The sequence below is a fragment of the Cryptomeria japonica genome, chromosome 10 (assembly GCF_030272615.1).
Source record: "Cryptomeria japonica chromosome 10, Sugi_1.0, whole genome shotgun sequence".
NCBI classification, from domain to species: Eukaryota; Viridiplantae; Streptophyta; class Pinopsida; order Cupressales; family Cupressaceae; genus Cryptomeria; species Cryptomeria japonica.
The window spans coordinates 157858731-157930819 of record NC_081414.1 but is presented as its reverse complement, the minus strand read 5'-3'; the positions used below and the strand labels follow the sequence as shown (position 1 = coordinate 157930819).

Sequence of the window (72089 nt, the reverse complement as noted above, 5' to 3'; positions counted from 1 at the left end):
GCAACAATCTGATCTTGTGCTTCGGATTCCTCTTCTCTTTCAGACATTTTAAATCTTGAGACAACCTCGTTTTCACTTGATTCACTTTCAACTTCTTCTTCTTCCTCCATTTCCTACAGTCTCTATCTTTTTTCTTCTAATTTCTGATTCAGATTCTGAAAAATTTGCATAGCTTCTTCAAACTCTTTATTTCTGAAGATATCCAAAGCTTCAATATTCTCATGAAAGTAATCACCAAGATTCTTCTTTTTCCTGCACTGGTGTATATAGCCTTCTAGGTCATAATTTTTCCTGCTTGTGTGCTCATACAGATTATAATCCTGTATTTACTTTATGTCAATGACATCATAATCCTTTGTTGATACAATGGTGAAATCACCGAAATGCAGAGTTCTAGGTAAGAAGGCTTGCTTGTGAGCACCCCCAAAGTGATGTGCATTAGAGACACTCATTTGTCTCACAATCTCCAGGTAAGCAATTCGGTCTAGCACAGGCTTTGGTAGCACATAGGGAGCACCTTTGAATCCAAAGACCCTAACATATAAGAAGTCTTGGCATACGTACCAATCACCCCAATTATGATTCACCCTTGTATCTCCATGCTCATGGGGTCTAAGAAATCTTTTAATTTCTTCCGAGAATGATCCATCACAAGAAACCCCAAAAGCTCTTTATAGTGGTTGAACAAAAAACTCTTCAAATTTGAAATAATGGGATCTCATGAATTGAGAATCAAACAGTGATACCCACAATTGTATTGGCTTCTCTTCCCCATCTTTACCATGAACATTTAATTTCAATTCTTCAGGCCACAACCCCCTGTGCCATCCGTAAAACAAGATAATATGCATCAATAATGAATAAAACTTAAAAGATTTATCAGGGTTATTCTGAAGATTTAAGAAACCCTCATGATTTTTTTCCACAATGTAGGAAGCATAATCAAATTGTCTTGGCTCACACATTTGTGTATCTGCAACAATTACTAAAGGTCCTACTCGAACCACATTTGGAACCTCAACTCCTCCTACTTGATTGTATTTCATGTACGTATATTGCAAATACTGTCTTAAAATGTTGATGTCGAACGAGGGTCTGTCTTTATCTATCAACTTCCCTTTCTCAACCTTATGTATGGCCAAATTCCACCCGTTGTATATAGTATCCATCTCTCTATATTCTTCTTCCAACTTCTGAAAAGACAGAGGCACATCAGATTCAAAACTGTTAGAGTTATCTTGTATTAGCTAATGATTATTTAATTATTAGTCTATTATACTCTACACTTAAGCTAAACTTAGACATTTATTAATATTGTAAGTATTTAATAATTATTCTAATTATTAAATACTCTTTATCCCTTTAGGGTTTCTTTAGGTTTTTTCGATCTCCTTTATTAAGGATTGATCTCATTGTAATCAATTATTCAGTCATTAGATAATCAATATGATTTATCTTTCTGGATCAACAATCTTTTGGCCTCCATAGATATTCGCTTCTCTCTTGTTTCGTGGTAGTGTTTGATTGCAAGTGATCTTCGGAGCTGTGGGGTTGAGCAATCAACTCCAATATGGTATCAGAGCCGAGCTGCAATTCCCTGTCCAATTTTTGAGAGATCTAGAAAGTTGAATTTTTTACAAAAATTTTCTTCCTAGTACTTTTTTTAGTTGCATGCATGCTTTCCAATATTGTTTTTTGTGCATAAGGATTGGCTCCTCTGCATCGAATTTCTTTGTTGGACTAGGTCGTATTTTTTTTTAATGTATCGACTGGTGCATGGGTGGCTTAACTCTTGGCTTGGTTGGTTTTCTTCTCACCATTGTTGATTGAGTTGTTTCTACTAATCGAGCTCGTGAGTTATTTTGGGGCAGTGATCATCTATTTGATTTGTAGACTTTGAGGGGGGCAATTTGTTATTGTTGTGGTCATCGGTCCTTTGGCTGGGTGCTTCATTGCTAGTATTTTTTTCCTATTAGCTGGAGATGATTTGCATGGTTGAGCGGTGTTTTTTGGGAGGAGTATATTTTTTTTTAGCTCGTTGCATGCATCTAAGGCGGTGGATTGTGAGCTTTTTTAGCTCGTTGCCTACATCTATGGCGGTGGATTGTGAGTTTTTTTAGCTCATTGTTTGCATGCACAAGCGACATTCTATTTTTGCATCTGCCCTTAGTGCAATTTCTTGGTCGACTTTTCCATTTGGGTCGCTGATCTGATAGATGGGGGCTCTTTGTGTTGCACGCCTAGCTGATTTGTGAACCAATTTTTACATGCATGCCTCGTGGTCTACTTGCATGCTAGCCCTCAAGCCGATTGGTGGACTTGCAAATTTTATCGTCTGCATGCATTTTTGATGCTCGACAACATGCTGGGCGGATTTGTTTGTTTTTCTTCTTCATGCAACTTATAGTACATGGATGATTTGGAGTTTGGCATCAACTATTGGGAGGTGTTGACATGCACTCGACTGGCTTTTGTCTCCATGACCTATTTTGAGGTATTTTGCATGTCTATTGGATCAGCACTTTCATGCATCGATGGAAATGTTTGGCAACTTTCTTTATGCATGGTGAGGAAACTTTAATCAATGAGGAAACTTTAATCAATGGCTTTCTGCTTGGGTGGCATCAATGTGATCGATGCTTTCTTTCTGATATTGGTATTTGATCCCCTTGTCACCTTGGCCTCTCTCAATAACATGGGTGGCTTCTCCTTTGTGGTTGATTTTTGCTACAATGAAATCGAGTTATTTTTGAGTGATCAAAGTGAAATTAATTCTATATTGGCTTCTAGGTGGCATTGGAGCAGCAATCTGGACTTCTTTTTTCACATGCTTGGTGTCTCCTTCCCAACGGCTTTTGTTTCCATTGGGCGGTGTTCCTCTTTTCACTGATAGAGTTTCGGTGTGGGCATGTAGAGTTATTCACATGTGGAGTTTATTTTTGGAGTACCCTCTCTTGCATGGTGCAGCGATTTGGTCTCTTGTCACGCAACGACTTGTAACTGTAGTGCATCATGTTTTAAGGTTCGCAATTGGTGGCTTTATGAATTGTTGAGTGGTGGTTGATCTCTGCATTGCGGTCTCTTCTTGAGTAGGAGAATTTCATTTGATTGGCATTAATTGAGATTACGTCCCTGTCATGGTAGATCTCCTTTTTTGCATGGGCATGGTTTACTATTTGCATGCTAGTCCTTAGTGATTTGTAGAAAAAATTTTGATGGGCCCTTCACATCTTCATATGGCAGACTTGCTTCATGCACAATTTTTTGTAAATGCACTGAGATAAAGTGCCTATGTATTGCACATGTATTATGGGATCTTGCACATCTTTTTTGTATCTTCTTGTACTCGCACTATGATATAAAGTGCCATGGGGGTTTGATGTTTGTCTTTGTTTGCCTTCATACCTTTCTCATGCGTGTGTGCCTTGGTTTGCACACCCTTTGTATTTGCTTGTACTTTCATGTTTGCACAGTCAGATGCTCTTGGTTCTTCTTCATGAACTACATTATGGCTTTCAGATTCAGTGTACCTGTCATACATCTCCCTTGTCAGCATTATGGGGGGGTTTCTACTATTGGTGCTAATGCTTCCTTGGTTTTGCATTGGAGTGAGCTATGTATTCGGTATTTGTTTCTATGTACTAGGCAAATGCAGCAGCTGGTTACCCATGCATTTCGGTGAGATGGAACACTTACCATATGGGCACTCTTGCATTCCTATTTTCGGAGGCAACCTTCCATTTTTCATTTGATCTGTTCTTCAGACTATTGGTGCTTGTGCCATCTGTATCTTCGAGTTCCAGATGTTTTGCCTATGTTTACCATCTGATTCGGATTCGAGTAGTGTCGTTGAGGGCACTCATGCAGATTCATGTCTTCTTGATCCTGATCATATTTTGTTTCAGAGGAGGTTCTTATTTCAGCATCTTAGCAGTCATTCTACGACAGTGTTTGCAGCTTCTTCCTTCCTTCATGTTTTTTTGTGCATGCTTTTCCCATCTCTTTTTGGAGTAGAGTTTTTTCCCATGTGGTTTTCTCTATTTCTCCGTTTCATAGAGATTTGGTTGTGATTGGGTACCTCATCAGGCCTTGTTGTCAGGACCCAAATTTGCCTTCTTCTTGTAGTTGCTTTTTGCTTTCCTGCATTTAGTGTTTTTAGCTACTCCCTAAGTTCATCTTAAGGGGGGGTGTTAGAGTTATCTTGTATTAGCTAATGATTATTTAATTATTAGTCTATTATACTCTACGCTTAAGCTAAACTTAGGCATTTATTAATATTGTAAGTATTTAATAATTATTCTAATTATTAAATACTCTTTATCCATTTAGGGTTTCTTTAGGTTTTTTTGATCTCCTTTATTAAGGATTGATCTCATTGTAATCAATTATTCAGTCATTAGATAATCAATATGATTTATCTTTCTAGATCAACAATCTTTTGGCCTCCATAGATATTCGCTTCTCTCTTGTTTCGTGGTAGGTGTTTGATTGCAGGTGATCTTCGGGGCTGTGGGGTTGAGCAATCAACTTCAATAAAAACCAAGACCAAAAAACTCATGAATGGTAGCTACTGAAATACAAATGAATGCATCGCCATTTGGTAATTGGATACATCTTTTCGTGGAATTATAAGCCCTAGCCAAGGTTTTCAATAACTGAATATTTACAAAGACATTAGGGACCACTAGCTTACCCAATCCAGTCATCCACGGGTTTGAGACTAGGTTCGGCTTTCCCCTTCATGAGTAATGATATAAGAACAATTTGTGGCCTCTAACCCTAGTCCAGACATCACCCATTTCTTTAAAATCATCTTCTAGCTGGTCACGGATAGGCAAATTAGCCTTAGACCTTCGAGACTTCTCTCTTGGTGAGCTCATCTAGTCAATCATGTCCTGATTTCACTTCTGCTTCTGCGCACTTTCTCCACCTTTAGACTTCTTGGAGGCAATATCAAAAACTTTAGTGACCTTCCTCTTGCCTTTGGAACTAGAACCCTCCATATTTGAATCCTTCAAGCTTTCTGAAATTCAATTTTGTACAGTTTAGTTTCGCTTCAATCTCTCTATTTTCTTCATTCTGTTATGAAAATTCCTTATACAAACTTCCATATATAGATTTAATACATCAGGAGCATTTACTCAATTGAAATCGTGCTATGATTTGCCTCGTGCAAACATAGACCTATCTGTTGCCTACATTTAATAATGGCATGTCGATTCGTTAAAATCAAATTTTGTAACGGCTAGCCGGCACAACTCCTCTCGATGATTCAATCACTTGGCACCACCCGTCTTTTTTATCAGCATAGGTCTCCCCGATCACTCCATCAAGCATCGGCGTAGCTCATTTTCCCTCATTCTGATGGTTATAGCTTCCCCGATGGCTCCACCTTCTAGCTAGGTTTTACTTTCACCTTTATGTCACATCAGTGTAGGCCATTCTGATGTACCCTCCTTTTATTCCTCAGTGGCATTCTGCTCGTCGGGTATCGGCATAGCTCCAAATATGTTCCTCTGTTGGTTAGAAGTTATTTTGATGAGTCCTCCTTTGTAGTCCGCATCTTGTTTGTTACATCGGGTCACCTTATTGGGTATCGGAACAACTCATTTTATGTTTCTCCGATGACCCGATGACATCGACCTCATACTTGTGTATCTTTTTACTTCTCTGGTCTATCGGCATACGGTTCCCCGATGAGATCTCCTTGCTCACACCCATCTCTTCCTTCTCATCGAGCATCGGTGTAACGGAAAATGTTTCCTCCCGATGAGTCAATGATATCCCGATGACTTCGACTTCGATCGGTGTAACTTATCTCGATAAAGTCTCCTTCTCTGTACCCATCTTGTCTTCCTCATCAGGTATCGGCATAACCCGAAACACCTCTCCCTGATGGTTTAAGTTACCCCGATGACTCAATATTCTCCTTCTTTTGGTATCGCCTCATTGGAGTAGGTCAGGCTGATAACACCGCCTTCGCCACCTAGTCCATCGGGTATCGGGATAGGGTAAGATGACACTTTCTGATAAACCGATGACATCGCCAACAAGTATTCTACTCCATCTGATATCAGCATAAGTTCTGTCAATAACCTCATTGGGTATCGGGGTAACCTTTTCTCTGTGCTTCCAATAGTGAATGCTATGTCGATAACTCTGCCTTATTGTTATGCTATCGATGTAGCTCTTCCTGACGGATTACTAACTCGCCAAACTTCTTCCTACCAATTGCACCCTGAGAAAATGCCATCAAACTCATCGGTGTGAGTTTTTTTTATCACCACACGCCCTTTTCTCCTTAGGCAATCTTATCAGGGTGACTTACGCCGATAAACATAATTTTATATTTTATGAAGAGAAGGCTTTCTTTCACAAATGCAATTTTCTATAACCATGCTAATTGACTTCTAGGGCACTGAAAACATCTCTGAATGCACTCATGACCCTACTTCTGTGATGAACCCTAAAATGTACTCTTGCAATGCAAAAATTGTGATGGTGAAGGTTATCAAAATGTCACCATACTTAATGTCATCCCTTTATATATCCAGGTGATACGTGTTCATACAAATTCAGGTTACAATTGGATTTCTCTGACACAACAACATATCTCCTGCACATGCAATCCAGCTGTAAAAGCTCTTATGATGAAAATACACATAGAATGCATCATTTAAATAGCATAAAAATATTTTGCAAAAATGTGTGCTAACAACTGACACTTTTCTCTTGCACCTAGGACCATGAGAGCCAAGGGAGAGGATAGTGTGTGTTAGAAATAAGGACCACTCTACAGTTTTGCACAAGCGCGCCAAACACGGAAAACACTTGTTATTTTTAACTGTTTACTGCAATGTGAACTATTTGCTATTTGGAGATATTACTCCAACAGACATGATGTTCTTTTTAATTCTACAAAGCAATTTTTTTTCTAACTAGGAAAGTGAAAATCCTGGTCAACAAAATTGAAAGCACGTTTGCTTAAGGTAAAATTGTTTTGTAAACAGAAATGGACAAGTTGTTTGTTCTTTTTAACTTGCAAATAAAAGATTGATTGTGAATTTTATCCTTGTAAGAAATGAAAGATTGTTGGTTTGTTTTAAGCCCCAAATTGAAATGTTTGTCCCTATCTTGCAAGAAATCAAAGTTTGTTTGATTTGTGGTTCTTTTTAACTTTGCAAATGAAATTCTTTTTAAGCCCAAATTGAATATTTTGTTGATTTTTAACCCAAAATGAAAGATGAGATTCTTTTTTAAAACAAAGAAAAGTGAATTCTTTTTATCTAACTTAAAAAAAAGCTAGAAAGAAAATAAATTGCTAATTCTAACTCTTCGAATCTTGAAAGAAAACGTTAGTAACTGGCAAAAAAAAAGAAAACGTTAGTACAAAAAATCTTTTTGGTGGGCTTCTACAAGCCTAAATTTTTAATTTTTCGATTACAATTTTTTTTTTTGAACTCTCTATTACAAAACCGCTACTCTGTGAGAACACAGAAGCGCCACTTCAAACAAAAGCGCTAAAGTACTTACAAAAGCGCCAAATAAACACCAACAACGCTAAAAGATGAATGAAAGCGCTAATTTAAACTGTTTGACAAAATTAAAATACTGACAGATAGAGAGCACAAAGGCACTAGAATATTATAATAGCGCTATTTAATAAACAAAAGCGCTAAAACGTTAAAACTTATATCAAAAGCACCAAAATTGAACAAAAGCGCAACCTGTGTGTGGAAATTTAGGAAAAATCACAAAAAGTTAATTTGAATCAATCAGAAAGTTGCGCGTTCGATTCATGTCGGGTTCACCAAATGATGAACACTAAAAAGGATACAAGAGACACACAAATTCAAACGTTAGTATGGTTAGTGACAATCAAAAATGAAAGACAAACGAACCTATAATCCTAAACATGCATATCAAGAGAGATATAAAACAAATAGTGAAAAGCATACAAAAACAAAGGAAGGAAATAAAACCCCCCAAGATGCTCTCCAACATTCTCATAGTTGCTCCTCCCTTGTTCCTCTCCTCTCCAAGTTCCACATGAGTGTAGCCCTCAACTTTTTGCACTATCTATGGATGTCTATGGAGATTCAATATTATGAAAATGAAAATAACTACTTATGCAAGTGTAAACAAGCTAATATGAGAAAAGCACCTTAATTATTCTATGTTAATTTTAGCCAAAATAACAAAACAAATGCTTCTAAAATTCTCTCTCAAAATGACTATAAATCTGATGCATAAAGATTTATGGATCCTTTTGAAGAAGGAATGAGATCTATTTATAGGAAAAACAGGGCAATGGATGGTTGAGATTGAGTAATCTCAACAAGGGCCAGGATTGATGGGTTTGTGATCCATGTCAGGGATTTCAACCCAATCTCAGGATGACAAATGTCAACATGAGATGGCTTGAGAGGAGAGGGAAGAAGCATTAAATTCTTGAGATGACATGAAGGTTACCTTGGGAGGTAAGGTTTAGGCTTGAATTAGTGAATAAAGCCTTTATCCAATGAATAATGCCTTTATCCAATGGACAAAATCTTGTGCAATATTTAGTGGGGATAACCATGGTCAAAGCAATGAATGCTTGAAGAGACCCATGAGTTAAATGGGGGTTGAATTAGAGGGAAAGCCTCTAACCATGTGGGCAAGTTGAATTAATCATTAATGGTTATGTAAGAGCCATAAATGATTATGTAAGAACCATTAATGGTTTGGAAGACTTTAGGGGTTAACTTGTTGGAGAATAAAAGCCTTTAATGTTTTTCAAAGACTTTGGAGGCTTTGAGAAGTGACTTCAAGTTGCTTAGGAATGTGACAATAATTAGGGGATGGGATTAGTGTGGCTTAATGAATTAATTTAAATAAATTGAATAATTTATTTGGTTAATAGAAGAAGAGGTTGAGGATGAATTAATTAAATATTAATTTAATTAACTGATTATTGATGGTTAAAATGATCAAATAAATATTAAATATTCAGTTAATTAAGTGGACAGATTTATGTGTCTACATTTGCCCCTCTTTGAGACAGTGCAGTTTATCGTGTCATTTCAAAGAAAGAAAGATAGGTGTGAAGAAATATGCCCCATAAATGTTAATTTAGTGGGTGGTATGCCCCCTCAAGAGATGGGCCGAAAAAATTCAAAAAAATTGGGCGATCTCTCAAAAAAAGAGGAAGAAGTTAGGGGGAGGTAGAATAGAAGAAATTGGAAATAATCGTGAAATAATGGGAGAAAACGGAGTTAAGATGGAGAAATGAGAGACTTTGGAAGTTCACAGGGACTATGGCAATGAGCAGAGTGAATTAGGGTTAGGGTTGGTGGGGTATATATGGAGGGGAAGGGGTAAAAATGGACTCATTTGCACCTATCTCCCTGGAAATTTGGAGCTCTGATAGTGATTGTTGGCGAAGGAGTGAGCAGCATTCATTATGGTCATGCCTATAGCAGATCACTGGCTGGAGCGGATCCATTGATACCAACGGCCAGAGGACTACGAACTAGCGGTACGCAAATCTTGAATTTTGCTTTTTATGCATTTTTTGTCATGTTTTTTCAAGCGTCAAAGTCCAAGTAAGATAGGTTACAGGTCAAGTAAGACAGGTTACAGGTGGCCTAGATGTGGTAGTAGGAGAGAGGGGTGCCTACAAGATAGAGGCAGAGGTTATGAAGGAGGCCCTATAGATAGTTAGGGGCAAGGAGATGGTGGCACAGATGTATGAGATGGACGTAGAGCTGGAGGGATTGAGGGTAGAACTAACATGGGCCTAGGAAGATGCTACCTGACTATGCAGGGAGAGAGATGTGATGCGATAGGTCATAGCACCAACACGGATTACACAACTGTTCACAGAGACCATGGAGGCACGACAAGCAATAGAGAGGGCCTTATAGGAGGCTCAATATTACAGAGACTTGTACCAGGATGTAGTGCTAGCAGACCAATTGGTGCCATCTTTCACCGAGAGGACACAAACGTGACAAAATCGGTTGGAAAATTCCTTAGCTTTGGGAACTATGTTATCACCAAATAGAAGGTCAATGAAGAAATGAGCTTCATATCCATAAAGTGTCATAAGTGGAGACATTTTATTGACATATAATAGGTAAAGTTGGAACAATACTCACTCAAATGAAGCCATCTTACCCAAACTTTATGTTGTCTTTACATTTAGTTTTTAAGATAACCTTCCACCCACTTATCTATAATCTCCATTTTCCTGTTGGTTTGTGGTCGATAACTAGTTCTAGGAATGAGTTTAATCCCACTCAAACTGAAATTCTTTTACCAAAATAGACTTAAGAATTTGCTGCCCTTGTCACTAAGAATGCATTTTGGCATTCCATGCAATCCGCACACTTCTTTGAACAATAGCTATTCTAAAGTCTATTAAAACATCAAGTGTGCAAAATTGGTTAATTAGTCAACAACATAAATATAGCTTTTCCCTTACTCTTTTGTAATCTAGTGATGAAGTTCATTGAAATACATGTTTCCACTTTTGATTGGGAATAGGTAAGGGCTACAACAATATAGCGAGAAAAGTGTGCTCATTTTTGTTTTGTTGACACACTTTGCATCCTTTTTTATACTTAATAACATCTTCCTTAATCCCCTTCCATGAAAATATTTCATGAATCTTCTTGTAATGAAAAACATCCTTGGTCACTAGCCAAGGGAGCATCATCGAAAGTCTTCAAATTTTTCTTTGAGCTTTGATGTAGGTACTATAAAGATTCTTTCATTTTAGAAGATTAGTTCATTCACTACTATGTACTTTTCATCTTGAAATGCACTCTCCATGACACTACTAGCAAATGAATTCTATGCATACTCCACAAGGATTTGCTCCTTCCAAATGACAGTTGTGTCCATCATGGAACTCAAAATGTGGTCTTCTTGACAATGCATCACCTATAACATTCTTCTTCTACTTGACATATTCAATGTCAAAATTGTAAGCTTATAGCTACACCCATTTGTGTTATCTTTCATTGAGCTCTTTTTGATTGAGGACGTGCTTGAGACTATTATTGTTTGTTTTGACAATGAACTTCCCTCCAACCAAATTTTGTGTAAATTTTTCCAAGTATTTTATAATAGCTAGCATTTCTTTATCATGGACATAATGACTCTTTTCTCCTCTTAACTTTCTACTTTCAAATGCAATGTGATGCTTGTTTTGCATTAGGACAACACCTTTCCTTCTTAAAATACATCACATGCAAGCTCAAAAGGTTTGGAAAAATAGAGTGTGGCCAAAATAAGACAAGTCGTCCTGATTTGTTTGAACTAATCAAATGATTGTTGCATTGTTGCAGACTATACAAATGCCTTTTTCTCGGTGAGAGAAGTAAGTGGGACAACCAATTGTGAGAATCTCTTAAAAAATCTCCAATAGAAGCCATACAGCTCGAGAAAAACCCTTCAATCAAGTGAGAGTTTTCCATGGGTGACTTCTAAAATAGTCTTAATTTTTTTCTTGATCAACACTAACCCTTTTAGAACTAATCACATGAGCAAGATACAACTCCTTTCTCATGCTAAACTCGCATTTGGATTCCTTTGCAAATAGAGATTCATCCTCAAGAATACATAGAAACTCCTTGAAATTTTGTATATATTTCTCTCAAGTCTTACCAATCAATATATCATCGAAAAGTACCAAAACAATCTTTTTGAGTTGTTTGTTGAGAATTTTATTTATATAGGATTGAAAAGTTGTTGGAGCATTAGTTAAGCCAAAGGGAATAACTAGGAATTGATAATGTTGAAAGTGGCATTTGAGTGCATTATTATCAATATATTCTTCTCAAACTCGTATTTAATGTATCGAGATCTTGAGTCGATTTTTGAGAAATAGGCAATTCCTTGCAACTCATCAATAATCCCATTAATTTTGGTATAGGGTACAATTTTTTTATGGTCTTCTTGTTAAGGGCCATGTAATCTATGCACATGCGCATAGTCACATCCTTTTTTTTCAATAACACCACAAAAGATGCAAATGGTCTTTTCCTTGGATGTATAAGTCCCATCTCCAAAACCTCCTTAATAGTATGTTAATTTCATCTTTCTATCTCTTGTGGTGTCAATAGAGAGTGGTGATAACTAACTTGGCTCCCTCTTCTAAATTTTCTCAATACCTCTTTCAGGAGGCCTTCTAGGTGGTATGCTAATAAAGACTTTACTATGCCTAGTCAACGATGCTTGCACATCTGGAAGGTATTCTCCTTTTTATTTGTAAGAAACGATGGGCATGATGAAACATTGAGCTGCCCACTCAACTTGATAATGATGAAGCATCCATTTCATCCTTTTGCATGTGAGAATAGGAGGAGGACCACCATTTGATATTCCTCTCAACACAACCTTGTTCCCATCAATTTGAAATTTAAGCTTCATTGTTTATAAGTTCAAAGTGATTTCTCCTAAAGATTAGATCCATTGGATGTCAATATAAACATTGGTATCTTCAATACTCACCACACATAAGTCATCTTTGACCTCATAGTTTCCCAATTGTAGATTCATTTTTGGAATTGTTCTTGTGCATGTAAGGGTGAATCCATTAGCAACCATAACTTTTGAATCTTTCAAAGTCTTTATTCTTAAGGAACCTTTCCAAAACAGAAACTTTAAAATCTTCAAAACTAGCGGTGATCTTGTGACGAAACTTTACCAAAATGTTTATCTAGCCAACCAGAAGCTTTGGGGAGAATTTTGCACCATTTTGTGCTAAAATGAAAACTTAATATAAATAGTAACCTCGTGTAAATGCAAGGTTGAAACACCATTTTTCCAACAAATCTTCCACTTGTCGAACACCTTGCAAGAGCAAAGGGAGTATCAATGCAATGAATCAATTGCTAGGGGCCATAAGGCCTATAGACTCCGAACACCATTTGAACTTCTATGTGCTCACAACCTTAGTTAAACAATCTACAACATTCATCAAATGTTCTACCTTAACCAACTTCACCCTGCCATCTTTGACCATGTCTCTGACAAAATGATACTAAACATCAATGTGCTTGGTCCGGGCATGAAATGTGGGGTTCTTATCTAGGTAGATCGCACTCTGACTGTCACAATAAACTATCACAGCTCCTTGTTTTATTGAAATATCTAAACAAAGACTCTTAAGCCAAATGGATTTTTTACAAGCATGAGTAGCCGCCATATACTTTTCTTTAGTAGTGGACAAAGCAACCACAGCATGTCACTTACTCATCCAACTAATTGTACCACCAAATAAAGTAAATTCATAAGCATTGGTGGATCTTCCACTATCAATATCACGTGCCTAGTCTGAATCCACATAACCATGAATATCAAGGGAAATTGCGCCTCCAACTAAATTACCATGATAACACAAAGAATAATTTGAGGTACCCTTAAAATATTTGAAGGCTCTTTTGACTGCATCTTAGTGAACTCTACCAGGATTAGACATATATCTGAAAAGAACTCTCACTGCTTGGGCAATGTCTGGTCTAGTATAGACCATAGCATACATCAAACTTTCAGTTGCACTCTTGTAAGGCACTCTTCTCATGTCTTCCATCTCTAATGGGGGTGTAGGACAATCTGCAACAAATAATTTCATTCCAACTATAAAAGGAACACACAATGGTCTACAACCTTGCATGTTGAACCTTTGTAACACTGAATTCACATACTTACCTTGGCCTAGCCATAGCTTTTTGTTCTCTCTATCTCTTCTAATTTCCATCCCTGGAATGAGCTTTACTGCACCAAGATCTTTCATTTCAAATTTAGCAGCGAGCTGAGACTTTAGTTTTGAAATCATACATTTCCCTTTACCAATGAATAACATATCATCAACATACAATGCAATGTATAGGAAATGATCACCATCAGATTTATAATAAACACATTGATCTTATTTAGAACGCTCAAATCTCAAACTCAACACATATGAATCAAATTGTTGGTACCACATCCTAGGACTCTGTTTGAGGCCATACAAAGATTTCTTTAATTTACAGACCAAATTACTTTTACCTTTTACCACATAGTACTTTGGTTGTGTCATATAAATATCCTCCTCCAAATCACCATGAAGGAAAGCAATTTTCACATCCATTTGCTCAACCTCTAAATCATAAGCAGCAGCAATAAAAAGCAAAAATCTAATGGATGTCATTTTTGCAATAGGAGAAAATATCTCACCATAATCAACACCCTCAACCTGAGAGTAGCCTTTTGCAACCAACCTCGCTTTATACTTCTCAATGCTTCCATCTGAACTAATCTTTTTCTTGAACACCCATTTACAACCAACAGGTTTCCATCCTTCAAGCAATGGTACAAAATCCCATGTGCCATTCTTTTTCAAAGCTGTCATTTCTTCTTCCATAGCAATCTTCAAGGATTATGCATCATTCATACCTAATGCCTTTTCTACAGATTTTGGTTCATCCACATTAGTATTCAAAGAAAAAATGTATATCCAATCATCAGGTGAATACATTTCAGGTGGTTGTCTATGTCTTGTAGACCTTCGAACAAGTTGAGTTGGTGGTTCTTCCTCCTCTTCTGAAGATTCAGAGCTAGACGAGTTCTCCTCAACTTCCTGCCTATCTAGGGGTCTCGATTCAACTCTTTCAGATGTAGAAGGGAATTGAATCACATCTTCCTTTTTAGTCTGTTTTGGGTGCAATGTAACATAAGGAGACTTAATTTCTCTAAAAATAACACTTCTACTATGAATTACCTTTTGTGCAACAAGGTCCCAAAGCTTGTATCCTTTCACACCATAACTGTACCCGATGAAGACACATTTCACAGCCTTGTTCTCCAACTTTCTCTAATTCTCCTTTGACACGAGTGCATATGTCTCACAACCAAAAACTCTAAGATGTCTCAATGAAGGCTTCTGACCCAACCAAGCTTCCATAGGCATTTTATCAACAAGGGCTGGTGTAGGAGACCTGTTAATCAGGTAGCAAGCAGTGGCAACAACTTCAGCATAAAACTTTTGTTCTAGACCAACACCACTTGGTATACTCCTAGCCTTCTCCATCAGTGTCATGTTCATTCTTTCTGCAACTCCATTCTGTTGTGGAGAATACGGAGTTGTCTTATGTATGTTAATGCTACAGTCTTTACAGAATCTATCAAAATCATTAAAGCAAAATTCACCACCATTATCAAACCTCAAACATTTAATTTTCTTTCCAGTCTGCAACTCAACCATTGCTTTAAATTCTTTAAATCGACTGAAAAATTTTGATTTACTCTTAAGAAAATATACCCATGTCCTACTAAAATCATCAATAAATGAAACATAATATGTGGATTTTCCAATCGAAGGAACATCTACAAGACCAAACACATCAGAATGAATAAGATCTAAAACGCCACAATATTTATGATAACTCAAGCAAAACCAATCGCGGTTTTGTTTTCCAAAAATTCAATGCTCACAGAAATCAAAGTCAAGATTACAATCATTCAAACCTTCAACAAGGTTTTTAATTTTCAAGGTCCTTAGACCCTTTTCTCTAATGTGTCCAAGCCTTTGGTGCCATAACATAGTCTTCTCTACAGGTAACTTTTCTTCAGAAGAAAGAGCACCCTTAGGTACCCAAAATCCATTTTCATCTACTAAAGGTGAAACCCTCAAATCTTCCGATGAAGTATCCACAGATTTACATTTTACATAAATGTTATTACACTCAATAGTGTATGTGTCTAGCTTATACAAAGTGCCAAACCTGACACCTCTAGCAATTACCATAGCACCCTTAATCATCTTACATCCTACTTCAGGAAAGACTACCTGCACACCCGCATCTATCAGTTTTCTCATAAATAACAGATTTCGTTTTAATCCAGGGATATGCAGCACACCATTAATCTTTTTTATTCTACCATCAGAAAACTTGATTCTAACTTTACCTTGACCAACAATGTCTAAATGTGAATCATCACCCAAGTACACCTTACCTCCATTAAATTATTCATATTCAGAAAACCAATCTCTATTGGAAGTCATATGAAAAGATGCACCTGAGTCAATTAACCAAGCATCATTACCTGCATGAGTTGCCAAAGATGCAATAAATGCATCACCATCTTGCTTCTCAAACTCAGAATCAGAATAAAACTTCATCTTTTTCTTCTTCTTTTCTTCTTTGCAGTCCTTACGGATGTGACCTGGTTTACCGCAATTCCAGCAAATGACATTGTACTTTCCTACAGATTGCGCTTCTCATTTTTCTTGCCTTTCCCCTTAGGTCTTTCATGAACAATTAGGGATTCCTTTGAACTGAGGGATGCCTTCCTCCACATCTCTTCACCAAGTAGGGCACCCACCACATCTTCAGACTTCAAAACAACAGAAGTACAAAAACTTAACAGAAATACTCATAAATAACATTCATACCACAACACGGTGATTTACATAGTGAAAACCCTTTCGGGAGAAAAACCCCACACTCCAAAAGTTGCCCAATATATTATTCAACAATCAAAAATAGATTACAATATACTTCCAGAGAAAGCTCTTCGTAGGAGTACCACTAATCAGAAATTCAGAGGTATTGATGTTGTCATTCATTCTGATGTATCCCTTGTTTGGTTTAAACTTCACAAAATATTGTTGAGCACTCTCATTCTTATCAACCAAAGCCATTGAAGGAGATGACTCAAATTGACTCACTTGAAGTTGATAATTATGAAGCACTGCCCACAACTACGTAAAGGAAGTAAACTCAGAAATGAGAAGCTTATCCCTAATGTCTTTTTGTAAATTAGCAATTAAAAAATTTTGAACATCATGATCAAGCATAGGATAAGCAATTTGAGAATACAAATGTTTATATATACCAATAAAATTAGTTCTTTTTTTATTTAACACCTTGTTTACATTAAATTAAATCAGTCAAAGTAATTTTAGGACCACTATTGTCTAAGGGGTTGAGCTTAACTGGTTAAAACACTCGGTTCTCACTGTGGAGACCCAAGTTCAATTCCCAATAGGGACATCTAAAATGGAATTCTAAGCTGTGACTCTTGGCCTTTCATAAAAATGGGGAAGGTCTAGGGTCAATCTAACAAACATAATAATAATAACAATAATAATAACTCAAAATATTGCGGCTTCAGCCTATTACCTACCAAAATAAATAAATTAGGACCACTATTATTGTGAAATTGTTGAATGAAAGTATTAGCTAACTATTGAAATGATGTAATAGAATAAGGAGGCAAAGAATAATACCATTGCAAATCTTTATCCCTAAAGGTTCAAGTAAACAATTTAGCCATGAGTCTTTGATCATGAGCAAAGTCATCACACAAAGTGAAAAATATTTTCACATGAGTCAAGGGATCATTTTTTCCACTGTAAAGCTCCAATTGAGGGACTTCCATATGTTTAGGAGGGACAACGCGGACAATGTCATCAGATAATGGGATTGCTACTTCAAATGTGGGCACATTAAACTTGGATTGGGTAATGGAAGCCAACTGTTATTGTAGGGATTAAACAGTTTGAGCTAAGTTATTGATGGTTGCTTCAGTGGATGGATTGAAATGAAATTGGAAATATTGGGTTATGATGGAGTAACATTGTTGTATGTAGGTGGAGGTTGATAATAAGGAGGTAGAATACTATGATATGTAGATTTAGCATCCTAAATTGTACTCCCTTACAATTTTGTCCTCATTTGGGCCCTCACCTTGGCATTCGTCTCCTGAGGCTTGATCGGAACCTTGATTCTACTCACACCATGCACCAAACTCATTTTTTTCAACACACACACCTCCTCCCTCAATTTCTTGTGTCCTTGATTGGTCAGGACCAAAGCGTTGGCACCCTAGTCCACAAGGAACAAAACGCCCTCGCTCTGGTCCTCCCAATCAAGGCCCATTTTGGGGCATCATAACTTTTATTTTGAAATGAGCAGGAATCCTGATCTCGTGTCAGCTCATTTCAAAAAATTAAGTTGTTTTTTGACGAGCAAGTATAAAAGGAGGTCTACCCGTCTCATTTTGATATACATTCAATTCAAAAAAAGAAATCGCACATCCATCAAGCAATCAAGCATTCAAATTCAAGTGAGCAAGCAATCAGTCTTCTTTCAAGCATTGAAGGAGAAGTAAAGTCAAGATTCAAGCATTGGAGATGGCATTCATATTCTATGTTTTATGAAGACAATGTGAAACCCTGATTCCTTGTGAAGAGAAACAAAACTTCATAAAAAGATATATCGTCAGTGTTTCAGACATTTTTCAACATTTCCCTCAAAAGAAAATCTTTCCCATTACAGCAATTCATTTATATTTCATGGTTAATTCCAAAACTAGGGTTTTACTTAAGAAAAACCCCTATTCCCAACCATCTTCCCTTGTCTATTGTGTGTAGGAATAGGTGCGGAGTTGCAATTCTAAGGATCGACTTTATTCATAGAGACATATAGGTTCCCCTTTGGACGACAAAAAGCATAGAGGACTAGAGCGATGGTCATTCTAGTCCTGATAATTCAAGATGATGTTTTGGGAATAGATATGAACACTCACATATTGCTTAGATCCAAGTTTGTGGCTCTGTTTGACAATTGTAACTCACTGTTTCTACATAATTGCTTCAATTTCAGCATATTTAACTCTAATATCAGTATTTTCACAATTCAACTTAAAAGAGGGAATGAAAATCCTAATCTAGTGAATCTAATTAGAGTTCTAAGCCCTGTCCTTTCTAATTTGAGGCTGGATCTATTAGGTTCACCCCTCCTTAATGTAGTGGCCTCTAAGAAAAAATTTAGGGTTTTACTTCATCATTGGATGAAGCCCTATACTTTTTACATTACAATAGGTATGGGAAATGATTGGTTCAAAATGGGAAGACTCACAAAAGGAGGTATATAAGAATTTTTATTAAAAAGGTTTTCCCCTTGACTAACATTTGATTTCAGACAAATTGTACACTATTCAACATGCAAATTGAGGGTCAAGGGCTTGAGTCGCTATTTATCCTTTTTTTATAGTCAACACAAAACTTGTCTATTGTTTATGTGAGACTATGATGTTCATGACAAATATCTTGCTTTTATCCAAATGACTCGTGCCTAAACTTCTCCTTAAATAATGAATTAGATTTTCAAATTTGGCATAGAAGAGTGTATTTGGGTTTATACCCTTTAATGTATTGTCTACTACACATATCTTTATGACACATTATTGCAATTGAGCATAATCCATGCAATTATATAAGGATAGAATTGTTGGAAGTTGGCATTGGTGTTAGAGGTGAGAAGACATATTGTCTTTGATGGCAAAGTGTATAAACAAGATTGTTGGTTTGATTATCATTGATGTCGAAGTAGCAAGATTATGTCAACATTGGAATCGTCATCATCATTCAATGCCAAGATGAGTTGGATCAGCCTTTGAGCAGAGCTCAAGATCATTAATACTATGGATTGGATCAGCTTTTGTGCAGAGATATAAGGTTGATATAAAAGTTTAGCTTGTGACAAGTTGATGAGTCAAATAAGGTTAATGAGAATAAGGTAGACTATGAAAGAGAAACAAATGGTAGTATATAGGCTGACTATATATAGATAGCACCAAATAATGTTTAAATTAAAGATTTAACCATTAGTTTATTTGAGCCAGGATTTAAGAAGGCCAACCTGCCTTGTGTTAGTTTAAATTAATAATTCAAACCATTCTAATAATTTTGGCTGACCTTGATATATCTCCAAAGACAAATGAATATAAATAATGTCAAGTAATAAAGAATATGTGGTCGACCTCATATTGCAAGATTTAAAGTTTATGCTAGCCGATTCACTGTGAAGGCCGATTCCTTGGCACGATTCTTGAACGATTTAATAGATCTTTTGGGTCGACCCTTCATTATGTGGTGCCCATATTAAAAAATAGTAATTATGACCAAAAGGCAATGATTAAAGTGTATTAAAAGAGAATGAAATATTAATTCGATTTAGAGCAGAAAACATGAAGACTGTTTCAGATTTATATTGAAAAAAATTAGACAAGATTTATGAAGATAATATAGGTGAAGATTGTGAAGAAAAATATGCAGATTTCTGAGTGTTTCGGGGCAAATTAATGAGTGCATTAAAATGTACTACAATAAACGATTCATGGCAGATCAAGTGCATAGAGATTCAAAGAGGTTTATATGCAGGACTTAAAAGAGACCTAAGGGCAGATTTGTGAAAGAAAATGGATATATAACAAACAGATTTGTAAGTGAAATTAGAGTAGATCTTTAGGCGGAATTATAAAGGGAAGTATTGCATCATTTGAGAGAAAGCACAAACAGATTTGAAAATGAAATTAGAGAAGACCTTAATGAAGAATTATAAAGGGGAGTATTGCATCATTAGAGAGAAAGCTTGTGAAGAAAAGTTGTTGCATCTTTATCAAAAAGACTTGTGAAGGAAAGTAATTACATATCTACAAACCAAAACGTGAAGGAGAGCAATTGTGATATAACACAAAGGTGTGAAAGAAAGTGCATGCATAATCAGATCTTTGTGAAGATAGTATCATCCATTAAAGAATTCAAAAGTTGGTGCTTCCTAAAGGAGGCATTGATGTCTCTCACTAAGTTGGTGCTTAGCTATGGGGGTTGATGCCTCCAATATGTTGGTGCCTAAGAATTTAGAGGATTAATGTATCCTTAAGGTTGGTGCTTGCAAAGTTTGTGAGAAGATTTTTTATATAAGCTATATTGTGTTGTGGATTTCTCCTGTAAGATTTCCCCATAAATAACGTGTTCTACTTGTGTTGTGTAATTGTTGCAACTTATGTTATCGATATTGTGAATTTGATATGCTTACAGTATTAAGCTTGAAAAAGGTAGAGAATTGTATTATACTGATTCAACCTTCCACCCCCTACCCTCTTTCAATATAAGTGTGGTTGATGCCTCCAATATGTTGGTGCCTAAGAATTTAGAGGATTAATGTATCCTTAAGGTTGGTGCTTGCAAAGTTTGTGAGAAGATTTTTTATATAAGCTATATTGTGTTGTGGATTTCTCCTGTAAGATTTCCCCATAAATAACGTGTTCTACTTGTGTTGTGTAATTGTTGCAACTTATGTTATCGATATTGTGAATTTGATATGCTTACAGTATTAAGCTTGAAAAAGGTAGAGAATTGTATTATACTGATTCAACCTTCCACCCCCTACCCTCTTTCAATATAAGTGTGTGTTTCTTCAAGAATAACATATACTTCTAATAATATTAACAATTGAGATTACACTCTATATCTTGGTCAACATTGATATTAACAATTGAGATCACACTTTTCTATTGGCCACCTTGCTTTTGATTGCTCACGCCCTCATTGTAGCTTGGTTGTTTCAATTACTTGGTAGCAAAATGCCTATCCCAAATACTTAATTGTTGATGACTTTTCTATCTCTGAAAATTGTGGATCTCTAGTTAATTCTTCATATCTTGATAAACTTGCTTGAGGTGTGGATCCATCTATAATTGGTGCAACTTCATCACCTTCTTGAGTTCTTGATGGATCAACTTCCCCTTACCCTATTCTAGGGACTACTCCTCATTTAGATACTTATAGTTTTGAGGAGTATGTTGATGGAACCATCGTTCGTAGCTCATCTCTAGTTTGTATGCAAACTATATCTTCTTTAGTTAGACACTCTTAATCTGTATGTGTGATGGAGCAAGTCGAAGCGACAATAGAGTACTCTCCTCTCCTCTCCTCTCCCCCTATTTGAGGATATGGATAATGGTGTTTCCTGGACTATCATCCAAAGAAGAGAGGTCCTAAAAATGTATATGATTCTAATATAAGCATTTTGGTTGTGAGGATTGCTAAGCGAAGGCTTGGTGTGGTGTAGGCAGCTAATATATTGGTCACTTTTGGGTTGGTTGTTTTTGTTGGGTGGTTGTAGGGGAGCAGCTTTGTTGTGGTTGTGTTGTTCGTCTTTTGTGTCAACTTCACGCATATTGTAAAGGGTTTCAAGGCCACTTCAAAACCTATTTTACCCATAAAAGCAAAAACAATTGAGATTGCACCAATGTCAATCGCCATCTCCTATGTTTTCCACATGACACAACCACCTTTTTTAGAGTGTCATTCTTATATATTGAAAGCTACAATTGTGTCAGTACCTGTGGAAACTACATTCTTGAAACACAGAAATATGACCAGTAAAACATTCCATTTCAAGAAATAATGTCATCTATGTAACTAGAATTCAAACAATGTAACTGTCAATCAATTTGTCCTTTAGCCAAAACATGGTAATCTAATTCTCAAAGGATATGGATTTCTTTACAATAAAATATAGCGATTGTAGAGCACCACAAAAGTTCTTAGAACAAAAAATATTCATTCATAATTAACATCAAAAATTGATACCACACTTTGTAGACTTTTTGTCTAGTCTTTTATATTTATCATTAAAAAAAATATATTTTACTAATACTTTCCAAAGTAGCAACTATGGTAGCAATGACCTCTTCCAAATTTGAACTTCCATTATCACCATAACCAATCTATGCATGTCTCTAGAGATAATGCGTAGAACAAAACACATATTCTCAATGGATTGATGGAAGACCAAAGCAAGCGATGCATTTATAAAAATTTAAAATACTGCCCGGCTGTGGAATCAACTATACAGCTAGTGATTTTATCCAAGAAAGTACGCATCTATTTGTTTCAAAAAATGGGAAACCCAGATCCTTACTGTTTTATAGTGTTTTAATAATGATTTTGTAGCTTCTGACTTATTACTCCTCTAAGCTTGTCTTTCTCTCATTTGCTCATCTCTTGTTCCTCATCTTAGTCTTCTAATTCTCTATCCAGGTGATCTTGTGTCCGCTTGTAATTTCACCGTTCATTTATTCATTTTTCTCCACCTTCATCACATCCCCACATAAAATCTATCTGTTTTACTTCTGTACTACTTCATCCATAAACAAATTTGTCCCTTTTGTTTCATCACTTGCTGCCTGCCATATTCAAACCTCCACTTTTAAATATTATCTCTTTTTTTTTTTCGTTAATATTATCTCTAAGTTTATTCTGTCACCAAGAAATGTTTTGATCCAAAGCACTTTGACTATAGCTTAGACAAAGCTGATCAAGGAAAATATGAAAAAAATGGAAACTCTATTACAAGTATAGAATGGTAAGTAAATCTTTCCAATTCAAAAAATAAGATAGTTGTAATCTTCTTATGAGTCAATGTGGGTGTGGTCAAGAGGTTGGATCGTTTAGTTCTTATAATGAAAGCCAAGGTTCAACTCGCCCCAAGGACATCTTAACACTGTAAGGTGTACTGATTGCAGGTAGACTATAGCCAAATAGTGCTTAAGGAAATGGCATTGATGTGGCCAGATAGTACTGAAAGAAGCGGCAAGTAGAGTAGATGGAAGAAGTTAGGTAGCAATAGTAATGCTAGAAATTTGCAGATGACGAGGTATACAACAGCAAGTGTAGGTGCAGGCCATTATGTGGTGTTCGCGCTGTAGTAGGCCTGATAATCTCAAGAAAAAATGTTGTAACGAGACTGGGCCTCAATTCAAACCTTACATCTAATAATCTAAAAAATCTTGTTATGGGAGAAAAACACAGAATCTACTTTTTTTACAGCATTTATGTGAATTAGCAAAATTGACCCAAAAAAATACCCTGGAGTGGATAATTGCTTCCGTTGCATGAAATTTGACCACAAGTAGTTGAAAATCTACAAGGGACGAGTCAATCCAAATGCCAATGACAATATTTTTTTCTTGTTGGACTCTATTGCACACAGCGCAAATTATTCAAACATAATACACTACAAAGAGAATCAACCACCAACAGATGTCAACAAAACCAACCCATGTCCATGTCACTTCTGTAAAATTTGTAAATTACAAAATGAATGTTAAAAGCGAGAATGAAATTGTGGAGTAACAACCTAGAAAAAATTGAGCACCAGTGGAGAGTATAACATCAAACAGTGTATTATGACAGTTTATGTCCAGAGCATATTTTGAGCCCTTTATTTCAAGTATGATCTCAAACCTTTTTGGCTCGGTCTGTAAACTGTGTATTGATAGCGTTTCCAATATTTGATGGAACTCATGGTGCTTGTATCATGGCAAGATCTTTCAATCCTATAGACAGCATTCATACTATCAATTACCAGGATATTTAGCACTTAAATATATCTGACTTTACCTTCATGTTTGGAGCCAAGTTTGTTGAAGCTTCCTTGCTTGTGTCAAGGCACAACATAATCTTTTCTTAAGCACTTTCCACTGATAACAAGTATGCCCACAATTATAATTATTGTGTAGAATGAATGTTTCAAAATATTCCAATGAGAAAAGAATATATATCAGACAAATATGTCCAGCATATTTATGCTACAATGACAAATATGAAAACCCTTATCTCCCCAAACTAATGAAAAGCCAAATCCACAATTATTTGGAAGGAAAATCTTTTATCAGGACACAGCACTGAAGTGCTATGCTTACATTAGCATGCTTTTGTAGTATCTATCTTATGCAGGAGCAAACTATCTCCTCATTTTCTTGATTAAAAACTGACAATGACCGCCTGCAAATACAAGAATACCTGTTGCCATCTACTAACTTGCAACAATCACAGAAATATAACAGATATGTTGCTTTACCTTTTTTAAAGACCTTGGTATTTGCCTTTCATACAACTTTTGAACAGTAAAAAATACCACAAATAAAACATTTATCGGCCACCAAATGCTGGTTTATCTTTGCGGATGGCTTGTGCCAAATTAAGTTCAAAAAGCTCACACCTGATTGGCATTTCCATCTCATAAAACGGATTTTTCAAGACATAGTCTGTGTACAATTCATATATTGATTTCAGAAGTAGCTCCATCCCCTGGGTTCCTGGTTCACTGACCACAAAAATCTTTGTTCCTGCAAGGGCAGGCAATGCATTAACATCTTGTTCTTAATCATATGTTTTGTAAATAACATCTTGTCAGGAACTAGCTTAGAATATTTTTCTGTGCATTTTTCTTTGGCAGAAGGGAAAATGAAAAATTATGTGTGCCATTTCAAAGAAATAGAATAAAACGAAACAGATTATTTGAAAATAGAAATTGAAAAATAAAAATAATGTATCTTCTCTGCACAAATTAAATCGTAGTTTCTAACATATTAATTTAAATATATTTTTCTATCAGCATGATTGTTGCACTTCCTTCCGGTGCAAGTGCTAGTCTTTATGCATCTCAAGCATTTGTATGATTATTTTGTATATTTATATAAATTATTTTATTTGTTGAGTCTCCAGTTGGACTAAAAAATTTGGGCTGCTTACTTTTCCCCATTTTTGAGTCTTTAATCTATGTTGCCAATATCTTATGGACCAACATTTTAAGAAAAAAACAAACCTTGAGAGTCATATGTATTTCTTGGAACAATGATTACTACCATAGGAGCAGCAGAAATGGATTACCAAGATGTTCAAATATGATTTCAAAATTATTTGCTAAAAAAAGGGAAGGAGAATGTAGTAGTCGACACTCCATCTCGACTAGAAGCTACCATAATTCTATCTCCTTATTCCAGCCTAAATGGGTAGATGCAACAAGGAGAATGGTAACACGACTCTAAAACAAGGAATCTCATATTTTGGACTGACCTATTTGTGGCATTGAAAACAAAACTAACCCCCAATTCATCTCATCATCCACACTCACATGACACGAACAAATCGATATACCACTGTTAAAACATAGGAAAAATAATTTTCTTCTGAAATATGTAAGCCATGTTTTATTTGTCACTGTATTTCAAACCCCCATGCCAAGGGCACTGCCCCTTGACCCTGCAATGGGTGCTGCCCCTCGAACCCACTTAGGGTGTTGCCCACTCCTAGCCTCCACTAGTTATTGGGATCTCTTGTTACATAAGAAACTTGATTACAATCAGACTGACAACTTAGATAATTATCTTTGACTATCATAATATAATTGATCAATGATAAAGTATCATGCTATCAAAGATTCACAAGTCATTATAAAAAAACTTGCACACACACACAAATTAAGTTTTGACATATGCTAATTTGTTCGACTCACATGTGAACTCTCAGTTCAATACAAATGTTATGTATTAAGGATCTATAATGTATATGATAAATGCTTTATCAATGTTATCGTATGAATATTTGAAATTTCCCTATATATTTTAAATTTTACCTATTTTTATATAGTTGTCCCCTGCCATCCTCAAAACTCATTCCCCATCCCTTCCATCCCCATCCTAGAAACATGGCGTAACATAGCTTAACGCCCATTTTTATGAGACCAAACTACCTGCCCTTTACAACTTAACATTTAACTTATTCACGTGAGTTAACAACTACTAACATCCTTAAAAATATAAATAACTAAAAATTACGGGTGTTTACATACAAGAAGCATGCCACATACATTTATTAAAATAAAACTATATAAACAAATACATATTTAGATCACTAGACCCAACATTATGTCCCTAATATTCTATCTTCTGAAGTGTACAAAGCTAGGTTGCCAGTTCAGGTTCGGGCACTGGTTCAAGGTCGAAGAACCAGTATGTCGGTACAAAAAAATTTTGAAAAAGGGTTTGGGTTTGTTAGTACAAACACACACACACACACACACACACACATATATATATGTGTGTGCAGCATATAAGCATGAATTTAGATTAGCATGTCACAAAGCATCATATAAACAACAAAACCAACATAAACTTGTAATCATAGCATCATGATCAACCATAATAGCATCATATACATCAATTTTAATATCAAAATAACAAAATATTCAAGTATCATTGTTTCAACTTTCAACAATTTAAAGTTTAATCATCAAATGGATTCTCTAATTCATCATCCTCTTTCTTCTCCTCCTCATCCTCCTCATCATTGACATTGACATTAGATGAACCAATGCCAATGCCACTTGCACTTGCACTCGCACTATAAGTTTGCTTGGCATCCGAGTCATCAAATGCAACAAGCTGAGAAGCGGAAGCATCCAAATCAGTATGCTCTGGCTCTATATCCCACATCTTTGTTTCCCCTTGCTTGTAGTCATGTTGCTTGTGTGAAAGAAGACGTAGGTTGGAATGCACATATACTAAATTCCCTGCTCTTTTTGATAGCAACCTACTGCGCTTTACTGAGCGGATGAAAGAGTATGTACTCCAATTTCTTTCTGAAACAGATGAACTAGCAACCTATGGAGACAATGTAAACAATTAAAGTTGTACATTTATAAAAATTAAAATAAAAAGTTACTAGCAACCTATGAAGACAAAGTAAACTATAAATAAACTTGTGATAAATTTTAATTAATTAAACTTAATTGCGATAAAACTTTGACAGCGAGGGGTTGTAAATTTTGGAAGCATGTGCCATGGAAGTACCACCAACTATGAGCATCCTTGTTGGATCTATGACGAAGAGCATCAACACTTAGACCATTTCCATTTGCAAATTCTATGAACTCATTTGTAACAATATCTCACAGATCATCATCAAGATAGAGTCTAAGGAAAGCTGCCTTGTACCCATCAGATACTTCTAGATCTCTCCATGGTTGAATCCTTCCTAGTTTATCAAGAAATTGATTGCTATAGTACTTTGGTGTCTAGGCATAGGCAAGAAGATGCAAAGGAGTGATCATCTTATTCCACCTTTCTACAACAATTGATTCCACTTGTTTGAAGAATTTCTCCTCAAAGTCATTCTCTCTTGCATTTATAATGCACTTCATTTTTCAAGCATTGAATCAATGCCATTATAAATCTCACCAATGCAAGGCCTATCCATGTCAGTATAGTGAATCATGCTCATAACAAGCTCAGTGAAACTAAGGAGATATGTCACAAGATCCCACCATGACTCATTCAATATCTGTTCCCTAATTTTTGTTGCCCTCTCACTGCTATTTTGCTTCCATATAGTCCAATTTGTGTTGATCACCATATTGCAAAGTGCCACTTTCACTTTCACAAGTTGTCTCAAGGTGATTGTGTTTGATGCAAAACGGGTCTCAGCAACCTATAACACAAATTAATGCCAAAATGATTAAAAAATAAAGCCAAACTTTAAAGAAGAATACACAATATAGCTTACACAATGATATTATGAACATTGAAAATTTTAAAAATCAAAAAATGTAAAATTAAATTACTATTTCACTTACCTTCAATAGCCCCAAATTCGAAAAGGATCTAAAAAATTCCTTGAGACATGTGGTGGTTTGTGATGAACATCTGAATGTCCTCAGCCTCTACATACACATCTTTGATCCATTTAATTTTATTCTCAATCTTTCATAGCATAAGATTGAGTGAATGGACCGCACAAGGTGTCCAAAAGATGTGATCATAGCATTCCTCAACCAACAAACCAGCAACTCTACAATTTTTTGTGTTGTCCGTTATGACTTGGACAACATTATGGGGTCCCACTGACTCAATGGCAGAGATGAGAATTCTGCAATAAATTGGCCATCTTTTACTTGGCCCTCACAATCCACAGCTTTCAAAAACATTGCCCCTTTAGGGGACACCACTATAACATTGATCAAAGGACGATTTTTAGAATCTTTCCACCCATCTGAAACAATTGATACACCTGTCTCAGCCCATAAATCCCTTATGGGTTTCAATGCATCTTCAACCCCCTTCACCTCTTTTTCCAATAAGGTTCCACGTACCTTCTCATAACCTAGGCTCTTATACCCTCTTGGAGCTTCATTAACACTTCTCAACATTTGCTTCCAATATGGGGAGCGAACAACATTGAAAGCTATTTGCATATATGCAACTTGCTACATCTTGGTCGGCACTGTCTCGACTCTCATTTTGAAATGCGGTTTCTAAAGGTCCCTTTGTTCTTTTGCATGTCAAGGGTGCTTCACTTTGAGGTTCAGCAATGGAAAAAAAGGGGTGGTTTTCTACTACAACATTGGGATTAGATGGGGGTTGCATTCCCTTTGTTTTTTTTGGTGCGGTTTGATTCAATTTGCAGGCTTCCCTCTCTTCTGCTATCTCATGCTCCCTAACATATTTCATCACCATCTCATCAGGTATAGATTTACCCTCTTTTCTAGGGCATTTCTTGATGCCTCTTCCTGGTATTCTACACAAATGACCTGCTACCTGAAAATATGAGCTAGTACGTTCAACAACACATCCTTGGCATCTCCAACAGAATCCCCCACCTTCTGGAAGTGGTCTTATAATGTCAACATACTTCCATAGGGGAGAATTTGGATCATTTCTTTGTTTTGAGATTGATTGTTCATTTGTGCCAATGGAGGAAGAGGTAGATGCCATTCTAGTTCCCATGGCAAGAAAAACACAAACAAATTCAAAACAAAAACAAAATAATGAAAAACAATTAATGTTTCATGTTTGAAAATTTGTGAAACAAAAATAGTTGAAAAAAAGGAAACCTCTTTCAGCCAATGGGAGCTTGTAAATGTGTGGAAATGATGCTGCAACACTTGCTGAAGCTTTAAAAATCAGTCTTCAACTCCTATTTGATTTTGGAAGCAAAACTTTGTTCACCCTTTCTTCAACCTACTAGCAAAAAACATTTGTTTGCAACACAAATGAGGAGAAATGAGCAAAGTTTATGTTTTAAAACTCACTTTTAGGGTTTTATTTTCATTTTCAAGTGGCAAAATTTTATTTTTTTTTTAAATGCAAATAAAATGGCGTTTTTTGGCTGTCAATCGCTCGGGTTCAACCTGGGTCCACCCGAGTCCGTCTTGGCACGAACCACGCCTGTGGAACATGGACCCTGTCCAAACCACAGGCGGACCGGACCAAGACCAGGGGGCCAAGAGGGCGAACCCGATAACTTAGGTACAAAGCATAGTTGCAAGGAGAGCCATCCCAACCCCCCTAGGATGCATCTCGAAGACCAAGACACATCCCAATACCAAAGACCTTGCCTAAGACGTCTCCAATTGCAGGAGACTTTAAATCGCAGTCTCCCATGCAAAAGGCACAAACTCCCACACAAATAAAACAAAATTCCCTAAGAATTAAAAGTTCAATGCACCAAGAAGCTAGAAAAAAGAACACACCATGGAAGGGAAAACAAGAGACAATGCAGGACAGGAGTCAACACAAGCTAACAAAATCACAAGTATTTGCCTTTTGGATATTTGTAGTTTGATGCAAAACTCAAAAGATATTCATACTTTCTATACTCTTGTTGTTGTTCTTTTAATTCCTTTATGTAGATTTTGTGGTATACACCAAAGTTAGAAAACTTAGACTTGCCACGGACTCACGAAAGGACTCGGCAAAAAAAAAAACCGAAGTTTTACAAAAAAAACAAAAAGAAATTAATGCATTTAGAGATCAAAAGAGCCATAATTGAAACATTACACATGTCATGTGATCTCCAAACACTCAATATTTGAAATTTCATCATTCATACTCATAGTTTCAAACTTCAAAATGTATAACAGTAGCATAAGTTTAAAAATGTTTACAAATAATATATAATGATATGTCCAAATGTGAAAAACAACAATGAACAAACTAAAGAGAAGACTACATCTTCCTCTTCCCAGCTCTAGTGAAAACCAAGGGAGAGATAGAACTACAGGGTCTAGTTCTAGGAGTCTGATGTAGCTTCTCCAACTCGCCAAAATTAGGTTGAGGGTAGCACCACTTACTGAGGTCTGAGGGTGAGAGAGAGAGGGGTAGAGAGATAGGTCTAGGTCTTGGGGGAGAGAGGAGAGAGTGAGATAGAGAGTGGTAGAGACTAGAGATAGGGGATAGAGGAAGAGTGATAGGGAGATAAATAGGTCTAAAATTTGGGGTAGATAAAGTGAGTGACATAGAGAGAGCAAGAGAATGCTAATAGGAGCCTACTGATTACTAAAATTTGACTGTTTGAAAATTTAAAAGATCTTCTAAAACCTAGAATTTGTATTATAATTCCTAGAGATTTGAAACCACTCTCAAACATCCTGCCAATATATACATGATATATAACTTAAAGTATAAAAAAGACATTAAAATGTGACTTATACTTAAATGTTATATTTCATGAATATATTCTGATGAAGAGTGTTAAATTTATTTAAATTTTGTGATCAAGAGGCTAGAACATATGAAGATATAGTCTGAAATTTACTTCGAACTGCAATAGTGTGAATGGAACGGAAGCACAACACTCAATTTCAGTATTGTCCTCCTCCCATTGTATGCATGTTATATATATGAATGAGAGGGTACGTAGAGAAGAGATATGTCTTCCCATGTGGGAAGACACCTCTTCCTACGTACCACTCATCATATCACCGCACGTTAACAAACATATTATTTGCTTGACTGATCGCGATTTATGATAAATCATTTAACCTAGCCCGATAACAAGAAGGGGTGTGACCGGTGGCAACCACCCTCATTCGATATTTATTCATTGTTTATTGTTAACGTGAATATGTTAACATGTAATTAATTCATGCATTGGAAATAGGACGACCGACGTTACAAGAATTAACACTCCCTCTTAGCTAGGGAGGACATATTTCATGTTGAGGAAAACAACACAATTCATTAATTGATTGTGAAGAGAAGAGATATCACACCATAGTGATATTCAAAGATATGGTTCAACAATGAATATCAGGTCTCATGATACTCACCATAACTCATAGTTATCAAGTAAGGTATGTGCACTACCATCAAGTCACATAATCCCTACCATACTGATAATGATTCATGGCATGTCCACGAATATTATGTCCATAATATTCACCATGAAGATCTCTATCATAATTATGGTTTATTTAATGATATCAACCAACTGATATCTACCATAATGTCTCAGAGATATATACTATCATGACATGTCCATAGATATCAAGTCTCATGATATCCATCAAGATAGATAAATTGATAATTGTAAAATCGTCACCTTACAATATCAATATGAAACAAGTGTTCATTATTGAAAAGTCATCACCCTTCAATAATGTTCACAGGGGGGCCATGAAGTCGTGGAGTCACACACATGACAAATAAAAGAGTTTAGACATTAAAAATCTTAAATATATTAGTATATCAAAATAAATGAGACTCTATCTCAAAATTAAATAACATTTTCAACCATACCAAGTTTATCTCTAAAGTGCTCAATCTTGATCCTGGAGAGAGGCTTGGTAAGAATGTATGCAATCTAATCACTTGTACTAATATAATTCAGTGGGATCACATTCCTTTCCACCATATCTCGAACATAATGATAAGGAATCTCAATGTGTTTAGACCTGTCATGAAATACTGGATTCATTGAAAGCTTGATGCAACTCTGATTGTCACAATAGATGACAGTAGGATTTAAGGGCTGACCAAACAATCCTACAAGCAATTTCCGGAGCCATACTGCTTCTCTTGCTCCCATGGAGGCTGCAATGTATTCAACTTCTGTAGAACTCTGAGCAACTGAAGACTGTTCTCTACATATCCATGAGATCATTCTTGATCCTAAACTAAAGCAACGTCCTGATGTGCTTTTCCTATCAACTACGCTTCCAGCCCAATCAAAATCAGTGAATCCATGTAAGTCAAGGTCTACATGTTTATATTTCAGACCAAAACCAATGGTTCCTCGAAGATGTCTCAGAATATGCTTTGCAGCAACAAGATGTATTTCCCTAGGTTCGCACATGAACTGACTTAGTGTATTAACAGCATAACATATATCAAGTCTTGTGTTTACCAAATACATCAGAGATCCAATAATCTGTCTGTAGAGGGTAGGATCTGCAAACTCTGATTCTGCAGCTACTTCCTTTAGCTTGTGCAGATTTGTCTCCATAGGTGTGGTCATGGATCTACAATCCATCATTCCAAATCTCTTGAGTATATCAATGGTGTATTTTCCTTGATTAAGGATTATACCATCTGCCTATTGCCAAACTTCCAATCCAAGGAAGTAGTGAAGAATCCCTAAATCCTTCATATCAAACTCAGAGGCTAATTCTTTCTTACACCGAGAAATACAATTATCCTCTCCTGTGATTAGTAGATCATCAACATAAAGAATAAGAATTAATAATTCACCATTGATTACTTTGTAGTAGAGATTTGGATCTGCTTCATTCTTGGAAAACCCTAATTCCAAGAGATAGTGATCAATTCTTTCATACCATGCTCTGGGGGCCTGTTTAAGTTCATATAGGGCTTTCTTTAATCTACAAACATGTGATTCAGCCTTATGAATCACAAAACCTTCAGGTTGCTCCAAATAAACTTCTTCAATCTTACCATTCAGAAAAGCAATCTTAACATCCATTTGATGGACTTTCCATCCTTTAGAATCTGCAATAGCCAAAACTGCTCGGATAGAAGTGTATCTGGCAATAGGAGCAAATGTCTCTTCATAGTCAATACCTTCTTTCTGTGAGAAACCTCTGGCAACAAACCTTGCTTTGTGCTTCTCAATGCTGCCATCTGCTGCATGTTTGATTTTGAAGAGTCATTTTGAAGATACCACAGATTTGCCTTTAGACCTAGGCACAATATCCCAGACATCATTTTTCAGAATTGACCGATACTCTTCCGACTCTGCTTCTTGAAGCATCTTTTAAGCCCAAAGTGGTCTTTCCTAGTTTCAGGATGATGTTCTTCCAAAGGTAAGTCTTGAACTTCATGCTCAGCGTTTTTAGGGGTCTCCCTCTGAATCTCAGGGGTGGGATCCTCATCCATGCTTGTAGTAGGATCTTGGTGTTCTAATTCATTAGAGCTTTTGGACCTCCTAAATGCTATGTCTTTTTCAAAGATGACATCTTTTCTTAGTTCAATTTGCCTTTGTCCAGGTATGTATACTCTGTAAGCCTTAGAGGTTTCACTGTACCCAACAAATACCCCTTTCTTTCCAGAAGGTTCTAATTTTGATCTCTTTTCTTTGGGAACATGAATATAGACTGGACACCCAAAGATCCGGAGATGAATCATGTCAGGTTTGTTACCAGTAAAGGCTTCTTCAGGGGTTTTATTATCAAGAAGAGAATGAGGACATCTATTTTGGATGTACACAGCTATCCTAGATGCTTCAGCCCAAAATGAGGTTTCTATATTTTGGTCAAACAACATAGCCCTAGCAGCTTCTACTATAGCCCTATTCTTTCTTTCAGCTACCCCATTTTGTTGTGAGTTATAAGGTACAGTTAACTCCCTCTTAATCCCAACATTTATACAATAATCTTTAAACATATCAGAAGTGTATTCCCCCCCATTGTCTGTTCTCAAGGTTATGATTTTCTTACCTGTCGTGTTTTCTGCAAGAGCTTTGAATTCCTTAAATTTAGAAAGGATTTCTTCAGACTCTTTATACCTCAGAAAATATATCCAGGTCTTCCTAGAATAATCATCTACAAATATTACATAATATAAAAAATCCTCCTAAGGAAGGTACAGACATGGGTCCACATAAATCATAATGAACTAATTCTAATACATTTTTGGATTTACTGTTGAAAGACCCTTTAGTATTCTTTCCCAAGGCACACCCCTTGCATGCTCCTTCAGAACTGTGACTTAGCTTGGGTAAGCCAATCACCATCTTCTCTATCTTAGGTAGGGCATGGAAATGAAGGTGCCCTAATCTTCTGTGCCAAAGTTCATTCGAATCTGGAGTCTCATGAATCAAAGCTTGAGGTGGAGTGGTGCAAAGTCTATAGATGCTCCCTTGTCTTACTCCAATGGTGTGGGCTTTCTTGATGGTGGAGTTCTTTGGCCAAGCAAGTGCCTTTCCTTCCATAAAGGTTAATCTGTAACCCTTATCTTCAAGTGCAGAAACTGAGACAAGGTTTCTCTTTGTACCAGGTACAAATAGAACTCCAGTCAGCTGTAGGGATATGCCTGACTTTAGGTTGATATTGTAGGTTCCTATTCCCATAACTGGATAATTCGAGTCATCACCAATTGTCACTTCTTCATTTGAATTTTCCACAAGTGTATCTAGGTGCTCATGAAATCCAGTGATGTGTCGAGATGCTCCGTTGTCAATCACCCATGTGTTGGAACTGGAGGTGACTTGCCTAGAGAGGGTTGAGTAGAAGACTAGTCTCTCGGAATCACTCCTTTTCTTAACTTCTACCATTGAAGCCTGTTGCTTGATCCTGTCTGGACACTTCATTGCATAGTGCCCATATTGGTCACATTTGAAACATTGTACTTCAGAAATGTCTCTCTTCTTCTTTGAAGACCTCTTTCCATTTGAGTCGTTGTCCCTCTTTCTCTTAAAGTTCTTGTTCTTTCCTTTCTTGTGGGAATTAGAGTTTAGAACTTGAATGTCCTCATTACCATTGTTTTGTTTTATTCCTCTTGTGACAAGCCGAGATTCCTCTTGAATGCAATCGGTTTTCAATCTATCAAACTTAGGAAATCTAGAACGAGCAGTGATTCCTTGAATGAACGATTCCCACGAGGTAGGAAGTCCATTTAGGGCCATCATAGCAAGTTCTTTGTTGTCTACTAGATGTCCAATAGTGGATAGTTGATCCCTAAGCTCAATGATCCTCAAGAAATAGGATGTAACTAACTCTCCTTTATTCATCTTTATATGGTGTAGTTGATTCTTCAAGGTGAGAGCCCTGCTAGTGTTGTTGATTTCATTAATGTCAGCTAAGGCTTTGAACATCTAGAAAGCCGTCTCATATTTAGAAATAACTGGCACAATGTGATCTCTCACTGAATCCACAATTATCTTAAGAGCCTTGTCACTATCCTTGCTCCACTGAATTTTCTCTGTATCATCGGAGGGTTCAGGAATTTCACTTTTGACATGGGAGTCAATTTTATTTTCTTTCAAAATAAGCATGATCCTGAATTTCCAAGATACAAAATTTGATGCTCCATCTAGTCGATCTTCAAACCTAACTCCGGTTGCCATTAGGATTATAGGAATGCGATCTACTAAGAGCCGGGTGAAGGTCTATTTGATCGTTACAGAATTTAATTTGATCTTCCTTAACTTAGCTCTGATACCATGTTAAATTTATTTAAATTTTGTAATCAAGAGGCTAGAACAGATGAAGATATAGTCTGAAATTTACTTCGAAGTAGTGTGAATGGAACGGAAGCACAACACTTATCAATTTTAGTATTGTCCTCCTCCCATTGTATGCATGTTATATATATGAATGAGAGGGTACGTAGAGAAGAGATATGTCTTCCCACGTGGGAAGACACATCTCTTCCTACGTACCACTCATCATATCACCACACGTTAACAAACATATTATTTGCTTGACTGATCGCAATTTATGATAAATCGTTTAACCTAGCCTGATAACAAGAAGGGGTGTGACTGGTGGCAACCACCCTCATTCAATGTTTATTGATTGTTTATTCTTATTGTTAACGTGAATATGTTAACATGTAATTAATTCATGCATCGCAAATAGTACGACCGACGTTACAAGAATTAACAAAGAGAATGAGACTAACTTGAAAATAAAATTAGATAATTATTTGCCGTGTTCTTACCTCTTTTGTTGGGCGTGTTTCTGTGTGTCACGAGTCTTTAAATCGGACTCACAAGTCCCGATTTAGGACTCACACGAGTCCTTCTGAAAAACTCGTGAGTCTTTTGTTAAGACTTGCCAGGACTCGGCTCATGAGTCCTTGGCGAGTCGGCTCGGCCCGCTAATGGACTCACGAGTCTGTGGCGAGTCCCACGAGTCTTCCATCTATGGTATATACTATACACAATGGGGGTGAGTTTTGTTAGATCCTTGGGAGTCGGGAATTTTCCTATGATATACACTTTCTTTCTTCATTCTTGTGAGTATGTCTATATTCATATTCTCATATGTATAATCTCTATTCACATTCTCATATATATAATCCATAATCATATTCACATTCTCATACATATAATCACATAGAAATAGCATAAGGATTAGCAATGTTGAAAGATTAAACTTGTTGGTTTGGGCCGTTTTACAAATATACACCAATTTTTAAATTTTCTATAAATTATTAAATTATATTAAAAAAAATTGGTGTCTCCAAGTACCCCCATCTCCTATTTTGAAAAATAGTTGTACTAGTACCGGTACCAATCTCCAAAGTCTCCAAGTACCCCCATCTTGGTGCAACCTTGGTACTAAGTTTCTGCTGTAGCTTACTTATGTTATGCATAACCTTTATATTTTCATTCATTAGTTCTGAAAATTTCTTTACGCCAACCTCATTAGAATGAAGGGTTGTGACTTTACCCAATTATGTCTATATATAAGGAGAGAAAGGCTCCCACAAATCATTTAAAGTTCTATTACCAAATTCCTTTAAATGTTATTCTTCTTTCTAAAGATCGTCCCCTAAAAGTGGCCTTGTGTCTAATCAATTCTTCTATCATTTGTGTGCCATTATCTCTGGGTTTGTGTTTAATTTCTGCATTCAAGCTACTATAGGTTTAGCATTCACTACAAAGAAATGCCCTAACAAAGTATTATATATCAAGTCAGGTATGACACTACCATCTTGGTGCATTTTGAAGTACTGTTCAATTTTCAATTTTCTCTATATACTTATATATTCACACATCCAAATGCATGAATATGCTGAAACAAATCCAAGTAACAAAAAACCACCCATAACGAAAACAAATCACCACAACTCCATTCAATGGGGAATAGAAACTAAGCCTTGCAATTAAATATTCAAATTCAAAAACTCAAAAAGGAAGAATATACACAATCAATGAATGTCTTCTATGTGTTTCAAAACTCAAACTAATATCTACAATAATCAAAACTGGGAAGAAAATACAAACGATAAACTGATCATACACGTACAATTTTTTTTTAAAAAGGTAAAAAAAATGTTTTAATATTTATCAACAAAATGAATTTCATTACTTAATTCCATATTTTTATCTCTTCATAGTATTGTCAGTCATTAGAGTTATCCTCACAACAAACACACATTTGATCCATTATTGATTCTTGTCCAGCCTGCAATCCCATTCCAATTCAACTTTTGCTAATTTTGCTTGGGAAAAAATAATCTGTTTTATAAATTTTATCCATCTCAAATTGATTTTTGGTATACATATCCTATCATAACACATACCCTTCACAACTACAGTTGCAACAAGCCTCTAGGTAGATCAGTAACTACCAGTCAAACTCATTTTATCTAAATATGAATAATTAACTCCCACTAATGATGCCTTCACCTTATCCTTTTCATTTTGGGTCACCTATTATTTATCTTATTTGCATCTATATAATTTAGTAATTGATAAGGTAATCAACAATTTTGATCTTGGATGTTTTCCTTGAAAGATTTACCAGAGTTTATGTTGCATTTGTTGTGTGCACGCAGTATAATTTACAAGGAAAGAATTTTATTGTCATACTTATAGGATCAATTTGTGGTGTATCCACGTGATTTAAGAAATGCCTAAGCAATCCTTAGCTAATGCATGTCATTAAAACATCCTAAAAGATAGGCCATTGAATGACTGCTCTATGGAAGTGGTGACTGCTAGCTTCATTACTACCATTTAATGGCATTTTAACCAAAAGTTGTCTAGGCCATAATTGAAAAAGCCAGCAAATACTTACGAGCCATACAGGTTGTAAGGTAACTTGCAGTATTACAAGCTACTGAGTAACTGCTTATGTTCACCACATGTTTTTGTGAATCAGAATAACTAAACATGCAGGAAAATCAAAATTAACTTGAAACTCAGAAAATCTCAGCCACTGATAAAAAGATCCTTTCAATTTTTATCACGCTTTTTGTTTTCTCCATGAAATCTACTCTTTGACAGCGCCTGTGTGAGCTGCATTTGCTGGATTTAGAGCTCCTGTGAGATTACTGGTCTGCATTTTGCCATGAAATTGGTGGTCCAGTGCTTTATTCTGCTGGCAGATGCATATTTTGAGTTTAGGGTCTGCTGCTCTGTCTGAGTATTTCTGTATTGGGGCTGCATATTTGCTGAAGTTTTCAACTTTCCGGCTTTGTTAAAGCTTTCAACAGCAATCTATGAAGCAAATCTAATTTTAATCTGTATATAACAGAAATCCAAGTTTGATCTATATATGAAGGAAATCAGTAATATGTTCCATAAATTCAGTAATATGCATGTTTTTGAAGTTTTTTTTTTATGTATCTTTAATGTACAATAATTTACTGAGTTTTTCCCAACGTTTTTGCTGAGTCCCAAGTTTTTAAGTTTTTGGGTCAACTGAGTTATTGCCAAGCCCAAGTTTTTCAACCATGGCCTAGGACAGAAAATCAAGAGTCTATTTAAGATAGTGTAAGATAGCCTGATCACACTGGCTGAAGACAGCCTCAATATAGAGACCAAATAAGTAAATAAAAGCTAGCCACAATAATATGCCAAAATAGCTTTGCAAAAGCAGGTATATATTCATAATAATGGGGCTTATGGATATGTATCATAGCTTGAATTGAAAAGAAGTTTAGCCTGCTCATTGCTCTTGTGCAACATGCAACAAATCATCTAGATAATGTAGTGTTGTAAATTGTAACCCTTTACAATTTCACGCTCCTTTTTGGGCCCTTGCTTTAGTGTACCCTCTCATAGTGATTTTTCAGCCTAATTATGGCATTGTCACTACCAAACTGTCATCATATGCTTATTTGGTGACCACATTCTATGTCCTGGCCTATGCACTCTGCATCTATCCTTCTCTGCTCCTGTTTTGGGTGGACTAGGGCACCTAGCGCCATGGTCCCCCCAAAACGGGCCCAAAATCAAACATGTCGGAATGTCGGTTCCCGCAGTTTGTTATTTGACCCCGATATTTTAATATGACCATTAGAAGTTGACCTAAAATAGAAAATACCTTGCATTCCCTATATAAAAGTATCCTCTCTAATTCATTTTCATCCTAACCAACCTAAGCATTATTGAGATCATTCTTAGAGCAAGCATTATTGCACAAATATCTTCATATCTGAGTATTATGGAGCAGCAACCTGCATGCAAGTGTGCTTCCATGATTGATCCTTTTGTGCCTTGTCATGTCATATTATTGCATCAACCCTTGAAGGTCTTATCCAAAGAGCATTGCATCAACACCATTATCAATCTTGAGGTATAATCATTTCAATTCAGCATTTTACTTCAGATTTAGCCTCTACCCTACCAAGGGAAAGCTCTCTTTTCTAATCATCATTGTTGTAGTGGAGGTTAATTCCCACCCTAAGTTTAATAAGTCAAACCCCTATACAACACAACATTTCCCCTCTTTTTTGCGAGCAGAATATAGATCTAACTACTGAAAGTTGCAGAGTTGCAGAGTGTAGACTGAGACTTACACTTCCAGATTTTGAACAAGCGAAAACTCATGGACTATGTCAATTAGCACACTCGTCTGACACTTTTTGGCTGAATTTCGAAGAGCATGATCTGAGGAGCATTCTGATCCGGAATCCGAAATCTCAAGTCACAGGACACCTATCAAGACTAGGGCGCCTAACAAACTGGTCCAACACTTGCAAGCTCAGACTGCAGTCGCAGATTCCTTTCTGTGTTTTATTTCTAGAAGTGTACTTTTGTGCTTGTTTTATGATCTGTTTCTATCTATTTATGTTGAATATTGTCAATTTCCTAGCATTTTACCTAATTCTTGCATCTAATCACATAATCACAAACAAACAACAAAAAGAGAAGAATAATCACATACAGCATCTAGCTCTCCTTTGGGATTGAAGTTCTTATTGACCATTCTCCCTATATATAATAAGTGGAGATAGTGATTAAGTTCGTTCTTAGTTTACATTTCTAAGCTGAGACTCCTATTTCCACACCAATTTAGATAGATGTAACAAGATTGACAAGACACACATCCAAGATTCCAAATAAACTACTTTTCCAATACATAGACAAAAAGATGAATCAGTCCCATGCAAGTTATATGGCCTGCTGGCCACTCTTAGTTTATAATGGATAAGGTATAGTAGAAGAAGCAAACAATGAATAATTAGAGGTGTTTAAAACAGTTGTCTATCATCTTCAACTTGCATTTGATAATTGAATTTGCCTGTTTTTTTTAAATGTCAAACACTAGTTTAAAACATCTCTAATGTCCCCTTCCTAATTTGCCCTAAAATCACAATTGCAACAAATTAGGGTTAGGGTTACATCTTACCAAAATATCTCTTAATAATGCGATCCTTGATTTTTGATCTTGCAATCACAAGATGAACAACATATGCACATATACATCCATATATATTAAATATTAGGGTTAGGTAATAATGCAAACTTCATTCGTGAATAAATCTATAGTTATAGCAAGGAAATTATATGTCCATCATCAGATTTTTGATCTTGCAATCACAAGATGAACAACATATGCACATATACATCTATATATATTAAATATTAGGGTTAGGTAATATTGCAAACTTCATTCGTGAATAAATCTATAGTTATAGCAAGGAAATTATATGTCCATCATCACACAGCAAGTCTGATATTGTTGGGTGCCCTAAAATAGTTGTTCTCTCCCTTCATGCAATCCTCCTCCACACATCCATGGCTGGAGATCCTTATGTTCATTAACAGTCCCTCAATGTAGGGATTGGAAGGGAAATGGCAATAGGGTGCCATTAGCCATTCTCTCCCTTTCACAGCGCAATAAGGTGCCTAATAGCTGTTCTCTCCCTAGTGGTCACTCTAGCAAGGTGCCTGTTGTGACCATTTCACAAATCGCCCCATTGCAAATGGGGACCCCTGCTTTTTGCTTTCTAGGGTTTGTTTTCTAGGTCTTTTAGGGTTTTGTCTGTTAGCCTTTGCATTTTGAGTGTTGCCAAGGGGATCACCTGGATAGCAAATCCTGCTTGAGTGATGTCCTGATCCTGAAATTTGGCCAAGTCTGGAATGTCCTGATCCTGAAATTTGGCTAAGTCTGGAATGTCCTGACCCTGAAATTTGGCTAAGTCTGGAATGTCCTGATCCTGAAATTTGACTAAGTCTGGAAAACTGAAAATCCTCCAAAAACTAGATTTTGCAATATAACTCCTGGAGGTTTGAAACCACTCTCAAACATCCTGAAAGTATATATGGAATATAACTTAAAGTATAAGAAAGAAGAAAGATAGAAGGAAATGTTCTATCTTTCTTCTTTCTTATACTTAAATGTTATATTCCATAAAATGATCCTAACGGAGAGTTCAAAAAGTCAAATTTCGCTCCTGACCCTTCCAGAGGGTCCAAAGCGAATTTCGCTCCTGACCCTTCCAGAGGGTCCAGGGCGAAAATCAATCTAGGACTCATTTCTTGCCTTATTTGACCAAATTTTGACTCGCAAGGCATTTTGAAGGGAAAGTTGGAAATGTTTGAAAACCTTGAAAAAATGATGGATTTTGGCTAAGATTAGGAATTTCGCTCCTGACCCTTGCTGAGGATCCAGAGCGAAATTCATTATAAACTTCATTTGCCACCTTGTTTGAGCTTGAAACCTTGTTCCTGGCCTTGAAAATGATCTTACCTCGCCCTGTGAAATGGTTTGAAACTAAGAAATTGAATAGTTTAGCCTGGAATGAAGATTTCGCTCCTGACCCTTGCTAAGGGTCCAGGGCGAAAATTTTGTATGAGCCTATTTTTCACTAATTTTGGCTAACTTGTTTTGTGCAAGGTCTCCCAGAAGGAAGATTGGACGTCACTTGATGCAATTGAGGTGATTTTGAGTTTGAAAAAGGAAGAACCAAGCCTAGAAAAGGAAACCCTTGCTAAAGGTCCAGGGCGAAAATCCTAAAACCTATCTTTTCCTCCAAAATTTGAGCAAGGCCAAGCTTAGACATGGGTGTGAAATGACATTTGAATTGCCTTGAAGTTGGGTTGGATGGCTAAAGATGCAAATTTTGATGCCCAAAGGGAAATTCGCTCCTGACCCTTGCTGAGGGTCCAGGGCGAAATATTCAAATCCTCCTATTTTCCTTGCATTTCAAGATTGGATTTTGGTTTTTATGACTTGGATGGGAGAAAGACGTGTGTTATGCCTTAGAAATAATTTGGAGCTAAAAGAATGAAAGAATTTGCTCAAAAAAACTCAAATTCGCTCCTGACCCTTACTGAGGGCCCAGGGCGAAAATTGCAAAATCAACCTATTTCCTTTGAGTTTTGGCTAAGGCAAGGATGCACTAGGGTAAAAATGGCCTTCAAAAACATGATGAATAAGGATTTGGTTCCAAAACTTGATGATTCTAAGCCAGGGAAGAAAAATTGCCCCTGACCCTTGCTGAGGGTCCAGGGCGAAAATTTGAAAATCCCCTATTTTGCCTTGCAGGAACGAACCAAGCTTGGATGGAGTGGAAGAAGAAGACCTTTGCCTAGCCTTGAAGGATGGATTCAAGAAAAGTTGATGAAGGAGTAAGCACAAATTTGAAAAACCGCTCCTGACCCTTGCTGAGGGTCCAGGGCGAAAAAATCCTAAATGCACTTTTCTTCCAAAATTCAAGTGAAATCAAACCCAAATTCCAGTAAAAGATGCCATTTGGAGTGCCTTGGTGATATTTTGGATTTGCAAAAATAGGATATTTAAGGCCTAATTTGGAAAATCGCTCCTGACCCTTGCTAAGAGTCCAGGGCAAAATTATTGTCAATCTTCATTGAGGCCTTGATCAATCATTGATGTTCCTCAAATCCCCCAAAATTGCTAACTTCAAAGCCTTTGGAAAGGATAAATTAAATTCACATTTATTAAGGCATTGACAATTTAATAAATTAATTTTTAGGCCTTGAAATAAATAAAAAAATTCCCCTTGGAGGCATTGAAATTAATTTTGAAAATGAAAAAATTAAGTTGGGCGCTCAATATTTGTTATTTGCCTTTATTTGTCAAGTCGGCCTTCTTAGTGGTTTTTATTTTATTTTAAGGCTTATTTGCTAGGTCAGCCTCATGGTTGATTAGGGTGAGCACTCTATATAATGGGGGAGTATTGCTTTAAGTTTCAAATCATTCATTCATCCTTCTAAGTGCGAAATTGAGGAGCAAATTGGAGAGGCAAATTTCTTGCTAGATTGAAGGATAATTTCCAGATTTTGGAAGGTATTTGAAGGCAAATTTCCTGATTTTGAAGAAGCTAGTGGAAGGTGGAGCTCTTTTGAAGACTATTGGAGGCGTAATTCATCCAAGGGAGGACTATAATCTAAACCTTGTCTAGCAAAATCCAGTCTTCTTTCATCATTTTCGAAGGTCTTAGAGTTAAGTACTCAAGAAAAGGTATGGAAATCATTTTGATATTCTTCGTCAAGGCTTGTTTTAATTTCATAGCAATTTTTGAAAAGAAGTCTAAGACTTGAGGGTTTGATTTTGTTGATTAATTAATTAGGAAATGAAGAATTCTAGATTTATCATGAAATTTCCTAATCAATATCTTGAATTTTCCCTTTGGAGAGTCTTAATTTCTACATTTTAAGATATAATGCTTAAAGACTAATTTTGGAATTTTTGTGTAGGCATCAAATGGTGGCCCGGAGTCGGAAGATCTATTACTTGGCAGACTCTCATCAAAGAAAATCAAGCCAGATCAAGGACGGTCTCCTCCAAGAAGATCGAGCAAGGATAAGGGCGACCTCTTCCAATCCAGCATTCCAAGGCGAGGTACATCATCATCCTGCACATCAAAGACAAAAGAAGTCAGAGCAAGGGTTCGTTGAAGAAGCAGATAGTTTCAGAAGAGTTAATTAAAGCTAGCTTCTCAGCAACATCAAGTTGAATATCTACCAAGTACAAGTGTCAGATGAGGTGGCATCCCAGTCATCACTCCTCCAGTCGGATTGGTCCACCTTAGCGTGTCCAGATTCAATGTATCTAACTCATGGGAGGTGGCACAAACTTCGATGTACCTACCCCAGCTATCCATTGGTCGAATATTCTAAAAAAGAAATGTGTCCAATTAATACAATTATTTCATTGGTCAAAATTGAGTTTGTTGTAACAAACCCTAATTAGGGTTTTCATTGTAGAATCTTGGCCATTGATCTCAAATTGATCTTAGCCATTGAATTGTATTAAGGGCACTATATAAGGCCCGGCTCTTCATTTTGTAAAGGCTAATAGAAAATAGTTAGTCAATAGTTAGAAGGTGAGTAGTCAGTTGATAGAATAGCAATTAGAGTAGAATAGGAGGACAAGGCAAGAAATTGTTGCCATTGATTGTAAATAAACTCCATTTTCATTGAAGTAATGGTGAAGTGTGTCGTTTCTTGCAATATGCATGGTTTCTTGTTGAATCTTCAATTCTAGATGGCAGATGATTAGATCGAATGAAGGAAATTGTTGAATGCACCTGTGTGGAATCCGTCTAATCCAAACCACTAGCCTCTTGCTGATGGTAAGTGCGCCTTGCGTGGTCAACTGGAATAAAATGAGCTTAATCTTAAGTCGTTACACGTCTATTGTTTCATGCATTATCCTGAATGGTGATCAGTGTCAGATGGTGTACGATTTGAACATATTGGAAGCATCCCTTAGAAGATCGCATTGAGTTGGTGTTGAATTGTTTAGCCTGATGGTAAGACCCAGCCCAGTAGGACTCCACCTAGTCATTCATCCATCTTCTCGCATTCTAGGTAGTAGAGTAGACTTCCTGAACCCTACATCTTTTGCCATTTGTTTGTCTTCTAGTTAGTTAGTAGGACTTGTGATTCCAGCAAATCAGACGTTCAGTCATTGAGTGTAAGTCCCCTTGTGATTCCAACAAAATCACATCATACCACAGAGAGCTTATCCACACGTAGAGATCCTACAGCAAAGAACCTTGAAGTCATCCCGATTGATCCTTTTCGCGACATCTTCAACATTCGGAGGCTTTATTCAAGAGAGGATAAGGTACCTTTAGGTATTTTATTCTGTGTTCGCATGTGCATAAAAAACACGTCAACAGTGCCCTAAGCTGTTCTCCCTAATAATTGCAGATTTCTTCCTTCCGTACCCTACATGATGGATCATTGTGATCATATCATTAAATGCATAGATGTTTAGATCAGATAATTACATGTGCATATGGTTGATACAATTATACATCAAATATTCATATTTACTGTTTACATATATAGGTGTATGGATAAATATTGTATTCATTTCTGCCTACCACAGTAACTTAATTATACCAATCAGTCTGCTCTGACTTGGAGGAATTCTGATGATGCTGGAAAGTCTGAGCTGCTTCTTGCTGTGTTTGAAGTTATGTCTTTTGTCTTAGTCAATGTTGAAATGTTTAATTGCTATCTTTCTGAAGTTGTGATTTTAAATTAATTGTTGATCAATGATTAATTGATGAGTGCTTCTGCTGTGGTTCGATGTCTTTAGGACTAACTCTGCTTATATATTTCTTCATTCCCAAATGGAGCTCTTCTCCTTAAATATTTATTTTTATGCAGTGAGACACACCCTTCCACCGTTAATACCCTTTTAAGGATTACAACCCTTCATGTTACTTAATAAACAATCATTAATTATTCACCATCGCTGCCTCTTGTTAAGTTTCGATAAGATTTGAATAGTAGGTAATTTTAATTTTTGTTTACACCTTGATCACAATCTGATATCAATAGATGATATGAATTGAATCCTTCTAATTTGCTGTGTGTGTAATTCTGAATTCACTTAGTGTATAATCCACGATATGTTGTATGTGTGATTCTGAATTCACTGAATATCTATCTTCCACGATATGCCGAAGGTAACAATCTGCAATATATATCTATATGCCACGATCAGTATATGTTCACGGACTGCAGTATATCAATTTCCCACGATCTATATATTCACGGATGCTTGTGTGTTATTCGCTCATCACCAAGTGAGGGAGAGACGTATAATAATATATTGAATTTGAATGGCATCCTTCTAGAAATCGTGACCCTTCATAACATAAGACGTCTTTCTATAATCATGATCATTATACAAACTGATTCATACAAACCCAATAATAATGATTAATACTGATCACTAACACAAACCCGGTAATGATAATAATCAACTCGATAAATAACATACCCAATAATAGTAAGTTTCGGTTAAGACAAATTTAATCATAGAAACCCCGATAATATATATAATCGGATTTAATAATAATATTAAGGGTGAATGCAGATTGATTGTTATAATCAAATGTGTAAAGCTGATAGGCCACTTACACATTTGATCTGCATAGTCGGCCTTATCGGATTTTGACTGAAGCTATATAATCAACACTCCCTCTTAGCTAGGGGGAAATCCTTTTTAATGTTTACAAGTTACATCACCTTATTGTGATGATTGACCACAATGGCTACATACATATGTGGAAAGGAAAGATGTCACCTCTCTGTGATATCAACCATCATGGCTTATCCATAGATATCACCTCACGTGATATCCACCATTATGGCTTATCCATAGATATCACCTCATGAGATATCAACCGTTATTGTGAGATTGTCACCTCACAATGATATTCACCATGGCTCATCCAGAGGGTAAACACACAAGTACAAGAAAATCACCATGGACTCTCTCACGTGGTGTTGTCATGGCGTCACACACATGACATCCACCATGAACCATATCAGAGGGTAGAGATAAGGGCTTACACCTCAAGTCTCTCTCAAAGAGAAATGCATTAACAAGAGTTTACAAAACTTTAAACATCTTTTGAAGAGAAGAATACATTATCATATATATAAACAAATATAAACAAATCAATGAAGCAGAGACTCAATCTCACCTAGGGCTTCATTCTCCGCCATACCGAGCTTACCTCGGAAGTACACAAACTTTATTTTGGAGAGAGGCTTGGTGAGAATGTGTACCGTTTTCTCATCCATACTAATGTATCTCAACTGAATAGCATTCCTTTCCACCATGTCTCTAACATAGTGATACTTGATCTCCACATGCTTCGTTCTGTCATGAAACACAGGATTGACATAAAGCTTTACACAACTTTGATTATCACAATGGATAATTGTAGGCTCTTAAGGATTGTCCAAACAATCCTACAAGAAGCTTCTGAAGCCACACTACTTCTTGTGCTCCCACACATGCTGCAATATACTCGACTTTTGTGGATCTCAGTGCTACTAAAGATTGTTTCCTGTTGCACCAAGAAATCATAGCAAAACCCAAACTGAAACAACTAGAGGTGCTCTTCCGATCAGTGACACGTCCTGCCCAATCAGAATCAGTATATCCATGCAGCTTCAAGTTCACATCAGAAGAATATCTCGGGCCATATCCAACGGTACCGCGCAAGTATCTCAGAATATGTTTTGCTGCAACTAGATGTATTTGCTTTGGTTCACACATGAACTGGCTAATTGCACTCACTGCATAGCAAATATCTGGTCTAGTATTGACTAGATACATCAAGGACCCAATCATCTATCTGTATAGTGTAGAATCTATCAAATCCAAATCAGTTGCAGCCTCTCTTAACTTATGCAAGTTGGTCTCCATAGGTGTGGACATGGATTTACAATCCATCATACCAAATCTCTTTAGAATGTCAATGGTGTACTTCCCTTGACATAGAATGATCTCATCAGATTTCTGCCAAACTTCTAACCCAAGGAAGTAGTGCAATAAACCAAGATCCTTCATCTCAAATTCAGAAGCTGACTCCTTACACTTGATAATAAGATAATCTTCTCCAGTGATAAGTAAGTCATCAACATAAAGAATCAGAATTAATGCTTCCCCATTAATTACCTTTAAGTACAAATTTGAATCTGCATCATTCTTGGAGAAACCCAAGCCTAGAATCTGCATCATTCTTGGAGAAACCCAAGCCCATCAAGTAACGATCAATCCTTTCGTACCAAGCACGTGGAGCTTGCTTGAGGCCATACAATGCCTTCTTCAGCTTGCAAACATGAGATTCCTTCCCATGTACCACAAATCCTTCAAGTTGTTCAATATACACTTCTTCCTTGATTATACCATTTAGAAAAGTCGTCTTTACATCCATTTGATGAATCTTCCATCCTTTAGATGCTGCAATAGCTATGATGGTTATGATTGAAGTGTATCGGCAAATGGAGCAAGGGTTTCCTCATAGTCAATTCCCTCCTTCTAAGAGAATCCTCTAGCCACGAACCTAGCCTTGTATTTCTCAATACTACCATCAACAGCATGTTTGATCTTAAAGAGCCATTTAGAAGAAACAATAGATTTACCTTCTAGTCTAGGTACAATGTTCCAAACATCATTCTTTAGAATTGATTGATACTCTAATGTCATGGCATCCTTCCAAACTTGCTGACTAGTAGCTTCCTCAACACTGGTAGGTTTTGAGTTAATAATTTGACTCATCAATGCAACATAGCTAGAGAACTTATGCGGTCTCTTACTTTCCCTAAATGTTCCTTTTGGGGCTGCAAAACTTTCAGCCTCTTGCATCATTTTCCTCACTCACAGAGGTCTTTTCCAATTTACAACAATATCTTTGGGCCCATCAATAGGATCTAAGGGCTCATTTGGATTATCGTCTTCTTCAGGTTCATGAGTCTCCCTCTGAATCTCAGGAGTATGGTCTTCTTCCATATTTTGAGGAGGCTCTTGATCTTCACTATCCATCTCATGGGTGCCCTTGGATTTTCTGAATGCAACACCCTCTTCAAATGTCACATCCCTACTTAACTCAATCAATTTCTGACCTAGAATATAGATTTTGTAAGCTTTGATGTTTCACTATAGCCTACAAATATTCCCTTCTTGCCAGAAGGTTCTAGCTTTGTTCTTTTGTCTTTGGGTATATGTACATACACTGGACAACCAAAGATCCTTAAATGACTTACATCCAGCTTCACCCTTGTGAATGCTTCTTCGGGTGTCTTATTCTCCAAAATGTGGTGAGGGCATCTATTTTGAACATAGACAGCAGTTCTAGAAGCCTCAGCCCAAAAAGAAGTTTGAAGATTTTGATCATGGATCATGGCTTTGGCTGCTTCCACAATAGTTCTATTCTTTCTTTCTACTACACCATTTTGTTGAGGATTATAGGGAACACAAAACTCCCTCTTGATCCCAGTTTCAATGCAAAAATTACGGAAGTTACCGGAGGTATACTCTCCTCCATTATCGGATCTCAAGACTTTGATCCTCTTCCTAGATATGTTCTCTACTAGAGCTTTAAATTCCTTAAATCTCATAAGCACTTCATCAGATTCTTTACTTTTCAAAAAATAGATCCAAGTCTTCCTAGAGTAGTCATCAATAAAAATAACATAATACAAGAAACCACTCAAGGAAGCAACAAACATGGGACCACATAAATCTGAATGAATGAGCTCTAAAGTGCATTTGGATCTACTTTCACTACTATGAAATGTACCTTTAGTGTTCTTACCCAATGCGCAACCTTTGCAAGTTCCTTCATGCTCCTGGTTGAGTTTTGGAAGACTTGTAACCATCTTCTCCAATGTAGATAGTGCACGAAAGTGAAGGTGACCCAATCTTCTATGCCAAATCTCACAAGTACTTGATGAATCATTAAGTAAAGCTTGAGGAGGAAGAGTGCAAAGTCTATAAAGACATCCATGACGAACTCCAATGACTTGAGTTGTCTTGATATTTGATTTCTTTGGCCATGCAAGGACTTTGCCATCTATGAATGCGATTCGATATCCTTTGTCTTCCAAGGCTGATATGGAGACAAGATTTCACTTAATTCCCAGAACGAATAGTACATCATTCAATTTCAACGAAATCCCTGAATATAGGTGAAGAGAGGAGGTCCCAACTCCTTTCACGGAGTAACTAGTATCATCTCCAATGGTCACTTGTTCATTTGAAGTTCTCTCCACCAAATCATATAGATGTTCTCTAAATCCGGTAATGTGGCGAGATGCACCACTGTCAATTATCCAAGTATTGTGGTCGATAGGCACATTACTTGAAAGGGCTGAATAGAATATGAATCCATCTGAATCCTTTTGTATAAGAGTCTCACCAACATCCACAATGGAAGCTTGAGGCATAGTCCTAGTTGGACATTTCATTGCATAGTGACCATATTTGTCACATCTAAAGCATTGGATTTTTGAAATATCCTTCCTTCTTTTGAATGTAGAACCACCATTGGATTCCTTATCTTTCTTCACGAATTCGTCTAATTCGTTTTCACCCAAGGCAAGTATAATTCTAAACTCCCAAGATACGAAGTTTGATGCTCCCTCAAGTCTGTCTTCAACTCTAATTCCATTCACCAACTTGACATTTGATAGAAGTAGTCGAACTTGAAGACAATAGAGGAAGATAACCTTGCTTCTATAAATTTGATCTGATCTTTCCTTAAGCCTGCTCTGATACCATGTTAAGTTTCAATCAGATTTGAATAGTAGGTAATTTTAATTTTTGTTTACACCTTGATCACAATCTGATATCAATAGATGATATCAATTGAATCCTTCTAATTTGCTGTGTGTGTAATTCTGAATTCACTGAGTGTATAATCCACGATATGTTGTATGTGTGATTCTGAATTCACTGAATATCTATCTTCCACGATATGCTGAAGGTAACAATCTGCAATATATATCTATATGCCATGATCAGTATATGTTCACGGACTGCAGTATATCAATTTCCCACAATCTATATATTCACGGATGCTTGTGTGTTATTCGCTCATCACCAAGTGAGGGAGAGACGTATAATAATATATTGAATTCGAATGGCATCCTAGAGATCATGACCCTTCATAACATAAGACATCTTTCTATAATCATGATCGGTTATACAAACCAATTCATACAACCCCGATAATAATGATTAATACTAATCACTAACATAAACCCGATAATGATACAACCCGATAAATAACATGCCCGATAATAGTAAGTTTCAGTTAAGGCAAATTTAATCATAGAAACCCCGATAATATATATTATCGGATTTAATAATAATATTAAGGGTGAATGCAGATTGATTGATATAATCAAATGTGTAAGGCCGATAGGCCACTTACACATTTTATCTGCATAGTCGGCCTTATCGGATTCTGACTGAAGCTATATAATCAACACCTCTTGTCCTTAGTCGGCCAGAATTGCAATCACTACCTTGCTCATTCCTAATCACTGCTTTATTGGGATATATCAATCCCTGCCCTTTATATTTCTAACCAGACCATATCGCTGCCTTATTACTCTCTGCTTCCCTTCTCATTCCCACTTCTCTCCCTTATATGTCATGTCCCTTAGTTAGGCCGGCCCTCATTTGCCAATATTATTATTTACTTGTCTTTTTATTTCTCAAGTTGGCCCTAACAGGGGTTTTACCTAAGTCGGCCCTCATAATTTAACGTTATCATTTTTTTTTCCTTGTCTTGGATATCTGGGTACATATGTATAATACTGCGATATGTATAAGGTGGGGCATGACAACATCCCTTATTTAATAATTAGATCCAAGAGAATAATGATTATTTAGCTTTGTGGACTTCAGTGGACTTACCTAGACCCAAAAATAAGAGACAATCAAGTCCCAAAATTTTCCAATGAATAGACAGGCATCCAAGCATAGATCAATTTTTATTGCCAAACATGAAAATTAAAGAAGAATTTAGAAACTCCTACCTGCACTAATTTGTCTATGTCCTATTCTAAATGAATAGAAACCTAAAGAAGAACAAAATATAAAAGTTGAAGCCTCACAGCGATGGGTGCTGCTTCAACAAATTATGATTACAGATGTATTACCTAAAGGAACATAATCTACCTGTCAACGATTGGAAGCAATGAAGATCAAATGTATCTGCCTCAAGCAGCTCAATGCTAAAATTTCCTTGACAATATTTTTTAGTTTCTTCTTTCTTCTCTGTGTTTTCTAATGGCTTGGATAAAATCACAAAAATGAATGAAACCAAAAATATTTATTGCTGATGTGTGTTATTGCTTTTTCTTATGAAAAAATTGTCATGCACCATAGAAAATGAACTGTACATTAATACTTTTAATGCACCACATTACTTTATTTTATGTCCTTTGCCCAATGTCATTTGTAGCATACATTCTACAAATCATTATATCATGGAAGGGTCTTGAATAGTTGGTCTTTGCTATTAATAGTGTTCGTATAAAATTAAATATAGGTTTTCTTATAAAGAGGCCTAGAATGAACATAGCAGGGTAGTACGAATCAACACTTTTCTTTAGGTGTGATGTTGGAATGGTACGACAGTTTTCCTTTGTATAGAACAATTTATTTCTGTTAAAGCTTATTATAGTTAATGGAAAGTTTTGGATTTCTCTAGTGATTGAAGAGATTCAAAGAAAAGATTTGATCAAATTATCTGGTTTTGGATTTCTCTAGTGATTGAAGAGATTCAAAGAAAAAAATTTGATCAAATTATCTATTTATTCTTTTTCATTTTGTAACAAGTTAATGACTTGCCCATGTTTCAATATAGGCATAGTTTATGACATTATTACAAGTTGAATATCCGACAAACTACTGTGTATCAGTCAAAACTCGAAAGTGTTTGAAATGGGTAAGAAGAAGAAGGCGGTGGGAGAGATGGCGCAGGACATGGATGGTTTTTTGGTATGTAGAATTACTCTAAAGTAGCATCTAAGAATTATAATGTTAATGCAGTTATGTTTAATTGTTTGTTATTTATGCTTTAAATGTTTTTGGAAGTGATCGAGCTTGTTTTTCATTTCCAAAGTGAGTTCTTTGTTTTCCCTTTTTCATTTTTTTTCTTGTAGAATTTTCTAGCCATTAGAGGGAAGCAATGGAGACCATTTTCAACCCCAATCTGTTAAGAAAAAAGTGCCAAATGGGTAGTGATGAAAAGAAACCTACAATACTTTGTATTGGTCATATACCACATGGATTTTATGAAGAGCAGATGAGAGGTAGGACTGTTTATTGTACAAAGGAAAATGATTTTTTGTTTTGATTGGATGATTATCATTTTTGTCTGATTAGTGATTGATGATTTAGCAATTGAGTCGTGTATAATTTGAGATCTATTTTTCACTTCAATGTGAGCCCAACTTGATGCTATTTATATTAACCTTGTTGCAATCTTCTACATCTCCATGCCTGTTTCCACCCTTTTTTTGGACATAAGTTTAGTATCTTCATGTTCATACAACTCGAGAAGAGACTATCATTTAGTCTAGAATTGTCTGGAGGACCTGTCAAAGTATGTTCACGTCTTTAGAACATCTTTTACGATAACTGCAATTTAGCAATAGTTAGTTTTTAGGCTTTTTCACATATTTACCTATACAAATGAGCATACACAAACCCAGAAAAAGATTAAAGAGGCAGATGTCATAAGCTAACTTATTAATGATATTTTTAGAAATTGGGTGTTTACTTGTGATAAATATCTATATTTGCTGCATTGTGTATCGGCTTCCTTGTGTCATCAAATACAATGGCCAATGCCCTGTTTCTGATTAGTTCAAGCCTAATTTATCACACAAAAATTCTGTTTCTTAGTTTATCTGCATTTTCTCTCTATCTATTTACAAGCTTAATTTCACTTCTTGATATATCAATGAAACATTAGGGTTGGTGGGGTTTGGGCTACTTTCATAAAGTTTTAAATGGGTTATGTAGGTTGTGAAATTTTCCCAATGTTTTAAAAGTTGTATTTTATTTTAATGGATAATGATTTGTGTCCGAATTTGACTTGCAGGTGTGGCTGTGGATGAGCTTCAGTTGACTACTAATAGAGGCAAATTACCATCACCCTTATAAAATAAAATAGGATTATGCAATATTTAGTTACTAGATGCCTGTTACAATTGTGAATTCTCACCAAATACTGCTGAATTGTTAAATAAGTCATCTACTATAAATATGCCATGTACTATAAAGTAAATAACTTCATGTGCTTGCTCAAATATATAAATGTGAACCACTGTACACTTCAAGACACTCAAAAATTCTATCTCTGCTCAAATATATAAATCCATACTATTGTACACTTCAAAACTCATAAGGACTTGTGTTCTGCTGTTTTAAATACAACAGGTCAAGTCAAGAACTTTATTTGATAATATTTTAGTGTTTGATGACCCTTAATATGCAAATTAGTTAGCGGAGGAGACATGGGGAAAAAACAAAGATGTGAGTCAATTGTGTTTTAAAATTATCCATTATAAATATTTGAGCATGAATGTAGAGTTGTTCATGCTTATTCTGATGATTTTATTCCTTGTCGCTTTTTCAGGCTGAAAAGACAACATTTGAGGAAGGTGAGAAAAAGAAAGAGGAAGATGTTATGTATCTTACAATGCAGTCTGCTTATGATTCACATTGCTTACTTCCTACTAAAATCATGGGCTTTTTAGTGTATCTGAAGTGTTCAGTTGTTGATAATAAAACTTGACCTAAAATTCCAGTAGGGGAAAGATAAGTCTACTGATGCTGATGAAGATACAGGTGTAAGTTTTGTCACCCAAAAAACCTAAATAAAATTACATTGATTTGAAGAGATATTATGTGCACTTTAGTTAAGGATAAAAGCTTCTGGATTGCCCACTGCACATACAGCCATTAACGCGTGTTTGAGATGTTTCAGAGCCGGCTGAGTCGCTGTTGCCGAATTTTGTGGAGGGCGCACAGATCCCTGACGATGATGAGGGCCTCATTAATTTCACTGAAGAAGAAATGGACCCTCCCCCTGCGGTCGTGCCTTTCTTAAGGCTTTTTGCGCACGCCTCTGCCTTTGATTGGTTTCTTATGGTCTTCGGTTCACTGGTAAGTGTGTTTTCTACTTTAACATCTCTGTTAGAATTTTTTATAGTTCTTTCTTTTCTAAATGAATTCTTTCTAGGTCTTCAGATTTTATGAAATTTACCATTTAGATAGAGGGGAATGTTAATAGTCTGGGCAAAAAAATTGAATTTGATTGTCAGCAAATATTAGTGCTTGTTCAAGTCACTCTGTACCAGGTAAACTATTATATTTACCTAGGGTTTTATTAGCTCTGGTTTAAACCATATAGGAATCATATATTCTTTCATTTTTTTTGTTTAATCTCTTGATCCTTTATCATTCTGTCAGGGGGACACGCTGCATGAAACGTATGAGCATACATTTATTTTGGATTTATTGTTTCTTCTTTTCTTGGAAGAGGGCATGAGCCTCAGTTCGTATGGCATTATAATAGAAGTGTTCCGAAATCTCACTGGAGTAGCGTATGTAGGAATTAATTATTTTATTGGGATTTCAGTAGAACACACTATAGTAATAATGTGGTTTATAAATGACAAAAAGAGATGAAATTTCATGGAATGTAATGTGCTTTAAAATATATAAGCTACGGTATTTAAAATTTGAATTGAAGGTTAAACTCTATTTTGATTAGAAGGGCCTCATCAAAATGTCAATCGTCTGAATGCTTGCATCATATTGCTATCATAAACAATACATTTTAGATGTGGTTTTTTTTTTTAAATTCCAATGACTCCTTTGAAAGTTATATTTACATTCATTGCATAGATTATTAATATTTGAGCTCTTGTAGATATTTTAGATTTCAATGTGATGTTAGGGTTTTCGTAGGGAGAAAATGTTAGTTAACAACTGAATACATTTTTAGAAGTAGATCTATTAAGAAAAGCATAGAACTGGAAACTCTTAAAATTGACAGTTCAGCACGTTAAAATTCTGTTAAATGGACAACACAAACTTTGAATAAGGCTTATATTTTCATTTTATACTTCCTTGCTGATGTAAATTTTTATAATTGTAGGGGGATGCCATAAGTTATGATAATGTCATACAAGAGCTTAGTAAAATTGATGCCAGAGACCCTCTCGAAGAGGAAAATTTGCTGGTATGATGTTTTCCTTTACATTAAGGGGGTTCTTTTGATGCTGCTTTGTCATTGTCAATGATTGCAGTGTGCTGCTGATGTTACCAGTTTCAATTTCTTGGTAGGTTTGTCACTTTATCAGTAGTAAGAGATGGCTTCATCCAATAAATGACTTGTTGAGAATTTCTGATTTCATATGCTTGAATGTGCATGATAAGACATCACAACCTAGCAAAAATTGGGAAAGATGTGGACAATTAATTTTCAAAAGTGTCTTTGGTCGTATGCATAAAGAAAATGAGTTTTTTAAATGCCCAACGATTCCATTATTGAGGAACACTATTCAGAATTGAATAGTTAAAAGTATAATGGTAAGCTAAGCGTGATACTTCTATAATGAACAAGGCTAATAAGACCACTTTTACAAGGATAGAATATTTTCTTCTTTTAAGAAACTATATTGTGGAAGATTGACATTTGAAGACAGTGATATATATTATTGTGGTAAAATATTCTTTGTTGATTGGTTCACAGAATGGAATGGAAGGGGACAGCACAACTGTTATAAAACTTTTACTTGGCATTCTTCTCATTTAAATATTCCTACTCTTTTTAAAAGAGAGGAACATATGAAAGTGATTTTTACATTGGAATTAGGGTCGATTCCTTCTTTGTCTTTTGTCCTTTTGACCATTGGAGAGCACCCAAATACTACTTTACCTTATATAAGCTTTGTTGGATTTTGCCAAGATCAAGAAGTCATTGAAATGTACATGAAAGAGACATAATATGGGATAAGAATAAACTGTATTCTCATCAATAGAAAATGATCAACAACCTGTTCAAATAGTTGTTGTTACATACAATGTAGATGAGCCTGCTTATATAGGCAAGGCTAGGGATATGTATGAGCACACAAACATGACATGTGGCTCAATAAGAAACAAGGGTAGGTAGGAAATAGGTGTGGGTAGGTAGGAGAAATAATATAATATTCCACATGAGGTGGATCACCCACCGAAGGTGGAATTATCACTCCACAATAAGTGGATATGATAGTGTAATAACAAGATCAACACCATAAGAGGTGGAATTTCTCCTACACACACTATCCCAATGTGGCACAAACACCCAAGTGTCTCATATCCAAACTACTATGAAATGCATTATCCTAAGTAAACTTAAGTAAGTGTAATAATATCCATGATGAATAATTATTTACACCAACACCCCCCCTTAAGTGCAACTTAGGGGAATGCACTTAAGTCTACAATGCAACTAAGCAATGCAAGATGGGTCCCGGCTACGAGGCCATGTTAGGTACCCATGCACAAATGCAAATGCATGCAAACCAATGCAATGAAATCTCTCACAAAGTGGGGAAAGAGAGAAAAACCCAATGGGAAAAAACCCTCCCCCAAAAAAGAGATGAAAGCTATACAAGAGAACTCTCAAAGAAGTATGTGAGGAACAAAACCCCATGTGAGGAAAAGGTCCCCCCCATACGAGAGAAGAAGAGAAGTCAAACTGTGATCATCCCTCAATGAAGAATCTGCACCAATGATAGAAGCTCGATGTATGAAGAAACTGCTCCACGAACGTCGAACAACATTCCTCCCCTTAGGAAGAAACAAAACCAAAGGTGTATCCATGAAGTCTCCCCAATCATGAAGGGAAGATGTATGAAGAAAACTCATGATGAAAGGAATCTCTGAAAACTGCTCAAGTGTCCCCATGTCAATGCTGAAAGATACCCCTTCCAAAGATGGTAAACTGTGCCATACTGCTGAAAAAGGAACTCCAACATCTAGTGGAGATGGATGTAGAACAATGTCCAAAGACTCATGTGTCTCCTCAAAGAATAAAGAGACCTCCTCCAACTGCTGTACATAAGTATCCACAATCATGTCAACCTCGAAAGAATGATCATGTAGAGAATGAACAAGAGGGTCAGAGTGTGCCCTCGCAACAATCGAAGAAGGATCATCTTCATCAAAGAGAAGATGTATGTCATCAATGATGTCTCCCAAATCTGCAATGTAGGATTCCACAAACAAACCTGCAATATCTGTCATGTAATCATCCCATGAATCTGAAGCTGGAAGACAATGTATATCCTGCTGCACTGAATCACATGTAGGCAAAACTGTCGCACTATCTGAATCATCAGGTACAATAGGTGATGTGATATCAATATGAGAAGATGGAATACAAGACTCAAGAACTGGGTTACATGTGAGAATCCCCAAATTCAAGTGTCCAAAGTTCTCCTCAAAATCTGAATCATCACAATAAGTGTGATCATAATGTGTAGAATCATCAAATGTGTAATCATCATCATCAACAAAATCTAAAAAGGAGTATAACCGAGATGCATGATCAACCACCCCAGTTGCAATGATAGCTCTAGTCTCCATGTCTCTAATAAAAACTGAGTCAGGTGTGAACTCCACAACTTTCTTAGTTGCGCCATGTGTGATTTGATAGATAGAAAGGAGATTGTTTGTCAAGTGGGGTACACACAACACATCATTGAAGGAGTTATCCCCAATGTCAATAGATCCTTTCCCAATCACATCCATGTATGTATGATTGCCCATCAAAATCTGTGGCATGGTGCAAGGCTCAAATGTAGAGAACATAGATTGTGAAGATGCCATATGATGAGAAGCCCCTGAATCTAGAAGCCATCTCTCTGAAGTATGATTTGTTGTAGCACATAGAGCTTTTCCTTTTCTTGTTCCAAAAGAGTGAGTCTTTCCACTTGTAGAAGCCATGAATGCTTGCCCTTTTCCTTTTGAATGCGAGGAAGTGGAAGTTGATGAATCATCCTTTTTGTAGACTTTAGGCAAATCAATGTTATGTTTTTTGATGATATGTGTGAGCTCATCAATCTTCTTAGTATGGCAACGATGTTCCTCATGACCAATCTTTTTACAATAAGCACAAGTAGGTCTCTCTCTCTTTGGTGAATTATCTTTCTTGGAAGAAGATGAATCTCCTTGTTGTGGAGAAGATTGTGCTTTATCCTTAGGCTTTGATTGCCATTTCTTCTTGTTTGAGTTGTCCTTTCCTTGATTTCCTTTGTTTCCTTGATTTGCCACTAGTGCTTGAGACTTAGAAGAAGTCTTAAGAATGCCCATGCTTATCAACTTAGTTTGTTCCATCATCAACATTTCATTGAAAGCATCAAATGTAGGCATTGTGTAGCTTGAACCCATTGTCATCCTATGAGTTTGGAAACTAGAAACAAATGCTGCATATTCTTGTGGAAGCTTCCCTATCAAGTTGAATATCAATTGAGTATCCTTTTTATCAATGCCACAATCTTTGAGTTGTGCCCTCAACTCATTTGCCTTAGTGACATAATCTTGTATAGTATCAAAGTTCTTGGGATCTAACATGGTGAGATCACTATCAATTTGATATCCCCTAATCTCATCAACTTGACCATACAAGTCTTGAAACTTTTGCCAAGCATCCTTGATTAGAGTGCATTTCTCAATATGAAAAATGAGATCCTTTGATACATACTTTCTTAAGGTACCAATTGCCATGATATTTTTAGTGAGCCAATCTAAGTGACCAACTGGATCAGCCTTAGGATCAGCTGGAGCAACAATAGTTCCATCAATGTAATGAGTGAGTCCTTTTTCCATAAGTTTACTCCATGCATCAATTTTCCAAGTAGCATAATTATGTGGAGTTAAGAGAGGAAACTTAGAAGAACCCATAGCAGCAAAAAAGGAAAGAACACAAGAGCAAAAAAGCACAAGAGACACCCCCCAAATTCAATCAATCAAAGTACCTCCCCAAAAGTGATGATTTTGGCACTTTATACTTAGTGCGATTACAATGAGCCACTTGCAAAACAAGGCAAAGTGGACTTATGATGCAAATTTTACAACTTCTCAAATGAGATACAAGAGACTTCAATCAATAGTGCAATGAATCTAACTGAGATTCAAGCCAATATACAAGCACCAAGAGAGCCAAAAATGGCCTAAATCTGAAAGTACAATTTCTACTTACAATGACATCAATCTGATAGCATCATGTGAAAGTAGACAAAAAAATACGCACTTTCAAAAAAAACGGCACCTAAAAAGGAGGTCCGATGACCCCAAACGAAGCCTCTGAAGTTGCAAAAACTGGGATTACTCAGGGACAGTCACCAAAAACTGCATTTTCTGAAAAATCCGTGCATCAAAATCAAAAAATTCTTTCACCACTGCGGAGAGCACGAAATTCTAGCCCATTTCAAAAAAAATTGCACCCAAAAAGGAGCAAAAATGAGCAAGTTATGGCCATTTGAAGTTGAACTGCAAAATCAAAAATGCAAATGAGAGGGGGTCAAAAAATTTCCAAACCCTGCTGATGTGGCGCTGACGTCAGCAAAACAAGGGGTTAAATTTGACGGCCGTATGACCGTCGCCAAAACTTCGCTGCCTGGCTGACTGGGCGTCCGTACTGTACGGACGGATGACTCGGTCTGCTGACTATGCAGTCCGTACTGTACGGGGGATGATGTGTCAGGGCTGATGTGGCAGTACGGATGATGATGTGGCCCGCTGATGTGGCATCCGTACGGTACGGGGAAAGCTGATGTGTCAGTCCACGGGCCACGGGCCTCCTGCCACGTGGCGGGCGTGGATTCGCCTGTCTGGATGCCGCGTGGCGGAGGCTGCCTGAGCTGGCCGCGTGGAGGTACCGGACGATGACGTAGGAGGCGGCTTGCGGGAGGAGCCGCAGGGTGGTGGCGCGGAATGCTGTGGCAGCGCCGCTGGACGGAGGGACTGGTGCCGGCGGAGCTGTAACGTGGAGTCTGCTGTGCGGAGGTGCCGGTGGACGCGGGGAGCAGCGCCGGCCGGGAGCACGGGGGACCGAGCGCGCGGTGGGAGAACGATGCTGCAGAGGCCGCCGGGAGAACCGAGGGCAGAGGTGTCGGGGAGCGGCGCCGGCGGAGGGACGTGCGGTGGCGGCGCGGTCAGCAAGAAGGGGTACGCGCTGTCAGGTACGTTCTCTGCACAATTCCTGCAACACGCGGAAAACGGGGTACGGCGAGCGCAGGGGGGGGGTCTGCGGACCCCCCAAAAAAGATTTTTTCTTTTTTTTTGATTTCTTTTCAAATTTTTTTGATATTTTCGAATTTTTCAACTTTTTTAATTTTTTTTGAAAATTTTTTTGACAAATAATTTCGGAAAAAAAAATTTTTTTTTTTGAAAAGTATATATAAAATTCGAAAATCCGTACGAATAGCAAAATTGGGGAAAAAAATTTTCCTCACCAAAATAGGCCAACTTTATAACCAAAATTCATGGAAATGGCCTTCCGGACCCAATGGCGAGGTCGGATCTGGTCTAGGACGCCTCCAAATGACGATGCTCCTCAGATCTGCCTCTTGACGTCGCAATAATGCCTCTTCAAGACGAATCAATGAGACTCCAATAGCTCTGATACCATGTTGGATTTTGCCAAGATCAAGAAGTCATTGAAATGTACATGAAAGAGACATAATATGGGATAAGAATAAACTGTATTCTCATCAATAGAAAATGATCAACAACCTGTTCAAATAGTTGTTGTTACATACAATGTAGATGAGCCTGCTTATATAGGCAAGGCTAGGGATATGTATGAGCACACAAACATGACATGTGGCTCAATAAGAAACAAGGGTAGGTAGGAAATAGGTGTGGGTAGGTAGGAGAAATAATATAATATTCCACATGAGGTGGATCACCCACCGAAGGTGGAATTATCACTCCACAATAAGTGGATATGATAGTGTAATAACAAGATCAACACCATAAGAGGTGGAATTTCTCCTACACACACTATCCCAATGTGGCACAAACACCCAAGTGTCTCATATCCAAACTACTATGAAATGCATTATCCTAAGTAAACTTAAGTAAGTGTAATAATATCCATGATGAATAATTATTTACACCAACAAGCTTCCATACATACAAAACAAAAATAATACAGGCCTATAGCCATTTCATGACAAAGAAGCTCTGCATACGAGGTTGTAAATGGATAAGTAATGTATGGGGAATCAAGGAAGGAGCATGGGGCCAATGTGGGGCAAAAGGAAATTTGTAACTGTTAGGAAAGTGGACATTCTTATCACCTACATAGTTATTTGAGTCAAAAGACTGTAGAAAGACACTTTACAGAATAAATATGCCAACAAAAAACTCAAAATCTTATTCCCATTCCTCTTACTTTTGACAGAGTATCAGCTTGTAATCATCATGAATATGCCTTGTATCAGATTACACTCTTTCTTTTTTCCTGCATGTTGTTTATCAGTTTTCTTTTCACATGTAATGATCAAATTAGTGAGTATCCATCTTACTGGTCGGCACTCACTATGCAGTCATATAAAATGCACCCCATACATCTTGGCACATCCATCAGTGTGTTACTTTATAGATGTATGAGAAGGATATTATATGGCTGCATAGCGGCTTCCTACGTTTTAGAGTGTGTTTGGTATAAATTATCATAAGTTATAGCTAACGTATTGGTTATTTATGTGGAGGTCCTTTTCTAACATGAAGATTTAATATATGGACTATAAACCATTGGTATATTGTAGTTAAATGTATAGGTTATTTATGTGGAGGCCAGCCTCTAACATAAAGAGTCAACACTATGACACTAATATGCTAATGATTTCAACTTTTCTGTCTGGCCAACACTGTACCAAACTTTTGGGTCTTTTGACTTGCATGCTTTAATACTACAGTTTTAAATACACTTCTTTCTTGTCTTTTCACAATTGCAATACAGGTTAAATATTATATTCAATTCCCTTTTAATGTGCATAACATTGCTACACCCTATTTTTCAAGTTTCCTCACTTCCAAGTCATTTAATCAGGTATTGACTTTTTACACGATTGTGCACATCTCATTCCTATTTTTTCTTCCATTTTAGTTAAATTTTCTGCAATACTCCATGAACCTATTACTTGCATCCATTTCAATAAGTGCATTACTCTTTTCATCTATTAAATACTTACAGGTTCTCCCACTCTTCGATTCAAAGACCGCAATTGCATTGCCTTCAACGTCTACATCCTTACTCAAAGTATACACAATCTTATTTAATTCAGAGACTTATTTTATGCCTTCCTCCAATTTTTTTACTCTTTTCACGTGCATGTTTTCATACTACAATTTCTGAATACACTTGTTTTTTGTCTTTTCAAAATTCCAATGCAGGCTAAATATTATATTCCATTTCTTTTAAATATCCATTACATTGGTGCACCTTATTTCTCAAGTTTTCCTCCCTCCCAAAACTTTTAGTCAGGTTTTGAATTATATTTCTAATTCCTTCTCTTTCGTTTCAAGTCCACTACTTCCTACTGTTCAATTATTTTATTTGCATCTGCATAGCACACACTGTTGCACCCCAGCATTTAAGGTGCCCCATAATAAATAATTTGATTCTGCTGATTCTTATTTTTTAAATTCTCCGTCTCAAATTACATTTCTTATTTCCCACACAATTAACTTTAATCAGCTACGTTAAATTTCTAATTTGTACACACTTTGCCTGAAAATTGCTTCACTATACTACTTTATTTCAAACACTATATTAACAATCTCATTTTAACTTTATTTTTCTTTTATTGTACTTTACTGATAAATAAAAATAATCAAATGATATGCCCCTTCCTTTGCGTCACTTGCTAATGGTACAGTTTTTAAATGTTCTCCTCTCATGCTCTAACCTTCCTCCAATTTCAGAAACTCCGCCTATTGGCTTCCTGTTGCGGGCACATAGCGTGCAACTGCTAGTTTAATAATCAGATCCAAGAGAATAATGATTATTTAGCTTTGTGGACTTCAGTGGACTTACCCAGACCCAAAAATAAGAGACAATCAAGTCCCAAAATTTTCCAGTGAATACACAGGCATCCAAGCATAGATCAATTTTTATTGCCAAACATGAAAATTAAAGAAGAATTTAGAAACTCCTACCTGCACTAATTTGTCTATGTCCTATTTTAAACGAATAACATAAAGAAGAACAAAATATAAAAGTTGAAGCCTCACAGCAATGCGTATTGCTTCCACAAATTATGATTACAGATGTATTACCAAAAGGAACATAATCTACCTGTCAACGATTGGAAGCAATGAAGATCAAATGTATCTGCCTCAAGCAGCTCAATACCCATACAGCCCACAATAGGGGACAATTGTTGTGATATTGCATGCATAGAATGCCATAAACTAGCAAGCCTCAAGCTATCATTTGTGTCCATTCGCCCCGCTGATCCATAGTCCTACAGCACCAGTTCCTACCGTTTAATAACTCAAAAAACCATACCAAACTGAAAAGCGACTATAGGATAATGAATAATCCAAACAACATTATTCATCTTCATATCTATTTTAATAGAAAGATCAATACAAATTAGTTTCCAGAACTACAAAGAAAAATTAAAGAATTCGAGCCTCCAGAGTCTGTCATGTTTAAATGAAAAGAAAAAATTGGATGATTGAAAATATGAAGCAGAAATGGAAAAAAATGCATTTTTAGGGTAGTATTATGACTTTTCTGACTGTTTTATGATTTTCCACTTTTTTTAGCCTGACACCCTCTTATTCCTGTGTGGCCGAGTCTGATCCTCAGACTCAGTGAGTCCTTGGACAAGACTCCGCCGAGTACTTGCCAGGACTCTCCGAGACTTGACTCTCAAGTCCTGCTGAGTACTCAGCGACTTGTCAAACCATGGTTCAAGCTCTCTTTGCATATGTGTGATGAGATTCTTAAGCTATATGCAGTTTCATCATATTCATTGAATTCATTGATTCATGAGAGGTATAGCATCTGGACAGCAACAGGTAGCAACAGTGTTGCAACAGTTCCTGCTTTGAATTGTGATTATTGTTAATTCAAGTGCATGTAGCTTTGTGTGCAACAATTGGGTGTTTAATTTATAAAATCTAGTCTTGTGTATGTAATCAGAATCTTCGATTCAACTTTTGTATGCACATACTTCCTGGTATCTATTTTGTAGCCAGAAAGTGTGTGTTTGTGTTGTAATTGGTTAGGTTGCATATAGCAGTCATAAAAATAAAGCAAATATCTGTTGTTTGTGTATGTGGAACTATGGCAGTCTTGTGCTCATACCCATGAACAAAAAGATGCGGTAATTTAGGTTTGTTTATGTTGCATGTTTAAACCCCAGAAAAACCTTCTCCATAGCATGAAGAGTTGTAATTATGTCCAACTCCACAATTTAGTGTTCTAGAATTTTTATTCAAGATTTCCTTAACAAGGGACCCTCCCCTTCTAATTCAAATAAAGTTTTACCTCACATGTACTTCTGTTTTGTATTAAAATAAACAAAGAAATTGAAACATTAATAGTTTTTTAAACACACTTTGGGGAATGAGATGCATCAGCTCATTCATCTACAGACATATAACCATACACAACAATACTTGTGATTTTGTTTTTATTACAAGAGCAACCTGGAACAATGGAGAGTTTTTACTGCTATTCTAGACAGAAGAAAGATGAGCCGATAGCACTAGGAAACTAATAGCTCTTATCCCAATGATCCAAATTGGTGAATTGAATTTAGAACAATACATGGAGCATATAGCTTGATAGGTGGTCATTCAAGTTTTTGGAGTGCTCAGATCTCTTGGAATTTGCTTGAAATGAGACCCGGCAAGGTGGGTGGATTGCTGATAAAGCTGAGAAGCACACAAGTACAGCCGACAAAATAAAGAGATATGGGTAGATAATATATCTACCTTATTGTGTCCTAAATATATGTACAAGGACAAAGGTTTATGCTTGCTAAGTAAGACCAAGCACAAGAAAAAATCATAATGCACCTTTCTTAGTTTACCTTGCATGCAGTCTGGAAAGGCTGCAGTGAACTGGGTCATGTAAATGATAACGGCATTTACAAAAAGAAAAATATTTACAGGAGAGTGACTATCTTCAGCTAAATGTGGAAAATGACCTAACCAGCGTACAAATCTTGATATGTTATGATGTAGGACATGGTGCAGAAGTATATAGCATAAATGAAATATTGAAAAGAAGTAGTCCTGTGATTTACAAGAAAAAATCATAATGCACCTTTCTTAGTTTACCTTGCATGCAGTCTGGAAAGGCTGCAGTGAACTAGGTCATGTAAATGGTAAAGGCATTTACAATGAGAGAAATATTTACAGGAGAGTGACTATCTTCAGCTAAATGTGGAAAATGACCTAACCAGCGTACAAATCTTGATATGTTATGATGTAGGACATGGTGCAGAAGTATATAGCATAAATGAAATATTGAAAAGAAGCAGTCATGTGATTTATAATGGTATATCTGGATTGAAAAAATTTCTCATCTTATTTCCAACACTAAGGGTCTAAGCTTAGCCAAAAGGTTGCCTGTACTTACATATTGTGGCTAAGCAATTCAGATTATTTATTATGTGGCGCTTGTTATTCCAATGAGACCTTCAAGATTGAGCAACTGCAAGGCCGTCATGGCAATGCAGAGCAGAGGTAATTGGCAGGAAGATTAGTTGCTGAGTATATGATCTCACATAAAAACGAGTAGGGAGCAGCAAAGCTACTATCAGCCATCAAGGGCCAGCTTTGACAGTACCACACACAGAAATAATTGTAAGATGTGGAACTCTGACTTAGAAATGAAAGTTGTGAAGCTTAGATGACTAGAACAACTATGCATAAAGATTTAAAGGTAACAAAATTGCATGACTAACTGAGGGGATCGATGCTAATGGTTTGCCTGATAATCCTAAGAAGGGGAAAACATACCTAAAAAGGATTAGGACTCCCTTTTGATAAAAACTTATTTGACAAGTCTCTGATGAATAAGAAAGAATATGATCCGTGTTGCTGAGACTGTATAAGTATTCATCAAGGACATCATCAAGTAGGGGCTAACTTGAAGACCAATTCCATTGTTGTCAATTATAGAGCAAGATTAGAAGAATTTGTGTGCTCTATGTTTTCAAGGAGAAGACAAATTATGGAAGCAACGTGGAGATCAGATGATAATTTAGAGATTCCAGTTGCAGAAGATTGATTCCATTTTGCTCTTTCAAACTATGGATAAGAAGATCGGCCTTGATTTTCACCCAAAGTGCAGCATGTCATGAAGAGGATCACGGAAGGTTGTGTTCGTGTAACTATCTCTTGAGCAGAAAATGTCATATGAAATTGAACCTGGATTCAACTATTTGTGGTGCAGAGCCTCAACCAAAATTCCAGACTAGAAAACTTGGTAAGAACCCCCATTTTTGAAGACTTAAAAACTGCATTAAAGTCAACTAATACAATATGAATAAAAGCAAGTTGCTTTCAAATGTAAAATCACTGCTAGCAAAAACCAGATAAGATGAAAAATACCAAATATGCAGAAGAGGGTCTCTTAGGACATGAAATCTACCTTGCAGAAAATGAGACCGCCAGATTTATTTATGATAAACAGATTGTAAATGCTAGCCATGCTTTAGCTCACCAGCCTGCCAATGAAAAAGCATATATATGATGACAATATTGAAACAATTAGAGCAGCAAGAATTCAATAAGGCATCCATCACAATCTGAGCTATTCTTCTAAGACATAGACACGGGTCGTACAAGAAATATGTGATTCACGACTAGTTTTAAACTAGCACTTGCACCCAAAGATCATGCAATGGTTACACTGATAAAAAAACTACACGTATACTGATATGTTAGAGGGTACGATTCAATTTGTGCATAAAATAAAACAGTCGACAAGAAAGCAAGAGAGTAAAGAATTAAGGTAAAATTTGCACAAAATAAAGTCATTTATCAAATTACTATCAAAATATACAGGTATTAAAACATTCCCTTAAAATAAACATAAAACAAAATAAAAATAACATAAATATACAAATTTCACCATTACAAATATATTAATGATATATTTTTTTTTAAATTGTTACTTTTTAAATTTTCCTTGACCTACATCAATTTGATACCCCTAACTCTTCAATCATCAATTAAAAACTAGCAAACCCTATACATATATTGCTTGTCTGCCTTGAATAATTATAATTACAATAAATTTTATTTTAATAAAAAATAAGAAAAACACAATTGCATGGTGTATTTAGATGGATTAACCACCATAAACTATATGTAGTATTTATAATTTGTTAAAATTAGAGGTTCTAGTAGTTGGATAGAGTCCCAAGTCCAACTCATTGTCAATTGATGAGATATTTCAATAGATCATTTATGTTTCTATTGTCAATTGACAAAGTCTTCAAAATAGAGCATATAGCAAAGTGAGACATAATTTATTTTTGTCCGTGATAAAAAATTCTTTAAATGACAAAGGGTGAACTAATGGGGCCTAAGTTGAAGAAACTAAAGCAAATGTCTCATATTTTTAAGAATGGTGAAACTTTTTGTGGTTGAAGATGTTGCCATAGAAAGTCAAGAAAGTTGATGAAATTGAAGTGAATGTTCCATATTTTTACAAATAGTGAAACTTCCTATAGCTGGAAAAGTTGCTATAGAAAGAGAGGAAAATTGGTTTGAAGTATAGAAATTTCATGACTATTTCAAAACTAATATCATTTTACAAGATAAAATGTAATTAAAAGCTCTATCAATGATTCAATATGCTTCATCTCATTTTCATTTCCATTTGAAAAACCTAAGAACCCAACCCAATTTGCACTTGGACAGCCACAATTTCCAACTAAAAACATCTCTCGAAATTGAATCCTCCCACTTGATTTTTAGGAAGTTCCTCTACTTTAGATATGAACACACCATCATAATATTATAAAACATCCTCAATTTTTGTTGAACTAAATACCATACTGAAAGTTCCTAAATGTCACAGGAAGAAACATAACCATCTCAACAACTTAGAGCTCATCGATTTACTATAACTATACCTCCTTCAAGCATACCATTGCAATTATCTAAATTTTGGTAACAATAACTTTAAAATGATCAATAACACTTATAGCCACTTCAAATTACAACTAACAACTTCAATCATTTTCCAAATTTCAAGAGTAATCTATTATGGTTCCTCTTTTATTCCTTCTAAAAAATAAACCTTATACAAGAACACATTATTTTTCATATGCACACCCACAATTACTGACTTTCGAGAATAAGATGAGCCTCTGAATTAAGTTACAAAACTATCAAGCACAATACTCGAAAAACTAGATAATGTAATTAAATTCTAGCAAAATATTCTATCCAACCTACATATCAAGATCTATTGAAAAAGGGGGTTAAGCATTGTGGTCCAATGGAGAGCACACGCGGCAATTTTATATGCACGTCAATAACTACACTTGTATTTTGCAAACAAATAAACAAAACAACTTATTTGAAGTTTCTACAAACTCTTAGTATCCCACCAGTAGCTAGGACTGAGATTACTCTTCCCAAGCATCACTACTCCATAAACTTTATTTTATTTAAATTCTATTATTTGTAGTTTTGAAATGCAACAAGTTGCATATATATGTATGTAATATATCTACACTAATTATATAATTTAATTTTTTTCCACAAAGTAAGCTCATTAAATTATATACCAAAAAAAAATTATGCATACAATTTATTTGCAATAAAGTAAGAAAACAAAAATACTAGTGAGGAGAGACTGTGGGGCCCTTCTTTACTAAATTATTTACATCATTCTAAATCATTTGTACAAAATAGTAAATATTTATTGCTGTTAGTAATGCGGCTTTATTTTCCACTCTCATCAAGTGGACAGTTTTTCATATAGAACATAATCTAGTTTTGCGACTAAGAAGGTATAATGCTAAATTCAAGTCTTCGCATTATTTAAAAGTAGTTTATAAGATCCAACACAATTTTTTCAATAAAAAAATGTTTTGAATATTCAATGTTATTGTGGCGGTCTTGGGGTGCAAGCCCAAGTGCTTTGACAGTTTTTCCATGCAATCTTACTTTTCTTCATGTAATCTTTATTTTAAATCATGTATTCTCTAAAATAAAGTAAGATCTGAGAATTGATATTACACAAGGGGATTATTGATTTGGCTATGTAACTTGCCCTTTGTGAAGGTCGGCTCCACACAAGCAAGCAGTCACTCGACCCGGGTGAAGGTTCCCCCCCCTTTTTGCTTATAGGCTCGCGTTGATTGCAATTATCCCATGGTAGTTGGATAGTATTGCAAGTTTTATGGTAATGACTCCCTAGGAGTCATTCACGATAACTCGTCCGCCTTTGTTGAAGACCGTGGAAAATCCTTCAAGGAGGTTGTGTTGTACGCTTAGAGCGCACCAGAGGGTGCTAGTTTCGTGGCTTCTCAAGCGTTTTCAAGCAAGGACAACACCAGTGATGGAGAAGGAAGAGGTAAGCACCACTCTGACACTACTCTCGTTGTCAAACCTAATGCTGAAATGATCATAGCATTAAACGGAGAGAAAGATAGACTTAGGGATGTTGCAATCTTTTTTGCAGTCCTTGATTCTAGCAAATATGAACAATTGGCTGCAAAATATCTAGGTTAGAAAACTAGGGTATCAGTTTTCTTTTCGCAGAACAATTCAGAGAGGTCTTTTTATTATATTTTTCAAAGATGCTAAAAGCCAGAAGGAAGTTGTCAAAAAAGAATTTTGGTCTATCGGTAATGGATGTTTTAGGGCCATTGGTTGGACACCAGAGGCCAACAATGAAGAAATTTTGTCTCTATCATGCCCTAGATGGGGCCCTAGGTACACTTGAATCAATCGGTAATGTATCAAGGATGGATGAATCCCCATCCCTATTACCGCACATGGATGCAAGATTGTTGTTGTCCATCAAGCCTAGGCTTGATCTTCTGAAAGAACTAAGGATTGAAATGGAAAAGAAGACATTCGTGTGCCCCATTGAATTCATGGGCAGCATAAATGCTTGTTTTTTGTCTAGAAAAGAAGAGCATATAAGGAAACAATGCCCCCTCTTGAGAAGCAATAGACAATCCGCTAAATCTACCACGAAGGGTAAAACCTTAGATAAACCTAACCCTAATGGAAAAGATAACGCCAGAATCTGTCCTTTGGGCCCGCTTAAAACACCAAACTTTATTCCTCCACCTAAGCCTAACCCGAAGCCGGTTTCTGCCTGTCGAGCCTAACCCTAATATCTCAGAGAATAGCTGCATTGCTTTTGTCATTGAAAAACTTGATGCTCTCCATGAGGCTGTCAATGAGGCTACCCGC

General features: G+C 36.4%; 1 protein-coding gene across 2 annotated transcripts; it reads right to left on the bottom strand.

The window, feature by feature from the left end:
- Positions 1 to 23875: 23875 nt before the first annotated feature.
- On the bottom strand, positions 23876 to 68665 carry LOC131057712 (uncharacterized). Of its 2 annotated transcripts, XM_057991875.2 has the most exons (4): positions 68490 to 68665; positions 68296 to 68371; positions 64978 to 65146; positions 23876 to 24960 (listed from the first exon to the last, which is right to left on the bottom strand). In XM_057991875.2, exons 2-4 carry the CDS (start codon positions 68353 to 68355, stop codon positions 24764 to 24766), a joined length of 426 nt encoding a protein of 141 aa, XP_057847858.1. In that variant the 5' UTR covers positions 68356 to 68371; positions 68490 to 68665; the 3' UTR covers positions 23876 to 24763. The 2 variants fall into 2 exon arrangements, with proteins under 2 accessions (XP_057847858.1, XP_059069433.1); XM_059213450.1 differs by lacking the exon at positions 68490 to 68665 and having other exon boundaries at positions 64978 to 65161; positions 68296 to 68464.
- Between the last annotated feature and the right edge of the window lie 3424 nt (positions 68666 to 72089).

Excerpts from the sequence above, each read along its gene's own strand:
- LOC131057712 (XM_057991875.2), bottom strand. The coding sequence starts at position 68,355 with ATGGCTAGCATTTACAATCTGTTTATCATAAATAAATCTGGCGGTCTC. Across the intron at positions 65,147-68,295 it reads GCGGTCTCATTTTCTGCAAG|GACTATGGATCAGCGGGGCG; the intron begins GTAGATTTCATG and ends CTGGTGCTGTAG. Across the intron at positions 24,961-64,977 it reads TTGCTTCCAATCGTTGACAG|GAACAAAGATTTTTGTGGTC; the intron begins GTAGATTATGTT and ends CTGCCCTTGCAG.